The sequence below is a fragment of the Nicotiana tabacum genome, chromosome 6 (genome assembly GCF_000715075.1).
Source record: "Nicotiana tabacum cultivar K326 chromosome 6, ASM71507v2, whole genome shotgun sequence".
Taxonomy (NCBI): Eukaryota; Viridiplantae; Streptophyta; class Magnoliopsida; order Solanales; family Solanaceae; genus Nicotiana; species Nicotiana tabacum.
This window is the reverse complement of record NC_134085.1, coordinates 156,713,390-156,785,478: the sequence shown is the minus strand read 5'-3', so window position 1 is coordinate 156,785,478 and position 72,089 is coordinate 156,713,390. Positions and strand designations below refer to the sequence as shown.

Sequence of the window (72,089 nt, the reverse complement as noted above, 5' to 3'; positions counted from 1 at the left end):
ATTTATTTTCAAAGTTGCTAATGAAGTCAGGAGCCCTCTTGGAGAATGGAGGTTGAATTATTTTTAAGTTGCTAATGAAGTCAGGAGCCCACCTGGAGAATGGAGGCTGATTTATTTTCAAAGTTGCTAATGAAGTCAGGAGCCCGCCTGGAGAATGAAGGATGAATTATTTTAAGTTGTTGTTGGAGTCAGGAGCCCGCTTGGAGAATGGAGGCTGATTTATTTTCAAAGTTGCTGATGGAGTCAGGAGCCCGCCTGTATAATGGAGATTGTTAAATTTTAAGTTGAAGGAGTAAGGAGCCCGCCTGGAGAATGGAGGCTGATTTATTTTCAAAGTTGCTGATGAAGTCAAGAGCCCGCCTGTAGAATGGAGGTTGTTAAATTTTAAGTTGAAGGAGTCAGGAGCCCGCCTGTTAGAACGGAGGTTGTTATATTTGAAGTTGATGAAGTCAGGAGACTACCTGCAGAATAGAGGAATACATTCCAAGAGCAAGTCAGAAATCAGTAATGCAGAGGGTCACAACAAAAATACCCCCAGCACGAATCCCACTTCAGAAATCAGAAAGAAGACTACAAGAGCAAGTCGAAGATAGATAAGATTCTATAATCATTAGTTTAGTCTAGATTTTGTTTTCTTTCTAGAAATGATGTAATAAGGAGGTCGAAAAGCAGTGGTAACGGCATGTAACAGCAGTAACAACAACATCTCAATCCCATGGTAGTCCCAGCTACCCAAAACTTCCCGAACTACATTAACCTGATTCCTTTGTAGCCAGGGATATGTAGGAAACCTTTGAAGCAAAGGTTAGGTTAAATCTTTTCAAACATGCTTCACACGGAGTAGCCGAACGGGTAAAAATCGCTCGTATCCGCTCACTTTATCTTTGCACGAAACTCTTCATGTTTCCGGACAAAGAGGGGTAGCTGTGAGCACGTGATTTTTGCCCTACAAGAACTACTCCCACAAAAATCCAAAATAAAATAGTTGTGTGTTGCTTGTGATTTATTTGTATTTGTCTGTGTATGTTTATTCTATTTTTACTATTAAAAAATTAAAAAATATATATAAAAACAAAATATATGTGTTGCATTTGCATTTAAAATTTAGGATTAATTAACTAGTGATTTGTTTTAGGAAAATAAAAATCATAAAAAATATGTATTTTTGCATTTTTAGCATTTAATGTTGAATTGTGTGATTTTATTATTAATGGACATTTAATTGTATGTGATAAATATTATTTAAAGATAATTAGTATTTTTAGTTAGTTAACTTGGTTTATGATTTTAGAAAATAATTTAAAAATCAAATTGACTGAAAAGAATAAAAGAAATATGAAGAATTAATAAAAGAGAGACACAAGATTTCGGCCAAAAATCCCTAGCCCAAACACAAACTCGTCCAAACCCACACCTAATCTAGCCCATTACCAGTCCAATTCAGTCCGTTTCCAGCCTCTATCAAACGACGTCGTTTCAGGCGTCTCAATCTGGACTGTTGATCTCAACTGATCAAACGGTCCCAAAGCCTTGACCAAACCCGACCCCGACCCGACATTACAATACCCGGACCGCCCTTGTACTACTCCAAACGACACCGTTTGAGTTAAGTGAACTGATCTGGACCCTCGATCTCTCTTGATCGAACGACCAAGATCAAACCACCCCCCACTATATAAATGAAACCTCCTACCCAGCCCCCCAGTCCAAACCCCTGTTCATCATCGTCTCTAAGAGACGAAGCCCTTCCCTCAAACCCTAGCCGTCATGGCATTCCTTCGCCTAAAACCCGGCAGCAACGACGCCGTCGGCCACCAAAATAACACCCTTAAACCTCCTAACCATCCCCAATCCAAATCCCTTACCCGTTTTTCTCAAATCAACCTACAGATTGAAACCCACCCCAACCAATTTCAAACTCACACCAAGGCACCCCCTGACCACCATCGTTACGGATCTGTTGACCGCTTGCCTCGAATCAACCTCCAGCTTCTCGAATATTTAATCGAAGATTTGAGCAGGACCTAGATCTACCCCAACCAGTCCCAAACTCATACCAGACATGTTCATGACCTCCCGCGTCACCAAACCACCATCTGTTTGATTCCAATCTGGCTAGAAACACTCGAACCCCAAATCGAAACATAAAAACCCTAGAAAAACCAAAACTAGTTTTTGTCTGAAGTTTAAGAGGTTTTTGGTGTTTAACTGACCTTAGTTGAAGTGTTCTCAGTTGAGAACACTCGATTAAGGTCCGTTTGATCTCAAAAAGGTTCAAATTCGAGTCAATTCGAGTCCGTCTGTTCTTTGTTCCATTTAAGGTATTTTTTTTTCTTTTATTCTATTTTTTTGATGTTTTAAGTGTCTGTTTTTGTGTTTAGTATTGTTATATTAATTTTTTAGTTTTGTCGATTGTTATGTTCTTCTCCCTCAGACCTTTTTATTCGGTCGAATTTGTTTCTGTTCTTTGTTGTATCTAATTATAGGTTGTGCAATCAATTCAAATAAGTTTCGTCGATTAGTTAAGCTTTATCACAAATCCATGTTCTGGTCATTGTTACTTGAATGGCATGATTATCTATTTCTGAGTAATTGCTGTCAATTGTTGTAGGCAATCGGTTAATTAGTTTTCGTCGATTAATTCGTTCTTGTTTATAGACCAATAAGTTTATCGAATGTTTATTGTGTATGCTTGATCTGTGGACACTTAGCTTCAGGGCATTGTCAATAGGCTGACAATGAACCTACATTCATATTACTTGCATTCATGTTCATTTTGATTCAATTTTCAGTTTCAATTATAACGATTCTGTTGAGTTCTGTGTTGTGATTTTAATTCAGTCCATGGGTTTCAATGAGAACTCAACCTTAGTCATTCAGTTGTTAGGAGAATTGGTTATAGTTGTTAATCAGAATTAGTTTTAGATAATTGTTAGTTTGAACAAGATTTTAGAGTTAAAGGTTTTAATGCAGATGAATGGTTTGTATTGGGACACTAATATTAAGGGGTTTCATGGGTGATTTGGGAATGAAACAGTTAGGATAATATTTTAATGTTAGTTTTTTGTTAGTGGGATATTAGTGTCTTTAAATTAATATGGTAATGGGGAACAAAAGGGAATGAGGGCTGAAAATAAGGAAAAGCTTTCCCTTAGTGGGTTTTAAGTGGGAAAAAGGCAGATTTTTTAGTGGGGAAGGGGGTCAGGCAGTTAAGTTTGAAAGGGAGGGCAGGTCTGGATGGCTATAAGGGAGAAGGATTAGGACTGATTAAAGAAGAATTTTTGAAGATCAAAAAATTCAGAATTATAAATATAGGCTAACTTTTAATGTTGAAGAGGGAAGTTGAGTTTGAGGGATTTATCTGCTTCAGTTTGTGATTACTAGGGTTGTCAACTGGTTTTTCTGAGTTTGTTGTGGGTTTCCCGTTACTGTTCCATTGATTATTGCTGGGATTTTGCTGGTTTTAATCTGTTATCGGACTATTGTTGTTTGTTGTTGTTGCTGAGTTGCTATTGTATTTGCTGTTTCTCATCTTCCTCTTTTTTTGTTTCCAATACCAGGTACACATTCTAAAAATCTGTGTTGATGTAAGCTCGAATTTGAAGTTGAAGTTGAGATGAAATGGGAAGGCAGCCATTAGTTCTATTTGACATGACTGCATAAATAAACTGAAATTGTTTCTTTATTACCTAGATTATCATTCGACATGTCTTGAACGTATATAAGCATATGATATCGAGTAGTGGATGTATTTAGTTTTATGATAGGTTAATAGGATAGTTAGATTAATTCTTGAGTTTTATGTTTCCTTGGAAATAGTCCCTTTTGGTAATTTCAGTAGTGGTAATTTGAGTTTTTAACTTCGTTAATAGGACTGTTTATTTACTACATCATGGCATGTTAAAATTGACCCATAAAGAGTGTTGCGATTTATTTTGCTTAAGTTGTTCCAAGTAGAACGACGTGCTGCTTTCATTATAAAATCAGTATGCCTACTTAATGACATGCAAATGAATAAGTAAATGTTTGACGTCAAGGGCTCGATCCCTCAATATCTCCTACGCAACTTAACACGCTCCATTCGGTTTTGGGCTTGCCTCAAGGCCCACCTGTTGCTGCTCGTTCAAAGTACAATTAGTTGGCCCATTTAATTTGGGCATGATTTAAAGGTCTCAGTATATAATTAACACAATTAAGTTTGGGGCTTTGAGTTAGGTAGCGGGTTCAAATTAAAGGGTCCGTCATTCGGTTTGGACTCGAACTTGAACTCGAAGCCCGCTGTTATAATATTAATTAATCAGGACTTCTTCTCTTTTATTTTAGAGACGAATTTAATAAAAAATGTAGTCACTTTAGGATTGTCCTCTTAAAATAAACGAGATGAGCCTCGCCTAGTAAAACTCACCGATTGCGGGGCCCTCACAATTGTATATATATATATATTAATTACTTAGAATTGGGGATCGGCCGCTTAGCGAATTTTCCGGCTTTTCTCAAAATAACAATACGTTAGTCTTTAGGCACATATTTAATAATGTTATCTTCTTAAACTCGGGTGCACATTTATGTGACCCAAATCCAAATCTCAACGAAGTTGGAACGTATCAAAAATTGCGGGTACATTTATGTGGCGCAATTCGAGACGCATTCTCACGACGTTGCAATTCTTTGAATAAATAATAACAAAAGTGGTAAAAAGTTAAAATTTGCACATAGGTTTAAACATGCACTAAAATCAGATAATAAGCCAATTATAACAGTTGAGCGACCGTGCTAGAACCACGGAACTCGGGAATGCCTAACACCTTCTCCCGGGCTAATAGAATTCCTTACTCGGATTTTGTGTTCGCAGACTGTAAAACAAAGTCAATCTTTTCCTCTATTCGGGATTTGAATCGGTGACTTGGGACACCATAAAATATTCCCAAGTGGCGACTCTGAATTTTTAAATAAATGAATCCCATTTCGATTGTCACTTTAATTGGAAAGAACTCCCTTATATACTCCATTCTCGGGGGTGTAGTGTAAAAAGGAGGTGTGACACTTATCAAATGCTTTTTGACACTCGTCAGTCCACTTGACTATAGTATTATTCTTCACAGGCTTAAAGATGGGCTCACAAGTTGTCGTAAGTTGAGCAATAAACCTGCTAATGTAATTTAACCTTCCAAGCAAACTCATCACCTCTGTTTTGTTCTTTGGTGGCGGTAACTCTTGAATAGCTTTGATCTTCGACGGATCCATCTCAATACCGCGTCTACTGACCACGAATCCCAGCAGTTTCCCAGACGGGACTCCAAATGCACATTTCACTAGATTGAGCTTGAGGTTGTACCTGCGGAGCCTTTGGAAAAATTTCCTCAGGTCTTTGACATGATTAGACTGCTTCTTTGACTTTATGATCACATTATCAACATAAACCTCAATCTCCCTATGTATCATGTCATGAAATATGGTGGTCATCGCCCTCATGTAAGTAGCCCTAGAATTCTTCAAACCAAATGGCATTACCCGACAATAGTATGTTCCCCATGGCGCGATGAATGCTGTCTTTTCTGCATCTTCCTCATCCATCAAGATCTGGTGATATCCAGCGTAACAGTCCACAAAAGACCCAATCTCATGCTTGGCACAATTATCGATCAGAATATGAATGTTCGACAATATAAAATCATCCTTTGGGCTTGCTTTGTTAAGATCATGGTAATCAACACATACCCTGGTCTTACCATCCTTCTTTGGTACTGCAACAACATTAGCTAAACAAGTGGGATATCTCGTGACCCAAATGACCTTTGCAGTAAGCTGCTTTGTGATTTCTTCTTTGATCTTCACACTCATATCAGTCTTGAACTTTCGCAACTTTTGCTTGACAGGAGGGAATGCTGGATCAGTTGGCAATTTATGAACTACCAGATCAGTGCTCAGGCCCGGCATATCGTCATATGACCATGCAAATACATCTTTGTACTCAAACAGTGTTTTAATTATTTCCTCCTTAACTCGCGGTTCTATATGCACACTTATTTTGGTTTCCCTAACATTATCCTGGTCCCCTAAATTAATTGCTTCAGTTTCACTCAAATTAGGCTTTGGTTTTTCTTCAAATTGTTTTAGCTCTTTACTGATTTCCTCAAATGTTGCTTCTTCATCATATTCTATTTCATCATCATATTCTACTTCTTGGATTGTTATTTAAGAATTAGATTGACTTTTAGGACTTGGCTGAAAATTCTTCATGCGTGTCATGTCACTGCAACCAGCATAAAAAGAACAAAATAAAACACCATTAAGAATAACGAAAACGGCAAATTGTATTTCATTGAAAATAAAAGAATAGAAGGGGTTGGACATCAAAATAAGCAAAAACTAAAAATCTGGATTACAACCCTGGAATAACCCAGATAACATAAAGGAAAACAAAGCAAACAACCAAAACTCCTTTCTGGTGGGGAGAGGAGTAACTTCCCAATTTCTAAGCTTCACGTTTGGGTCGACGAGCTGCACATCTGCTTTACTAGAGCCTTCACCAACTTCTACCATATTAATCTCTTCAAACAAACTTTGGAACTTCATGACCAGCTCTTCATCAACATCGACGACATGTTTTGTTATTGAAGAGGTTGGAGGTTTTTCGTCCCCTGGCATGACAAAAGACTTAGAGATGTATGGGACGGGCTTGGGGAGCGACCATACTTTCTGTTTCAGATTTTTAACCCTTTTCACGTCCTTCTCGGTGGACGTGAATCCCAAACCAAACTTACTAGGATTCCCACTAGGCATACTGGATGCACAATACCCTACAGAGATGAGCCCAGACCTTTTCCCGGCCCAAAACCATTCTTCAACATTTCATTTGTAACCATGACAGACGCTGAGGATAGCTTAGGACCCAGAATGCATTTTCCTTCAGGAATTTTCTCAACAGACATTGTTTCGAAAGTCTGATAGACCCAAGGTGCCTTATAATCTTCAGCCTCAATAAATGGAACAATTGTGTCATTGCAAGCTGACAAGTACTCATCACCATGCACAACTATTTCCTACCTGTCCCATTCAAACTTCACCATTTGGTGCAGAGAAGATGGGACTGCCTTAGCAGCATGTATCCAAGGCCTACCCAACAACAGATTGTAGGAGACAGCCATATCTAACACTTGAAATTCCATGGTAAACTCAACTGGCCCTATCGACAATTCGAGCATTATATCTCCAACAGAATCTTTACCTCCCCCATCAAAGCCTCGAACACACACACTGTTCAAGTGGATTCTTTCGGTGCCAATCTTCAGTTTTTGCGGAGTATACAGGGGACAAATATTCGCACTAGATCCATTGTCAACCAAAACTCTTGAGACAACAGAATCTTCGCACTTCACCGTGAGATAAAGAGCTCGATTGTGTTCTGTACCCTCCACAGGAAATTCATCATCCCAGAAAGTGATCATATTTGCTTCGAAGATCTTGCCAGCTATCTTTTCCAAGTGGTTCACTGTGATCTTATCAGGAACATGCGCCTTATTCAAAATCATCGTCAAGACCCTGCGATGTTCATCTGAATGTATCAGCAAAGACAAAAGAGAAATCTGAGCTGGTGTTTTCCTTAAATGCTCCACAATGGAATAATCCTGCACTTTCATCTTTTTTAGGAACTCCTCAGCCTTTTCCTCAGTGACTAATTTCTTTATTGGCATTTGTCTATCCTTGAATGGCCTGACTTTTCTTAATTCTTCTGGGGTGAAACATCTCCCAGAACGAGTCAATCCTCCAGTTTCATTAACTTCTTCCTCTATTTCTTTTCCTTTGCATGTCACTATCACTTGTATATAATTCCACGGACAGCCTTGGCGTCCACCACTGGCAGCTTGGTTACTGGTTTAAAGTAGGAGCCCCCTTTACAACTATTACAGGCTTATTTGGAATCCCTGGTACTACCACTTTTGAACTTTCCGGACTTGCCCTGATATCTTTCGACAGCCCTTTCACGACCAACACTGGTGGTTTCGAATTGAGTGGGCTCGGCTTTTCTGTCACCCCTTCAACTGTTAAGGGCGTTGCTTTGGTAGAGTCTGTAGCTTTAACCAAATTACTTTCACTGGCCCGAATCATCATGACGAACTTAGAAGACTTCTTGGGCTCACCATCCTTGTGAACTATTTCAATCATATGTGTCTCTTCATGGGCTAGCAAAGGGTTTTGGTTGATGTTTGGCGCGTCTGGGCTTTAGACTACAATTTGGTTTGTATCAATGAGCTCCTAGATTGCCCTTTTCTTTAGTTTTTGTCTCTCTAAACAAGAGTCGGCTCAAAAAACATGTCTTGTTGTTCTTTGCCTGAAAACACTTCGTATTTCCCGTCAAAGAGGGGCAGCTGTAGACATGTAATTTTTGACCTGCACAATTTTTAAAGTTTGTTTTAGTATTTTTATGTTTTAAAATATCTACTTGAGTTATTATATAATTTTAGCCTATTTTATTTTTATTTCAAACCATAAAAAAAGAAGAAGAAAATAGAAAAAAAAGAAGAAAGTTTCAATTTATCTTATTAGATATGCTTGTTTTTTTGTTTTTATTTATTTAAGTTCATTAGCATTTTTATAGTAGTATTATGCTAAGTTTGTCATGGTTTTTTTTATATTTTTATTTTTAGTATAATCCTTGGAAAAAAATAATAAATACATATATATAGTTTCATGTTTTACCTTATTTCTATTTAGTTTAGGCTATTAAGATTTTATAGCCATATATTTTATTTTTACTATGATTTTCACTCTTACTTTTAATTATATAAAACATGATACATTAAAAAAATATAGTTTCATATTATTACATAGTTTATTTAATTAATTGAAATTAGTTTAGTTTTAATTTAAAAAAAGATTGGGTTGGTTATTTAATAGATTTTTAAAAATTGAAGAAGTACAAGATTTTGGCCGAATTTTACACAAGAAAAGGCCCAAATCGACAGCCCATCTCCCTAATCCAACTGACCCGCCAACCCATCTACCCGCCCCATTTTCCCAACTAAATCCTAGCCATTCATCCCTTTTAATCCAACAGCCCATATTTTTTTTCTACCCCATATAAAAACCACATATTAACCAAAACCTAAACCTAAAATACACAACACCAAGCGGCGCCCCATCTCGCCGGAAAAACTCAAAAAAACCGGCAAGTTCACTCAGCCGAGTGCCATGGTCCCCCCTCTCGTCTTCTCCATTTTTCACGTCATCCCTTCCGTACCAAATCTCATCATTTTAATCTGATTCACGCGGATTTCTTCTTTTATTTCTTTTGTTTAAATAAAAAATCTGAATTCTTGAGATAAATGTCGGAAAATGGGAGCCGTTTGATTAAATTTTGATCCAAGACTTCGATTTTCTGATTTTTGTTAGAAAATGGGATTTTTGGATTTGGTTGGGGAGAACACGCATTTCTCTGAGAAGAAGGAGGAGGAAGTTTCTAGGTGCCTATATATTTGGGGGTTCTTTTTTTTGGAGGGAAATTTTCGGGAAAAGGGAGAAAAAATCAAAAAATTGGAGAAGGGGTTCTAGGGTTCTTTTTAGTTTTGGGAGATTCTTTTGTTTGGTTGGCTTTCCAGAAAAACAAAAATACGAAAAATACAAAAAAAAAGTTTGATTTTAGATTCTTGTTCGAATTTTGTTTAAATTTCAAAAAAAATCGTTTGTGCTTCTTCTCTTTTTATTTCAATTGTGACTTTCAAGATGGAGTTTATTTGAGTTCTGAACTTGAGTCGAAGTCGTTCGAGTTATCGACTGCTTGTTAACTGAGGTTCATATCTGGTTGCAGCTCTTGTGGAATCTCGACTTTCAGTAGTTATTTTATTTCAAGCTTGTCATCAAGACACCATTTTTTGCGTGTATTCTCTTATTCTTGGAAATATATTGGAAAGGTTTCATTTCTGTTATTCCTTTATCCTACTCATTTCTATTTAATGATTCGGTGTCGATTCAGAGTACGATAAGAGCCGGGGTTAGTTAGTTTACAATATGTTTGAGAGCCCGTTTAGCCGCGACTGATTTAGAATTTATACTCTATTTTACTTTAATATAAGTTGCATTTCTGTTTTGAAGCTAAGCTCGTTGTTGGTTTAATTCGATCTTTCTAAGTTTCTGAAATCTGTTCGTTACTCGGATTATGAATCAGTGGTGATTTCATTTGCGATTTTGACTAGTGTCTCGAATGTCGGATTGAAATTGAATTGAAATTGAAAAGAAAGGGTATATGTGAGTCGGCTTCTGTTGAAATCTATTTGAACATTTGAATTGATTTTGTATCGATTTCCACCTTCAAGTTTGTTTCCATGTCTTAAAGACCATATACCAGAGACATCATTGATTGTTCCATGTCTGAAATATCTTGGAGTTGTTCGTGTTTGTGTGTTCAATTGGTTTGCCGCACCTCGATGTGAATATGCTTAATCTCATGGTAAATTCATCTTGTTATAATGTTATCTTGGTAAGTGTCTTATTTCCTCTTGAACTAATTGCCTGAAGGTTTGATTTCCATAAACTTATCTAATTTGTTTCAAGGATTTAAGTTTGAGTTGTAGGCGATTCCATGGGAGATTTTCACTGAAATTTTTGTTAAAGCTTCTTGCAATATCTCTTCTCTTAATTGTCGCGTGTTTTCTCCTAATTTCGTTCGTTTGAAACTTCAATTCCAGTGAATGAAGTTCAGTTTTGGTTTTAAAGAAATTAACTGGAATAGAAAGATTGTTGTCCTAACTTGGCGATCTGTTTGAAATGATATTTGTCTGTTAGTTTACTAAAGCACCAAATTCATCTAATGACTCCTTTTCCTAACAAATTCTTGGATTCTGCTAGGATTGTTATTCATATAAATGCCCAGTTTTAATTTCTTTAGGAACAATAATAATGTGCGGAGTTTTCTTTTGGGAATTCGAGCATCATTCGCGTTAATATGTGACGTTTGAATATTTTAATATGATTATCATGCATGATTGGTGTGAAGGGAATCATGCTAGAATACATATTCTTTAGTTAAAAAGGGGGTGTGACAATCATCATATTCTACTTCTTGGATTGTTATTTCAGGATTAGATTGGCTTTTAAGATTCAGCTGAAAATTCTTCATGCATGTCATATCACTGCAACCAGCATAAAAGGAATTGTACAAAAGAAAAAAGAACAAAATAAAACACTATTAAGAATAACGAAAAATGGGAAATTACATTTCATTGAAAAATAAAAGGATAGAAGGGTTTGAACATCAAAACAAGTAAAAACTAAAAATCTGGATTACAACCTTGGAATAACCCAGATAACAGAAAGGAAAACAAAGCAAACTACCAAAATTCCTTTCTGGTGGGGAGAGGAGTAGATTCCCAATTGCTAAGCTTCATGTTTGGGCCAAGGAGCTGCACATCTGCTTTACTAGAGCCTTCACCAACTTCTACCATATTGATCTCTTCGAACAAACTTTGGAACCTCTTGATCAGCTCTTCATCAACATCGACCACATGTTTTGGGATTGAGGAGTTTGGATGTTTTTCGGCCCCTGGCTTGACAAAAGACTTAGAGATGTGTGGGACGGGCTTGGGGAGTGACCATACCTTCTGTTTCAGATTTTTAACCCTTCATGTCCTTCTCGGTGGGCATGAATCCCAAACTAAACGTACCAGGATTCCCACTAGGACGCACTGGATGCACAATACCCTGCAGAGATGAGCCCAGATCCTTGCCCGGCACAAAACTATTCTTCAACATTTCATTCGCAACCATGCCGGACGCGGAGGATAGCTTGGGACCCGGAATGCATTTTCTTTCATGAATTTTCTCAATAGACACTGTTTTGAAAGTCTGATAGACCCAAGGTCCCTTATCATCTTCAACTTTGATAAACGGAACAATTATGTCATTACAAGCTAACAAGTCCTCATCACCGTGCACAACTATTTCCTGTCTGTCTCATTCGAACTTCACCATTTTGTGGAGATAAGATGGGACTGCCTTAGCAGCATGTATCCAAGGCCTTCCCAACAACAGATTATAGGAGACAACCACATCTAACACTTGGAATTCTATGGTAAACTCAACATGCCCTATCGCCAATTCTAGCATTATATCTCTAACATAATCTTTACCTCCCCCATCAAAGCCTCGAACACACACACTATTCAAGTGGATTCTTTCGATGCCAATATTCAATTTTTGCAGAGTAGATAGGGGACAAATATTCGCACTAGAGCCATTATCAACCAAAACCCTTGAGACAACAGAATCTTCACACTTCACCATGAGATAAAGAGCTCGGTTGTGTTCTGTACCCTCCATAGGAAGTTCATCGTCTGAGAAAGTGATCCTATTATTTTGAAGATCTTGCCAGCTATCATTTCCAAGTGGTTCACTATGATCTTATCTGGAACATGTGCCTCATTCAAAATCCTCATCAAGACCCTGCGATATTCATCTGAATGTATCCACAAAGACAAAAGAGAAATATGAGTTGGTATTTTCCTCAACTGCTCCACAATGGAATAATCCTCCACTTTCATCTTTTTCAGGAACTCCTCAGCCTCTTCCTCGGTAACCGATTTCTTCACTTGCATTTGGCTATCCTTGAATGGCTTGGCTTTCCTTAACATTTCTGGGGTGAAACATCTCCCAGAACGAGTCAATCCTCCAGTTTCATTAACTTCTTCCTCTATTTCTTTTCCTTTGTATGTCACTATCACTTGTTTATAATTCCACGGAACAGCCTTGGCATCCACCATTGGCAGCTGGGTTACTGGTTTAATGATGATAGAGGTAATATGAGCCCCCTTCGCAACTATGACAGACTTACTTGGATTCCCTGGTACTACCACTTTTGAACTTTCCAGACTGGCCCCAACATCTTTTGACAGCCCTTTCACGACCAACACTGGTGGTTTCAAATTGAGCGAGCTCAGTTTTTCTGTTACCCCTTCAATTGTCAAGGGCTTTGTTTTGGTAGAGTCTAGAGCTTTAACCAAATTACTTTCACTGGCCCAAACCATCATTACAGACTTAGAAGACTTCTTGGGCTCCCCATCATTGTGAACTATTTCAATCATATGTGTCTCATCATGGCTGCTAAAGGGTTTTGGTTGATGTTTGGCGTGTATGGGCTTTGGATTACAATTTGGTTTGTATCAATGAGGTCCTGGATTGCCCTTTTCAAATGCCAGCACTTCTCTATGTCATGCCCTGGAGCATCAGAACAATAGGTGCACCTTAGGGAATAATCGAGGTTTTTTGAAGGGGGATTTGGTATCTTTGACTCAATTGGCCTCAAGACGTCTAACTGCCTTAACCTTTGAAATAGACTAGCATAGGATTCTCCAAGTGGGGTAAAAGTTTGTTTCCGCTGGTGCCTTTCTCTCTTAGACTCTGGCCTTTATCGAAAATTTGAACCAATGGGGTTTTGATGGGGTTGTAGGGGTGGATAGATATTTTGTGGAGCTGGGTAGGTATTCTTTGGGACTGGGGCACGCCATTGTGGGTAAGGAGGGGTTTGAGCATATGCCTGTGCATGGTGAACAAGGTATTGGGATGGCATGGCTGAGTATTGGGGGTTTTACGGGGAAAAGTAATGTTGAGGTGGATTATATAGAGCTTGGGCGTAGGTTTGAGGTCGGGGTCGAGGATAAGTGTATTGATGAGGTGAACCCCTCTAGCCATGCCATGATCCGGAGACAACCATAGCGACATCTTCCTAAGTCTTCTTGCCTAGCAAACTTCCGGTACCACTCTGGATTGCTTGGGTGGTTGCTTTTATAGAAGAATAACTCATGATCTTACTAGACTTGAGCCCCTATTCCACCATTTCTCCCATATTCACCACATCATTGAAAGACTTACCAATGGCTGAGATCAACTGGCCACAGTAAGTGGGCTCCAAGGCTTGAAGAAAGTATTTAACAATTTTGTCTTCTTCCATCGGAGGATTGACTCATGCAGCTTGCTCCCTCCATCGGAACCCATATTCTCTAAAGTTTCACTAGGTTTCTTTTCCACATTGGTCAGAGATAGGTGGTCTGGAACAATGTCTATATTGTACTAAAAGTGCCGGGCGAAGGCCTGAGCCATATTGTCCCAGGTGTACCACCTGCTAACATCCTGGCGGGTGTACCATTATAAACCTGCCCCACTCAAACTTTAGCTGGAGTATGCCATTAGTAATTCGTATTTTTCCCCGGCGGCTCTCATTTTACTACAATAACCCCTCAGATAAGCTACAGGATCCTCATGGCCGTCATACAAGTCAAACTTGGGCATCTTGAAACCGGAAGGCAGTTGGACATCGGGGAACAAACACAAATCCTTATAGGCCACACTCACCTGGTTTCCCAACCCTTGCATATTTCTCAATGATTGCTACAGAATTTGTACCTTCCTAAACATCTCTTCTTGCTCTGCGTTCTTGGGTGGTTTATCAGTTTCAACATGAGGCTCAAATTGGGGAGTGTGAGAGTAAGGATCTGGTATTTGAAGGTGGGCTCTGGTACATAGTAGTGGGCATCTGAAGCGGGGAATGCGGGCTCACTAGAGGATCGGTAGAGGGTAGCTTGTGGAGGGGATACAAAAATAGGAGCAGATGTCGAAGCAGGGTACGAGGTTGTTTTGGCTGGTGGAGCATGAAAAGTTTGCGCCGAAGTGTCGGGGTAGTTGTGGTAAGGGGTAAAGCCAGGTGCGTGTTGGGGGGAAAGATCAATGGTATTGGGCATCTGGGATTGAGAGAGTGGTGGAATGGAAGCAGGGTTTTCTGTGTAGTTGGTAGGGAACGAGGGTGGAGGGTGTCCCTTAATCCAGGCCTGATACATTTCCGCTATCTGGTGCTTCAACCTCCGGACCTCCTCTTGCAATTTCGATGCCGACTCAACAATCTCCCTTGGTGGGCCTACAACTCCAGTGTCTGTTTCCTTGCTAGCCATGATTCTTTGATGCTTTGATCGGGTGTTGTATGGATGACTTGCCAGGATGTCAACAAACTAACCACCTTCCTAAAATTAAATAAAGATAACAGAGGAAAACAACACAAAACCACCATGTTCACGTTAGGGCATTTATAATATCACATTACATGCAATGCACCTAGCAACGATTAACGGTTCTAAAATGGCTTTGAGGGTCGCATGGTCATAGGGCATCATCCCGATTTGCTTATTTCGATCCTTCCTTTTCTTTCTTTTCCAACACCTCTTATCACTTTTTCCTCTTTTATCTCTTCTCTCTCTCTCTCTCTCTCTCTCTCTCTCTCTCTCTCTCTCTTTTAAACCAAAAATGATTTATCGAACCCGATGTAGGTTGCCTACGTATCATGTCCCTCATGAATCAGACCAAGCATAGTTCTGGAAAAGTAATGAAAAATAAACTAAAAACTAAAGCTTTTTTGGGATTTTTCGTTTAAAACTTTTCGATAGTAAAATACAAAGAGAAGTACGATAATGAAAGACATGATAGACTAGACTACACTATGACAGACTCTGTCACTACCCAAAGGATCTAGTACTCCTAGACAAGATGCAAAAGTAAAATACAACATAAGACAATCTCAAAACACCTAAACAGAATGACTCCTCAAGCTGCTCCTGAATGCGACTGTCCTGACTGGGATGGTCCTGGGCTGTCCGTCATGCTCAAACTTTGTAACATGCCTCATAAAGAAACACCGATGTTGGGAATAAAGGCCCTAGCGTGTGCCCCTGCATCTTGAAAGCCGGCCCTAAACGAATACTGGCTGTAAGCACGTGATTTTTGCCCTATATGAGAATTACTCCCAAAAAATTCAAAATAAAATGATTTTCCTTGGTGTGCAATTTTGAGAATTTTTGTGACATTTTTGAATAATTATTTGTATTTGTCTGTTCATGTTTATTTGTTAAATTAATAAAAAAAATACGAAAATATGTCGCATTTTGCATGTAGGATTTAATTCTACAATTTTTAGTAATTAAGTTTGTTTTACAAAAACTAAAAATTACAAAAATAGGCATCTTTTGCATTTTTAGCATTTAATGTCCAAATATACAATTTTATGCTTAATTATTACTTAATTGTGCGTTAATTGTTATTGGGAGTTAATTTGCGCTTTTATAACTTAATTTAGTTCTTAATAATAATTTAAGTATTTTTATAATTTAGTTTTAGAAAAATAAAAGAAGAAAAGAGAGCAAAAATATAAAGAAAATCGGAATTGGGCCTCTTCTTCAATTTCAAACCACAAGCCCAAAAAATTGTCCAACCTTCCCCATGACCTGGTCCATTTCAAACCGGGTCCACCCGGTCCATAACCCAAAAGACCCAACACCCCCCCTATCTTACATTTCAAAAAAACAAAACAAAAGGAAAAACCCTAAAAACCTAACACCAAACTACCCCCCCCCCCCCCCCTTCTTTCTCTTCATCTTCCCCAAAACTCCAAAACACACACATCCATGGCTGCCTTCGAACCAACGACGTCGACCACTATTGCTGCCTCATCCTATTCGTCTTCGTCGTCAAGTCCGAGCTCCCATGGCTGCCTTCTTCGTCGAGCTCCATGTTCGATTCCTCTATTGTCGCTTCTGCTACGTCCAAACAACCCGGACTGCTGCTGCTGCTCCGCCATTGTTGTGTTTGCTGCTTCCCACTGCTGTTTCGTCGTGCTGCTGCTTGCTTTTGCTACGACCAGCCATGGACGAGCTTCATCGAGCTCGAACTCGAGCTCTCATGGCTGCCGCTGCATCTTCTCCATAAGTTGCTGCTGCGTCATCAGCTTCGTCGCTACTTCTGTTGCATCGTCTGCTTTTTCTACTGTTGCTGCCCGTCGAGCAGCTGGTTCGAAGCCACCCCATCGCTACTGCTTCGTCGTCAACCAAGCAGACCACGCTGCTGCTTCTGCTTTCGTTTCATCTTCTCCATCTCCTTTGAACCCACTGTTGCTTCTGCTACAACCATGAACGACCACTGCCTTCCTCGATGACCACTCGCTTCCAGCTCATTTTTGTTGCTTCTGCTACGACCAAATGTTACTGCTTCATCACCTAAAATCAACCGGAAAACATACAAAAATTTCGGGCAGATTCGAGTTATTTTAGTTTCAAAGCTTCCGGGCAGATTTGTTTCCGTTCAAGTTCGTCGTTGTTCCGATCCGGTTAGTGGGTTTTGAGTTTTACTTTTGTCCGTATTTCGTTTTTATATTCTCAAATCAAAAATCGGGAAATGTTTGTTGTTCTTGTTCATTGTTTTACTAATTTTTCAGTTTGTTCATGTGAAATTGTTAGTTTAATGTTTGTTAGATGCAAATTGAAATTTAATTAATTATTTATTCAGTTTGTTTCATGTGTTATGTATTTTTTCAGAAATTGTTGACGTTGGTTAAATCGTTTGAATCCGTCATGTTTGTTGTTTAAAATAGATTTAATTCATGTTCATCTTTGTTTGAAGTTCGTTTTTAATCCAGTGATTTAATGTGAGTTTATGTTTTGTTTTTGATTTGTTGATTTAGTTTGAATCATGTATTGTGTTGTTAATATTGTTGTGTCCTTGCCCATCCATTTTTGGTCTAAGTTAACCAAGATTGGTTCCCAATATGGTTAATTTATTTCCATTAATTTGAGGTTGAATGATTCATCTGTGGTCATATGGTTTGTTGTTGAGATTGTTTAAGAAATTGGTCTTATTGGTTATATTTTGGTTGAGTTTGATTAATTGATTGGTTATAGCTGATGGGGGTAAAATGGTAATTGCAATAAGGTCGGAGGGGTAGTTTGGTAATTGAATATTTTGAATAATTCTTTATGTTAAGCATGGGGGACAAAATGTAATGGGATGTGGGTGATATAATTGTTTATGTTAAGCATGGGGGACAAAATGTAATGGGGTGTGAGTAATATAATTGCTTATGTTAGGCATGGGGGACAAGAGGTAATGGGTTGGGGTTTGATATATTTATTTAATGTAGTAGAGGACAAAACATTAGGTAGTGGGATTAAAAGGGGGATGAGTGGGAAGATAATGGGTTTGGTAGGAAAAAATGGTTGTTTTATTAATTGATTAAAGGGTTTGGGGTGGGATATAAATGAAGGACTTGAATCAGATTTTAGGACAAAAAAAAAGATACAGAAGATAGAGAGAATACAAGAGAGAATACAGAAAAAAGAATAGAGAAGAGAGAGAGAGAGAGATAGAGAAAAAAGAGGGTTGAAGATTAAAGAGAGAAAGAAAAATTCCGAAAAAATATTAAGACTTTCAAAAAAGAAAAATACAAAAATAAAAAGAGCTGGAAATTAAAAGAGAGAGTAGTATACACCTGATAAATATTCTGATATACAAGTTCAGAAAAAAGGTTAAACATTGATTAGTCTTTCAAATCGGAAAAGATTTCCTTGGCTTCTGTCCGTTGTTTGTTATCGGTGTTTCCGAATTTTTATCTTGATTTTCAAATCTATCATTGAGATTTCTGTGGACTGGATTGTTTGTTAATATTGTTGTTGTTGTGTTACGTATTACGGTGCTGACTTTCTTTTCTTACATTGGCAATATCAGGTACACCACTGTAATTTTGGCATTTTGTAAGCTGAAATGAAGAATGGAATGTTAAATTTCTAATTTAGCTTTTTCTTTTTTTATTAATTGTATTTAGATTATTTTATGTATTATTATTCTGTAAATCGCCGTCGTTTTACATAACTAGACATATTGTAGCGATGTACTAAATAATGCTTTGCTTTAACCTGATTATTAGGTAGTATATATTTAAGCAGGTTTATTATTGATTAATCTATCTAATAATTAGAATGAGAAGAAAATAACGTAAAAATGACTTTATGAAATCAGTTTTGGCAAAATTGATTAAGTTCACTATTTATAAGGGTTTTAGTATCGCCAACATTAAGTTAATCGAAATTATGTAGCTAAATTTAGTTAAAACATGGGTTTAAATTGATTTTGCAAATCAAGTATTAGGACATGATTTGAATTAAAACAAGGTTTAGTTAAGGTTAAATTAATTAATTTTTAGAAATACGGATTAGTAATCAAGATTGTTTCTAATTTCCAGTATTTGTAAATAATTCATTTCAATAGCTCAAGTCATCTAACAACATGATTTTAATCCGGCTATGGGATAATTAGTTACTTTTTAAAAAAAAATTATTTGACAATTCCATTGTATTTATAATTAGAATTTTAGTAATATTACTTTCCGTTAATATTTGTTTTAAACCAGTATTTAATATGTTATTTTTTAAGTATGTAGAGATTGATTTTATATTTATAGATAGACTTAATAATAAAAAAATGTAGTCATTTTAATATATTCATAAAATAAGGGAGGATTTCGCTAAAAAATAAATAAATATAAACAATACAGAATTTGCAGGGTTATCCAATCTTATTTATTTATTTATTTTAAAAAAATACTTAGATCCCGGGATGAGCGGTTTAGTAAATTTCACGGTCCTACCTAAAAGTATAACAACGCGTAGTCTTTTGGCGCGTATTTAATAAGGGTATTTTCTTGAATATGGGTGTGCATTTATGTAACCCAAATCTCAATCTTGGCGGAGTCAAAATGCGTCAACAAATCACGTGTACACTGGTTGAGACGTGATTCAAGATGCGTTTTCACGACGTTGCAATTCTTGTATAAAATAATAATAATAACAATAATGATAAAGGCGGGTCAAAGTTAAATTTGCATATAAGTTCTTAATTGTTAAAAAATCAGATAAATAAGCCAAATATAATAGTTGAGCGACCGTGCTAGAACCACAGAACTCGGGAATGCCTAATACCTTCTCCCGGGTTAACAGAATTCCTTATCCGGATTTCTGGTTCGCAGACTGTAATACAGAGTCATTCTTTTCCTCGATTCGGGATTAAAATTGGTGACTTGGGACATCCTAAATCTCCCAAGTGGCGACTCTGAAATAAATAAACAAATCCTGTTTCGATTGTCCTTTAATTGGAAAAAAACTCCTTCGCCCCTCGCGGGGGCGGAAAAAGGAGGTGTGACAGCTCTGACGACTCTGCTGGGGAACAACTTCCAGAACCACTGGTTCAGGGTTAGAAATTCGAGCTTATATAAATTGTTATATTTGGTTTTATCTGATTTTGTCACATGTTTTGGGCTCAATGTGCTAAATGATGCTTTTACCGCTTTGATATTATTTGAACTATATATAAACTGTGCCGAAACCCTTCTCTTCTTACCTCCGGGGAGAAGCTCGCTGGTCGAGACTCCCTATTCTGTTAGTGTCAATACCTGAAATAAGAAAGAGGCCGGACAAGTTACAAAGTCGGACGATCCCGCGGGTCCCCGGTACGTAGCCCCCTCCTAGACTCGAGCTGTCCGCTTGGGTATACAGTCTAGAACAAATACCCAGGTTGTGAACCTAGAATAACTCAGCTTCATGCCGGATCCCTAGTAGGAACGTTTGTTTGCATCACGTGCATTTGACTTTGGAGGCTCAACACAGGGGTTGGGTCTGTCTAGGAAAATGTACCCAAAATGAAAATAACCATCCTGATACATCTTACTTGCTGCTACTTGCGCATTTATTTGATTCGGACTTGTGTGTTGACCAACTTTTGAATATCAGGAATAATATTTTGAAATTGAAAAAAAAAAAGAAATAGCGGTTAGGGAATTGATTGTTTATTTTTGAAAAAACCAAATGCCCAAATACTGTTAAAACTCTGCCGAAATTTTGAGAAAATGAGAAAAAAAATGTCTTATTAGTTTGTTTTATTAAAAGCAAAGGAAAAATAGAAAAAAAAAATCGTTGTTTTGTTATGTTTTTCAAAAAAAAAAATAGAAAAAAAAATATAGTTTGTCTTGCCATGAAAATGAAAATGAAAAAGAGTCTTATTTTTAAAATGATTTTTTTATTATTTATTTGTTTATGAAAATGCCAAAAATAAAAAATAAAAAGAGTCGGGCGTTGAAAGTGGTTTCATTATTTGTCGCAAATATATATATATATATATATATATATATATATATATATAAATCCAAAAAGTTTTTTATTTCCAAAAAATATATATATATGTTTTTATTTGTTGCAAAAATATTTGTCTTGCCAAAAAGTCTAGAAAAGTTGTTTAGACCCCCAATTTTCAAAACAAAAATCCAAAAATATTTTCCATTATTGACTTCTTTAGAAAGTCTTTTTAATTATTTAAATAATAATAATAATAATAAAATAAAAAATCCGAAAATATTTTTCTTCTTCTTTCAAAATTGAAAAGAAAATTCAAAATTCAAAAAAATACTTTTAGAAGCATTTCTTTCATTGAAGGTAAAATTCCAAAAACATTTTCTTAAAAATCCTTTTTTGCAAAAATGCTCCCTTTCTTCTTTATAAAGAATAAAAAAAAAAAATTAGTTCATTTACTTATTCATGATCTATCCGAACTACACGGGTTTGATTCTCACCGGATGTGAGATGCGTAGGCAACCCTCATCGGGTCCAACCCCACCTTTTGCTAAAATAGCCAAAAACCAATAAATAAATAAAAAATTTTAATATGCTAAAAAGCCAAAAACAAATAAATAATAATAAAAATAAACATGTCAAATTTTAATTTTGTCATAAAGAAGTCGGGTGACGCTGTTTTATCAAGATATAGCCGAATGTTCCCGAAAGGGACGCCGGAAGGCCGACTTTGCATAAACAGCCACCTTTGGGTCATTTTTTTAAGATTTGGTCCAGTTGACCCATACAGCCTTAAAAATCTTCGTCCTCGAGGCGTTGAAAGGCCGTGTTTGCAATATTGAGTTTTCTAATTTGAAAAACGATAAAAAGAATCATAAATAAGTCAGGTGATGCTGTTTTGTCATAAACAGCCGAATGTTCCCGAAAGGGACGCCGGAGGGCTGACTTTGCATAAACAACCACCTTTGGGTCTTGTTTAGTATTTTTGTCCAGTTGACCGACACAGCCTTAAAAATCTTCACCCCCGAGGCACTGAAGGGCCGTGTTTGCAACACCAGGTTTTCATTGTAATTTGAAAAGAAAAAAAACAAAGAGTCAGCGGTCAGGTGAATACCGTTTGGGCTTTTGGTCAAAATAAGCCGAGCCAGCTTCGGCAGTGTCTTAAACCATTCTTGCCGAAATAGCCTTAGAGTATCTTTCAATTGTCGAAAGCTTATTTTCGTAAAAGAATGGACAAGTTTGTAAAGTGTCATAAAATAATCCTCCCCGACCTCAAAATTCATGTGAAAATTGGAAGGGGCCACGTTTGCAAAAATAACCGTTTGGTTGCATTTGTCAAACGGAGAAAGGAAGCTGGCCATTTGTTTTTGGAGTTTGTAAACCTTTTAATTAGAATATGTGGGTTGTTTGATTTTCGAGTTTGTAGGTCATCTTCAAACCTTTGAAACCCAGTTTGTTTTAATATGAAAATTGAAAAAATTGTTGTTTATCTTTATTTGGTCTGAACTACGCAAGGTCCGATTCATGCGGGGTCATGATACGTAGGCAATCTCCATAAGATTCGACCACAACAAAAAATGAAGAAAAATGAAAAAAAAAAATGAAAAAAAAATCGAAAAAGAGAAAAAAAGAAAAAAGATGTTGTTAATAATGAGGACTGACTGAGTCCATTCTAACCTGTTTGTTTCGCAAAGAAAGTTAAGGTGGTTGGTTTGTGGTAAGCCGGACAATGACACCCAGAATATCGCGCAGAATCCTTTACTTGCACCTCATGATACACACTCTGCGGGGATCAGGCCTGATAACAGAAGCACTCGAATCCTATTGGGGACTTGTTGATGGAGGTTGATGATATTAAAGCTGGTAATAGTCTTGGCAGTATTGATGCGAAGCTTAATGGCTAAGATGCCAGTTTTGATAAAGTGGGAGGACGCTCCGTTCCTTGGTTAGCAAGAGAGAAGCTTGTGGTGGCTTATTTTGTTATCATTTCTATTGTTCGGGTTATTAGGATTGTAATTCGGATATTGTTCTGTGTCAATATCTTTCCGCTTATCTTTCTGTTTTGTCATAGCAGTTTGTTTAAGTTTTGTCTAGTTTGTTTTAGGATTTTATTTTGATTTGTTTTGTTCGTCTTGTTATTCAAACCCTTCCACCGGTAGTCTAAAGCAAATCTGGTCCTTTATTATTTCCAGTCATCTTTTGTTTAGTCCTTTTATCATTTTTGTTCAGCATCGATTCCAGTGACATGACATGCGCACACAGTTTGGGCCTAGTCTTTAAAGTTAATCATAAAACCCGGAAAGGTGATCAGAACATTTAAAGGAAATAAGGACGGTTTGAGGTTATTCGGAGCTCGAGTCATGTGAAACTAGGGCAAGTTAAACACAAAGAAAACCGTTAAAAGCAAGATTTGCCAAATTGGCATGAGGGTCGTTCGTAATAATGAGAATGAGAGTGTCGCCCAACTGTGCTTTAGAAATGACAAATGGAAAAGCAAATGTGAATATAATTAAGTCCAGCACCATCAGAAGAGGCTACAAATCTTTGTTTAAATTATGTTGTTTGCACTTGGCATGTTTTGAAGACTGGAATGACGAAGGCATTTTGTTCTGCTACCTAAACACTTATCCTTCGTTACCCCTTTTGAGCCTTATTTATTTTTCTTTCATACCCCTCATTCGGAATCGGTAACAGCAGGTTAGAAACACAAAACATGGAAGAAAAAAAGAAAAAAAGAGAGAAAGAAAAGAAAACAACAAAACGAAAAAAAGAGAAAAGAGAAAAAAAAGAGAAAAGAAAAGAAAAATACCAAAAAAAAAAGTCAGAAGAAGACAGAGGAATTGGGAACTACGTTCGACCTGATTCCTCAAAGAGGATATGTAGGCGCCTCACGGTTCGGTCATGGTGTAATAAGAATTAAAAAAAATAAAAATAAAATAAATAATCCCCAAGCAAGAAACTGGGGCAAGGGTTGCGCTTGTTGTAAACAAATATGGTTCCGAAGGTTGTAATTTTGAACCCCAAACTGATTTGTTTTTTGAGCCTTTAATACCCTTTCTTTATAGCTCTATCCAAAAACCCACATTACGGTCCAAAGAAAGACCTTCTGATCAGTCTTCAAAGGATGCCAAGTCAGACAAATGAGAGTCTTACCGGTGAACATAACACTCTTTCCACAGCAGAAAGGACTCTAATCCCCAACAGAAAGAGTCATACCGGCAACACTCCAAATCCCCAGCTGGAAAGTGATACAAATGAGAGAGTCTTATCAGTGAAAATCTTTACGGACACCGTAAGGCGATGAAAGCTGAGAGAAAAACCAAAATGAGAGAGGCTTGATAGTGAAAACCCTTTGGGCACTACAAGTTGAATAAGATTGAGAATCAGATGGGGAATTGCCAAATGAAGAGCTTGAAAGATGATTGACGACGGAGGATAAGTCACATGTGCATGTCATGACCATTAGAGTCGTTATCTGCGTTTGATAGGTTTTTATTTACAGTTTCTTTTGTTAAAGAGTCATCTTTTTCCTTTGTCTTTTATTCTGTTCCTTTTTATCTTTCTCCTTTCATAGAAAATTCCCCAGTAGAGTCTGTTTGGTCATAACCAGTGGGAAATGACTTCAAAATAGGCCATCAGCTTTCCAATCATGCAAGATGAGATCTGACTAGTACATCCAAATGGTATAGTCAGCAAGGAACAAGTGCGAGGCTAGTGTCAAAAAAAGATATCCCCAGCAAAAGGGAATTGACAAAAGGATTGACGAATGTCAAGAGAGATATCCTTGCCAAAATCAAAGGTTATAAACCTCAAGGCCGAGGCCCGTGGACAAAGCAAGGAGAGCAGTGAGCATGATTTGGGGAAATTCATACTAGACTACAAGGTCGGGGAAATGCCAGTCTTCGAGCTATGCCACAAAAGAAGAGGGATATCCCTAGCAGAAAGGGATTATCCCCAGCAAATAATATCATCCCCAACAAGTTGTGGAACGCAGAGCAAGGAAGGAGAAAGGGAAAACCATCCCAGTAGGAGTATCACAACCAACCACCACGTTTTAAACTAATAAATTTTGTTTGATTTGAAACAGGTAAAGGAAATGGCATTGATGACAGAAATGCATGCCACAAGGGATATTATCAAACTGGGGCAGAAAATTTTCCTTTCATTTAGAAAATTTTCTGGGAGTTAGGCACTCATTTGGGGAAGAATAAGGATAGTACCAGTCTCAAGGGAAGTGGTCTTTGAACCAGTGTTGCCCCCAACATAATAAGTTCCAATGGAGGAAGTTGTTCCCCAACGGACAGAACAAAGGGATGAAACTTGAGCTCAGAAAATGCAGAAGGCCAGTATCATTCCCAACAGCCTTCCGAAGAGTGAAGCACTAGTTCTGAAGGAATCCGAATCCCCCAGCAGTATTATCCTCGACAGCGTTATCCCCAGCTGATAACATTTTATCCCCTAAGAGGTAAGTAAATAATTCCCCAACAGTGTTATCCCCAACAGTTTCGAGGAGTCAAACACAAGTTTGGTGAAAATCGGTATCCTCAGCGGTTCCTTTCGGGGAAAGGCAAAACGAGTCTTAAGGGAGGTAGTCTTCGAAGGAAGAAGCTATGCAAAAAAAAAAAGCAAAAAAAAAGGGGGAAGTAGTTTGTAGAGGAATGAAACATCCTACTTAAAAGGAAGTAATTTTGGAAGGAGTAAGATAACATATTTACTCAGCAGAGTTATCCTCAGCAGTGTTATCCCCAGCAGGGTTACTCAGCAGTTCACAGTGTTATCCCCAGCAGATCATCGAGATGTAGAAGCATCCTCGACAGAGTTTCGACCAAGTTTCAAGAGGGTCGGACAACCCAGAGTGGGTAAGGAAGAAAAGGAAAATTCATCCCCAGCAAAATAATCCCCAGCAGTTTCGAGGGAAGACAACACAGGTAAGTAAATAATTCAGGAAGAAGGAAATGGTTCACGCATAGGAGACGCACTTCCTAAGTTAAGATTTCATTAATAGGAGACGCACTTCCTAGTTTAAAATCATTGAAGTTTTACCCATAGGAGACGCACTTCCTAAGTTTAGTTTTACCCCTAGGAGACGCACTTCCTAAGTTTATTTTTACCCATAGGAGATGCATTTCCTCCTAATTTTGTTTTTTACCCATAGGAGATGCATTTCCTCCTAAGTTTGTTTTTTACCCATAGGAGATGCATTTCCTCCTAAGTTTGTTCTTTTTCCCATAGGAGATGCATTTCCTCTTAAGTTCATTTTACCCATAGGAGACGCACTTCCTAAGTTATTTTACCCATAGGAGATGCACTTCCTCCTAAGTTTGTTTTACCCATAGGAGAGGCATTTCCTCCTAAGTTAGTTTTACCATAGGAAAGGCATTTCCTCCTAAGTTTATTTTTTAACCATAGGAGATGCATTTCCTCCTAAAGTTTGTTTTTACCCATAGGAGATGCATTTCCTCCTAAGTTTGTTTTTACCCATAGGAGAGGCATTTCCTCCTAAGTTTAGTTTTACCCATATGAGATGCATTTCCTCCTAAGTTTGTTTTTTCCCATAGGAGAGGCATTTCCTCATAAGTTTGGTTTTACCCATAGGAGAGATATTTCCTCCTAAGTTTGTTTTACCCATAGGAATGGCATTTTTATTTTTTCAAAGTTGTTATTGAAATCAGGAGCCCGCCTGAAGAGAGGAAAGGCATTTATTTTTCAAAATTGTTGTTGAAGTCAGGAGACCGCCTGAAGAGAGGAAAAGCGTTTATTTTTAAAGTTGTTGTTGAAGTCAGGAGCCCGCCTGAAGAGAGGAATGTCGTTTATTTTAAAATTTGTTTGTTTGAAGTCAGGACCCGAGTGGTCCTGCTTGTATGAACATTGCCAAAATATATGTTTCATAAATGATTGTCAAAGGCATTTTATTTTCAAAGTTGTTATTGAAGTCAGGAGCCCGCCTGAAGAGGGGAAAGGCATTTTATTTTTCAAAGTTGTTGTTGAGGTCAGGAGCCCGCCTGAAGAGAGGAAAGGCGTTTTATTTTTAAAGTTGTTTAAATCTCGCCAACCTAAAGAAAGGAATGACATTTTATTTTCAAAGTTGTTGAAGTCAGGAGCCCGCCTGAAGAGAGGAAAGGCGTTTTATTTTTAAAGTTGTTGTTGAAGTCAGGAGCCCGCCTGAAGAGAGGAAAGGCGTTTTATTTTTCAAAGTAGTTGTTGAAGTCAGGAGCCCGCCTGAAGAGAGGAATGGCGTTTATTTTAAAAGTTGTTTGTTTGAAGTCAGGAGCCCGCCTGAAGAGAGGAAAGGCGTTTATTTTTAAAGTTGTTGTTGAAGTCAGGAGCCCGCCTGAAGAGAGGAAAGGCGTTTTATTTTTAAAAGTTGTTGAAATTTCGCCAACCTAAATAAAGGAATGGCATTTTTATTTTAAAGTTGTTATTGAAGTCAGGAGCCCGCCTAAAGAGAGGAATGACGTTTATTTTCAAAGTTGTTTGTTGAAGTCAGGAGCCCGCCTGAAGAGAGGAAAGGCGTTATATTTTTAAAGTTGTTGTTGAAGTCAGGAGCCCGCCTGAAGAGAGGAATGACGTTTATTTTAAAAGTAGTTTATTTGAAGTCAGGATCCCGCCTGAAGAGAGGAAAGGCGTTTTATTTTCAAAGTTGTTTGTTGAAGTCAAGAGACCGCCTGAAGAGAGGAATGGCGTTTTATTTTTCAAAATTGTTATTGAAGTGAGGAGCCCGCCTGAAGAGAGGAAAGACGTTTTATTTTCAGAGTTGTTTGTTGAAGTCAGGAGCCCGCCTAAAGAGAGGAAAGACGTTTTATTTTTTAAAGTTGTTGAAGTCAGGAGCCCGCCTGAAGAGAGGAAAGACGTTTTATTTTTAAAAGTTGTTGAAATCTCGCCAACCTAAAGAAAGGAATGACATTTTATTTTTAAAGTTGTTGTTGAAGTTGGAAGCCCGCCCATAGAACAGAGGAATACATTTCAGTCTTTTCATTTCAAATGTTGAAGTTGGGAGCCCGCCCATATAACAGAGGAATACATTTCAGTCTTTTCATTTCAAGTGTTGAAGTTGGGAGCCCGCCCATAGAACAGAGGAATACATTTCAGTCTTTTCATTTCAAATGTTGAAGTTGGGAGCCCGCCCAAAGAAATGTTGAAGTCGGGAGCCCTCCCAAAGAACAGAGGAATACATTTCAGTCTTTTCATTTCAAGCGTTGAAGTTGGGAGCCCGCCCATAGAACAGAGGAATACATTTCAGTCTTTTCATTTCAAATGTTGAAGTTGGGAGCCCGCCCATATAATAGAGGAATACATTTTAGTCTTTTCATTTCAAGTGTTGAAGTTGGGAGTCCGCCCATAGAACAGAGGAATACATTTCAGTATTACTTTTCAAGTATTGAAGTTGGGAGCCGGCCCATAAGAATAGAGGAATACATTAGTCTTTTCATTTCGAGTGTTGAAGTTGGGAGCCCACCCATATAACAGAGGAATACATTTCAGTATTACTTTTCAAGTATTGAAGTTGGGAGCCCGCCCATAAGAACAGAGGAATACATTTCAGTCTTTACTTTTCAAGTGTTGAAGTTGGGAGCCCGCCCATACAACAGAAGAATACATTTCAAGATCAAGTCAGAAGGCAGTAAAGCAGAAGGTTACAACAGGAATCCCCAGCAGGAAACAATAAAAATCCCCAGCACCGGGAAGTAGAAGGTTGCAACAAGAGGTCCCAGCACAAACTAAAGTGCATATGTCAAAAGGAAGAAAAGACGCATTTTGAAAGAAGTGGCATGTGAACATTAAATCATGCCCATCATAACAAATCTGATGAAGAGAGTTGTATCCCCAGAGGAACCGCCGAAAAGCTTAATGAAGAAAGCCATATCCCCAGCGGACCGAGTAAAATGATGAAAACTGGTATTCAGAAAAGTAAAAGGCCAGTGTCATCCCCAAATTCACGGAAGAAAAGCACCGGAGGAAACACAAGCCGACAAGAAAGCAAGGCAACAAGAACAAATTGCAGTCTAGCCTAGCTTCTTGTTTTCTTTTAAGCACGGTGTAACAAGGAGATCGGTAAGCAGTGGTAATAGCATGCAACAGTAGTAACCTTGCAATCCCGTGGTAGTCCCAGCTACCAAAACTTCCCGAACTACATTAACCTGATTCCCCTTTAGCCAGGGATATGTAGGAAACCTTTGAAGCAAAGGTTCGGTTAAATCTTTTTCAAAAAATGCTTCACACGGAGTACTCGGATGGGCAAAAATCGCTCACTTTATCTTTGCACGAAAACCCTTCGTGTCTTCGGGCAAAGAGGGGCAGCTGTAAGCACGTGATTTTTGCCCTATATGAGAATTACTCCCAAAAAGTTCAAAATAAAATGATTTTCCTTGGTGTGCAATTTTGAGAATTTTTGTGACATTTTTGGATAATTATTTGTATTTGTCTGTGCATGTTTATTTGTTACATTAATAAAAAAATACAAAAATATGTCGCATTATGCATGTAGGATTTAATTCTACAATTGTTACTAATTAAGTTTGTTTTACAAAAACTAAAAATTACAAAAATAGGCATCTTTTGCATTTTTAGCATTTAATGTCCAAATATACAATTTTATGCTTAATTATTACTTAATTGTGCGTTAATTGTTATTGGGAGTTAATTTGCGCTTTTATAACTTAATTTAGTTCTTAATAATAATTTAAGTATTTTTATAATTTAGTTTTAGAAAAATAAAAGAAGAAAAGAGAGCAAAAATATAAAGAAAATCGGAATTGGGCCTCTTCTTCAATTTCAAACCACAAGCCCAAAAAATTGTCCAACCTTCCCCATGACCCGGTCCATTTCAAACCGGGTCGACTCGGTCCATAACCCAAAAGACCCAACACCCCCCTATCTTGCATTTCAAAAAAACAAAACAAAAGAAAAAACCCTAAAAACCTAACACCAAACTATCCGCCCCCCCCCCCCCCCTTCTTTCTCTTCATCTTCCCCAAAGCTCCAAAACATACACATCCATGGCTGCCTTCGAACCAACGACGTTGACCACTGTTGCTGCCTCATCCTCTTCGTCTTCGTCGTCGAGCCCGAGCTCCCATGGCTGCCTTCTTCGTCGAGCTCCATGTTCGATTTCTCCATTGTCGCTTCTGCTACGTCCAAACAACCCGGACTGCTGCTGCTGCTCCGCCATTGCTGTGTTTGCTGCTGCCCGCTATTGTTCCGTCGTGCTGCTGCTTGCTTTTGCTACGACCAGACATGGACGAGCTTCATCGAGCTCAAACTCGAGCTCCCATGGTTGCCGCTGCATCTTCTCCATAAGTTGCTACTGCGTCGTCTGCTTCGTCGCTACTTCTGCTTCATCGTCTGCTTCTTCTACTGCTGATGCCTATCGAGCAGCTGGTTCGAAGCCACCCCGTCGCCACTGCTTCGTCATCAACCAAGCAGACCACGTTGCTGCTTCTGCTTTCGTTTCATCTTTTCCATCTCCTTTGAACCCACTGTTGCTTCTACTATAGCCATGAATGACCACTGCCTTCCTCGACGACCACTCGCTTCCAGCTCATTTCTGTTGCTTCTGCTACGACCAAACGTTGCTGCTTCATCATCTAAAATCAACCGGAAAACATACAAAAATTTCGGGCAGGTTCGAGTTATTTTAGTTTCAAAGCTTCCGGGCAGATTTGTTTCCGTTCAAGTTCGTCGTTGTTTCGATCCGGTTAGTGGGTTTTGAGTTTTACTTTTGTCCGTATTTCGTTTTTATATTCTCAAATCTAAAATCGGGAAATGTTTGTTGTTCGTGTTCATTGTTTTGCTAATTTTTCAGTTTGTTCATGTGAAATTGTTAGTTTAATGTTTGTTAGATGCAAATTGAAATTTAATTAATTATTTCTTCAGTTTGTTTCATGTGTTATGTATTTTTTTCAGAAATTGTTAACGTTGGTTAAATCGTTTGAATCCGTCATGTTTGTTGTTTAAAATAGATTTAATTCATGTTCATCTTTGTTTGAAGTTCGTTTTTAATCCAGTGATTTAATGTGAGTTTATGTTTTGTTTTTGATTTGTTGATTTAGTTTGAATCATGTATTGTGTTGTAAATTTTGTTGTGTCCTTGCCCATCCATTTTTGGTCTAAGTTAACCAGGATTTGTTCCCAATATGGTTAATTTATTTCCATTAATTTGAAGTTGAATGATTCATCTGTGTTCATATGGTTTGTTGTTGAGTTTGTTTAAGAAATTGGTCTTATTGGCTATATTTTGGTTGAGTTTGATTAATTGATTGGTTATAGCTGATGGGGGTAAAATGGTAATTGCAATAAGGTCGGAGGGGTAGTTTGGTAATTGAACATTTTGAATAATTCTTTATGTTAAGCATGGGGGACAAAATGTAATGGGGTGTGGGTGATATAATTGTTTATGTTAAGCATGTGGGACAAAATGTAATGGGGTGTGAGTGATATAATTGTTTATGTTAGGCATGGGGGACAAGAGGTAATGGGTTGGGGTTTGATATATTTATTTAATGTAGTGGGGAACAAAACATTAGGTAGTGGGATTAAAAGGGGGATGAGTGGGAAGATAATGGGTTTGGTAGGAGAAAGTGGTTGTTTTATTAATTGATTAAAGGGTTTGGGATGGGATATAAATGAAGGACTTGAATCAGATTTTAGGGAAAAAAAAAGATACAGAAGATAGAGAGAATACAAGAGAGAATACAGAAAAAAGAATAGAGAAGAGAGAGAGAGATAGAGAAAAAAGAGGGCTGAAGATTAAAGAGAGAGAAAGAAAAATTCCGAAAAAATATTAAGACTTTCAAAAAAGAAAAATACAAAAATAAAAAGAGCTCAAAATTAAAAGAGAGAGTAGTATACACCTGATAAATATTCTGATATACAAGTTCAGAAAAAAGGTTAAACATTGATTAGTCTTTCAAATCGGAAAAGATTCCCTTGGCTTCTGTCCGTTGTTTGTTATCGTTGTTTCCGGATTTTTATCTTGATTTTCAAATCTATCACTGGGATTTCTGTGGACTGGATTGCTGGTTAATCTTGTTGTTGTTGTGTTACGTATTACGTTGCTGACTTTCTTTTCTTACATTGGCAATACCAGGTACACCACTGTAATTTTAGCATTTTGTAAGCTGAAATGAAGAATGGAATGTTAAATTTCTAATTTAGCTTTTTCTTTTTTTTATTAATTGTATTTAGATTATTTTATGTATTATTATTCTGTAAATCGCCGTCGTTTTACATAACTAGACATATTGTAGCGATGTACTAAATAATGTTTTGCTTTAACCTGATTATTAGGTAGTATATATTTAAGCAGGTTTATTATTGATTAATCAGTCTAATAATTAGAATGAGAAGAAAATAACATAAAAATGACTTTATGAAATCAGTTTTGGCAAAATTGATTAAGTTCACTATTTATAAGGGTGTTAATATCGCCAACATTAAGTTAATCAAAATCATGTAACTAAATTTAGTTAAAACATGGGTTTAAATTGATTTTGCAAATCAAGTATTAGGACATGATTTGAATTAAAACAAGGTTAGTTAAGGTTAAATTAATTAATTTTTAGAAATACGGATTAGTAATCAAGATTGTTTCTAATTTCCAGTATTTGTAAATAATTCATTTCAATAGCTCAAGTCATCTAACAACATGATTTTAATCCGGCTATGGGATAATTAGTTACTTTTTAAAAAAAAATTATTTGACAATTCCATTGTATTTATAATTAGAATTTTAGTAATATTACTTTCCGTTAATATTTGTTTTAAACCAGTATTTAATATGTTATTTTTTAAGTATGTAGAGATTGATTTTATATTTATAGATAAACTTAATAATATAAAAATGTAGTCATTTTAAGATATTCATAAAATAAAGGAGGATTTCGCTAAAAAATAAATAAATATAAACAATACAAAATTTGCAGGGTTATCCAATCTTATTTATTTATTTTTTTAAAAAAAATACTTGGATCCCGGGATGGGCGGTTTAGTAAATTTCACGGTCCTACCTAAAAGTATAGCAACGCGTAGTCTTTAGGCGCGTATTTAATAAGGGTATTTTCTTAAATATGGGTGTGCATTTATGTAACCCAAATCCCAATCTTGGCGGAGTCAAAATGCGTCAACAAATCATGTGTACACTGGTTGTGGCGTGATTCAAGATGCGTTTTCACGACGTTGCAATTCTTGTATAAAATAATAATAATAACAATAATGATAAAGGCGGGTCAAAGTTTAATTTGCATATAAGTTCTTAATTGTTAAAAAATTAGATAAATAAGCCAAATATAATAGTTGAGCGACCGTGCTAGAACCACGGAAGTCGGGAATGCCTAATACCTTCTCCCGGGTTAACAGAATTCCTTATCCGGATTTCTGGTTCACAGACTGTAATACAGAGTCATTCTTTTCCTCGATTCGGGATTAAAATTGGTGACTTGGGACACCCTAAATCTCCCAAGTGGCGACTCTGAAATAAATAAACAAATCCCATTTCGATTGTCCTTTAATTGGAAAAAACTCCTTCGCCCCTCGCGAGGGCGGAAAAAGGAGGTGTGACACTGGCCATGTTGCTCCACGTTTGCTGCAAATCCCGCTAACTGAGACTTTATCAACTCAAGCTTATCCTAGGGATCTTGGTCCGATGCCTCCTCAAAATCATCTGTTTGAACTGCCCGACCCCTAAGTTGTGCTGGCAATAGGGTGTTGACCCCTGGCGGGACGGACTGTAACCAAATCAAGTACTCTTGAGTACACTCGGGCCTGCCAACGTCCTCTACTAATGTATTTTTCTTCATCTTCTTTGCATTGTTCCAGTATTGCACATACTTGATTTTTTCAACCGCTTTTTTGCTAAAATTCATGATGTGCCTCCGAAGATTCAAAGTTGGAGTTTCCTCTTATCTTCTGTCCAACTGCCGCATTACCCTAACGGGAGTGTACGACCTGACACACTTGAATCCTATCAGCATCACGAAAGGCTGCATGAGGCACCCTACCAAGATATCATCCAAAGGTAAGCCCACAAAACATTCCCATTTGTCCTCAAACCAAGGAACTCAATCCAAGCCGTGACGCCTACTGGGTATGTAAACTTAGGAGATTTTATCCTACGCTCGATGCATACCACCCGATCCCTCAAGGCACGGTCGATGGGACAAAGTAAGGAAGCGGTGTGCAAATGCTCCATCATCCACAGTTGTAGGAAAAGGTTACTTCCCTCAATATCTGACACCTCCTATAACCTCACTCCGGGCTCGATACAGCTCTACTAAGATCATCGGCACAACGGTAACGGTTTTGTGTTGCTTCTCATTGAATAGTGCCATTACCACTGAATGAAGATGGGTGCTAATATGTCTCTCATCTAATGGAAAAACTAATAATCCCAACAAAGAAAGGATGAAAGCTTCGAGGCGACGTCTTTGCCACTTTGCCTTGGTTGTGCAGAACTCATCCCAAAAGACGTCAAAACTATCCTGTGGTCCAAATATAGCAAACAAATAATCCAAGGATATCCAGGACTGCTCGAGACATTTTAAATGCTTATTATCTTTCAGGCCCAGGTCGCTGAGGAATCTTGTCCTAGAGTGGTCTCGGGGAAGTATCATGTCCTTCCCTATATAGCTTAAACGAGTGAGACCAGACATTTTCGCCAAGGTAGGAGTCGTCTCACACTCTCCAAATCTGAAAATCAAATTTTGGGAATCCCAATAAGTCCGCAACACCTTCACTAAGTCTGGGCGAGGTGTGGTATCAAGAAGAGAAGTTTGGGTGCCCAATTTCTGCATTAACTCATGTTGCTCTAACGATGAAAATATTTTCCACCACTTGATCAATTTCCTGGGAATCTTTACTACCATCAACACTTTGGATCGCGGGTCCATACCTGAACGAAGAGAATATGGTTAGCGACTCGGGACACTACATGACATAACAACATTTCCTAGTGGACAAATGCAAGACACAATTAGGCTATATTTTGCAGATTGGCCTAAGTGGCTGAAAGTGACTATTAGTGCAAACTTGAAAAAGTTGACCTCTAATGCATGAAAATACTCCATTTAAAGCTTACATGACTCCAACATCCCAACGATCATGGCCTTAAAAATTACTTTGCGGAAATTGACTCTTTTTTGCAAAAATGGCCGATATGGCCAAATGTGGCTAGGGACGCAAACACGACATGGATGGACCTTAAAGTGATATGAAACCGAGTTGAAACTCAAGATCCTAAGACATGGGTAATTGAACCACTTTTGCGAAAATAACCCTATTTTGCAAGAATGGCCGATGCGGCCAAAAGTGGCTAGACATGCAAATTTGACAGGAATGAACCTTAGAATTGAGAGAACTCTTTATTGTAGACTCAGGGCTTTAAGACAGGAGATAACAAACTGCTTTGAGAGAAATGCTCATATTTTTACAAAAACGACCGATGTGGTCAAATATGGCTATACATACAAGATTTGGCTACGACCCCAGAAGCCAAGAACCTAGGACCTACTAGGAAGACCGGAACCTATGTGGGTTACCGACGTATCCCGCCTCGGAAGATAAGAATCAGGTTCGCGTAGTTCGGGAAGATGCAACTAATTTGAAAAAACTATATTTTTTGTCTTTTCGAAAAATGACGAAAAATGTAAAAACTTTTGGATTTTCTTTTTCATTTTTTTGAATTTTTGGAAAATTATGAAAAATGTAAAATCTTTTTGGATTCTATTTTTCTCTTCTTTTTTTTGAATATTTTGGAAAATAATGGAAATGTGTAAAATCTTTTTTGGATTTTCTTTTTCTTTCTTTTTTTAGAATTTTTGAATTTTTTTGAATCTTTTTCATTTTCCATCAATTTTTTTTTTGAAAAACTATGAAAGAAAGATGCGAGTAGGCCCTACTTGCTTCATTTTTCACCCTTCTTTCCAAGACATCGGTCCGCTAAATGACCTTTTTACCCTCACAGATGCAACATTTAGCACAAAGGATGATTAAATGTCATTTTGGGTCACAAGCCCATTTTGACAAAATTTGGACAGACTTTCTACAAAGGGACACGATATCTGGGATCGAGCCCTACTAGGTCTAAATGACATGATGCAATTAAAAATGACCTAAAGGCTGACCTAAGTTTGGGGTTCACTAACAAGGCAATTCGGGGGAGCGTATGGTCGATGGTGGCTGCTCAAGCTTTCCACCCACTCCATACGTCCGACGGCCCCTCCTCCTAAACAAGGGTGACTCAACGAAGAGTTCGTGTATGCGATGCGTACTCCGAGACTTGTTGCAGAAAGAATTGACCGGGTAATGCATATGATGATAGTTATAAAGCAATAAACACATAAAGCAAAAACTGTAAACACATAAACAACTAGCAAATAACAAAATATAAAAACATAATAAAAATTAAGTAAAGCTAATGAAAAACATAAAAACCTCAACCAAATATTCTAAAAGCCAACAAAATCAAGTACTAGCTTGAATCCGCCCTCCTCAGCGGAGCCGCCAGAGATGTCACACCCCTTTTTTAACAAACCTCACTAACCCTCTTAAATAAATAAAAAGATTTAGTAAAGCTCAAAAAGGTTTTCAATTAGAAAGTGACAAAATTATGTTCAAAAGGAAATAACTCAGAGTCGCCACCTGACTTTGATTTCGGTATTCCAGGTCACCGTTTTTTTAAATAATTTTTCCTTTTAAAACATTTCAGACTCTAAAACCAAGTCCATACTAAAGATTCGGGTAAGGGGGTTCATTTGACTCGGGAAGAAGGTGCTAGGCTCTCCCCAAGTCCCGTGAAAGTCACGGTTGCATACTCGATCTAGTTGGCTTTTAAAGTATTCAATTGAGGTAGAAAACACAGAAAAAGAAAAATAAACACACAAGAGGCTCGAGGTCGTCCCCCACCTAAGTAAAGGAAAAAACAAAATACTACAAGTTTCCACTTTTGGCCTCCCTTTACATTCACTTTGTGGCGTACCCCTGAAAATAAATATATACAAATCCCTCGGGGCATTCTCCGGATAAATTTAACTAAGGGAACAAGCTCTCACCTCAAAACTAACAAGATCCTACGACTTGCCTACCCGAGTGTAGTCGGCCTAAACATACTCCTAACGAATGATGTAATAAAAGTGAAATGAATAAAATGAATCACTTCCTTCTTAATTTCTTATTTCATGCATTTGACCAAGCTCGATCCTAAAATATGAGAACAATTAATTACTGATGGGCTTTGGTCATTCTCCCCTGCCCGCAATTCAACAATCGTCCAAACAGATATTATCCAACCAAATGAAATAGCCATCTAGCACATAGAAACGTGAACACCAATAGCAATAAAGAAATGAGAGAGGGATCCACATATGATAAGAGACTTAACTTTTCCCATTAACCCATGACAATTTCGAAGAACAATCAACTAGCTGAATCTTACACTATTTCATGTGAAAACAAGCTCAATATCTAACGAGACTACCAAAGAACCAAAAAGTCATTCAAAGATACCAACTAATCAGACAAAGATTAAAATTAAGAGAGATGCCAGGGATGCAAACTCCAAAACATGGAATGGAAATTCACAATCACATGAAATAAATTGACAAACCAACTGGAACATGCTAACCAATATACCACAAACTATTGCATCAGGACAAATATTAAACACAAATCTGGATTTCATGCTCGGATACTTATCAATTTATTAACAGCCAGAACTGAGGTGAGCATGATCCCAAATCAATCAAAGGTGACCGAGAATTTTAAACAAATGCATCAGGGGTGCCAACTTTAAAACATGTACTGTAAGTTATTGACTAGCTACAACATGCTCTTCAAAATTCAGGATATCAAATAAACTTATATTACCAGTGATGATACATACAGGAAGAAAATACAAAGTATGACATATGAAACATCACATTAAACATGAATATTGTTGCTCTCAGTCAGCAAAACTGATGGATTTTACAAACAAACTAGAGATGCACCTTCTGAACGTAATATCTCTACTGGAAATTTTAGTTGTACTCAAATCCATAAACTGCTTTGGATACATGTTCACGCTATAAGTTAGCGATGAAGAACAATGAGCATGAAGATTTAAATGAAATTCGCACTGGAATACACACAAAACAGTAAGAAGAGGCTGTAAGCATTCCGGCAAATCAACATGCAAAGCATTAACTTATTAAATATTTCAACAGGAAAAAGAAGCAATCTCAGTTTGGTTCACTCACAATGAAGCTCCAACAGATTTAGTACTAGAACAATGCTTCAAGCACTTAGAGGATCCACGCATACCTACATGTAAAGGAAAACTACGCAAACTAATTCTCATAAACCTCGGCTAAATTGGTTCATATTAGCATTCAATTGATAGCTAAATAAATTATCAATTTCCCAATCCCATTTACCTTTGGCTCAAATCATATTTGGATCCGACCAAAACATAAATAAGAAGAAAAGAAGCGGACCTGAAATTTGAAGCTTTCAATTAAATTCGATATCCGGAAAATGAGACGTGCCAATACAAAATCAAATGCTCAAAATACAACTACAAATTCAACAACAAGAACCGAAATCCAGAACCTCGAATCGGCAACTTAAACGAATTAACCCTTCGTTACACCTCAGATGCAATCCATGGTTGAAACCCAAATCAAGCAACTGATATTATTTTTTTATGTGTGTGTTTTCTGTTTCAAAAATCAGAAGAAGAGCTAATAGAAAACTCTAATGTTTTATCTGGATGAGAACTGAAAGTAGAAGATGAAGATTGTAAATCAGAACCAAAACCCTAGAACTTTTCCTCCGATTTTTTTCTGATTTCTCTTTTTTTTCTCTCTTTCAATCTCTCTCCAGACCCAAATATATAGCCATCTCTCTAAGCTTCTCTCCTTCCTCTGCAAGAAATCGCAAAAACCCTTCAAAAATCTGAAAATCCCCACGAAATTCTCAGAAAATCAAAACCAAAATCAGAAAATCTCTTCTGTTGGTGAGATAAGAGAAATGGAGGGAGTAGATCGAGTGCAACTCAATCCTACGCACCTCATTTTTCCTATTTTCGCCTAAGAGAGAAATCCGAAAAATGAGAAATAGGAAGAAAACGCGTAGAATCAAATCCTAATGATGAGGGGGGGGGGCATGAGGGGACAATGTGAGTTAACTCGGCCGATTTGTTGAGTTTTCCGGCAAGTTAGAGTGGCAAGGGACGCGGGCAGAGGTTGGAAAAGGGGGGCGACGATTTGGGTTGGGATTTAGGTTTAGAGTTTGGGAAATATTACGGTTTTATATGATTGGTGGAATTAATGCTGGCCATTAGATTAATTGGGATGGAAGTCTAGGATACAAATAGGGGGATGGGGCGGGTCAGAGGGTTATTTGGGGCGGGTTTAGTGGGGGATGTGGGCTGTCCGATTTGGGCTTCAAAATTCCCGAAATTGGGCCTTTGGTGCTGGTTAGGTTGTCCGATTTTGGGCTATCAAATTGGGGCTTTAACTATAAAAAGTTGAACCTTTCTTCTTAAAAATGATTTAAAATTAATTATGACTAATTAAAGTAAAATATATCATACTATGAAACTATATTTTCTATATATCATTTTTATATAAATTATTATATTCAAAAAATAAAAGTGAAAATCATGGTAAAAACAAAAATATATTGCTATAAAAATATTAATAACCTAAAATAAATAGAAATAAGATAAAATATGAAACTATTTTTGTATTTTTCAATGATTATATTAGAATAAAATAGGGTGTGTGTGTGTGTGTGTGTGTGTGTGTGTGTTTGTGTGTGTATTTATTTTTTTGGTATTGTTCAAGGATTATACTAAAAATAAAAATATATAAAAACCGCGGCAAACTTAGCATAAAACTACTATAAAAATACTAATAAACTTAAATAAAAAAAAACAAACATATCTAATAAGATAAATTGAGACTTTCTCTTTTTTTTTTTCTTTTTGATTTTTTCTGAATTGAAATTAAAAATAAAATAGGCTAAAATTACATAATAATCCAAGTAGATATTTTAAAACATAAAAATACTAAAATTAACTTTAAAACTGTGCGAATCAAAAATTACATGTCTACAAAAGCTGCGCCGAACAAATTTGGTAGAATCAACACAACTCTTCCGCTAATGATAGAAGAGGGAAGGAATGACCAATCACGAAGGGGTACTCATAAAAAGCACAATACCCAGGCCTATGGATTTTCACGAAGTCCCTTCCCGCTGGAACCATATCAACATGAGCGGGATACTATACTTTGTACGGAGAGCATCGATATGAACTTGCTTCGTTTAAGAAAGCATGGGAGTAGGAGTAGGAGGAAGATCATTGAGGAAGTCGCTTCGAGAACTGGGGTGTCTCGGCAGCAACTCCTCCACGGTGGGAAAACTATCACCCTCCTCACCACCATAGGGGAGCGCCACGGACAACGGGGCGGCCTCAGAAACCCCCTCATGAGATCGGTGTGTTCTAGGCAATTCTTCGATGGAAAAGGTGTTAAAACAATAGAGAAGGTTGTGAACGAAGAATGAGAGAAGAAGAAACAGAAAGTTGCTAGAACAAACTCGGGAGGAATGAGAAAGGATAACCAGAAATGAAATGGCCAATAGCTTTTGAAAAAACAAACCCTCCGCCTATTTATAGGATTGGATGGCACCAGAATCGAAGTGGAAGGTTGCAGAGTGGCACTGAAATCGAAGCGACAAGCTCTCAACCCCTATCTCGAAAACACGCATAATGATGATGCACGTGGAGATGACGTCATTTCCTGATAAAATACACTATCCGGTATCTTCTTGAGCACGTAGACTTCCCATTATTGGCAAAACTGTGGTGCTTCATAAGACCAAATTTCTCCATAAGAGCGAGCGGCGTCCGCTCATCGAGAAAGCATCGAGTTGCAACCTCGATAAGCGGAGGGACTAACTGTATGGGTCCAAATTTGGACGACCACGACCGTTGATGAATACGACAAGCGACGAGATCCTCGTAGCTCGACATCCTGTAGGGGATGACAGATAATCGAACAAGAGACTGTACAACTTTTATAGTAGTGTAGGTCCGTTAGGAGGCAGCAGGAATATTCTTTCGAATATTCTCCATAATTTGTCTTTTAGGGCTTAGAAGGGGTTTGCCCCTTATATTCAGCGTAGAAACAACCTTGTAAGCTTCTTTTTTCGGCTTCTCCAACGAAGAACATTCGTTGTAACACTTGCTTAGATAAACGATTAATATCATCATTGCTCGATCCTTCATCTTGATAAGGTCAAGAAATATTACCCAGTGTATTCACCTCGTATACCTTTTATTCTAGAGATTATTATACTTAGGTAAGATTTATCCCTTCATTTTTTTTGATTAATTTGTTCAAAAAGGTTCCAATATCTTTGAGTCAAACATCTACCGGACCTAAGCTCATGAGTTTCCTATTGCTTTGACCAAAAAGCTACCAAACTATTATGGGAACTAGGGAAGAATTTCTAAATAGAAATATTGCATAGGTTTCCTATTTCTATATTTTACTCTCTCAATCCTAATTTATGTGACGAGTTTTAATTTTGAGGGTCAAACGAGTTATTTTATCGTAATATTTTTATATTCTTTTAAATATTTTAAATTATTAATTATTGTAATTTATGATACTTTTCATATAGTTTTTATATATGTAACTTTTATTTCAAATAACTTAAGGAACTATGTCTGAATTTGTGGTTCAAATTAAGAAATTTAACTTTTAAAATCCGAACAACATCACATAAATTGGAACTGAACGAGTACTAATTTAGTCTTAATTATAAAGAGTGGAAAACATATGAAAGGAAGATTTGGTTTTTTACGCCATCATAAGATGTTATTTTAGTTATATGATCTTTTTACAGGAGAATAGTAATAACTAATAATAACACAAGAGATTAGTATATTAAGATCATTTGTTTTATTCAAATGGTAAGTTAAAACATGAAATCATTTTATAAAACCAAAAGGACAGAAAAAGATCGATGGACAAGGTGCAGACTACAGCCGAGCATTAAATTCGCACGAAGTGCCATCCATGATTATATTGGTCTAACTGAAAAATAAATATATAAAATTAAGAAGTGAATTTTTATTTTATAGTATTGAAAAGTAGGAGAATCTATGCCCCCGACATACTAAGCCATGAAACAAAAGTAGCTTAATTTAATGTTGTTTTATTGAAGTAGCGGTCAAGTTTTACTCTCCACATTAGTGCACAATCTCACATTTTATTTCACATAAAAAGTGCGATCTGTAAACCCTACTCAATTGTACCCCTCCTATGATCAATGCAAAACCCAGGTTCCACCTGGAAACTCACTTAAAAAATAAAAAGTGCGATCTGCAAAAGAATGAAAGAATGGTGTTGATCAATTGCTGATGCCAAGGCTTGTGAGATGAACCATTCCTTGACCATTGGAGATTCTTCTTCTTCTACTTCTTTAATACATGGTGCACATTAATTAATAACATTTTTAACTTTACTAACATGGGTTGTAGTAGGATGGATATGATCCCTTCACCTTTAATCAAAGATTTCGATTTCGAGCCATGAGTATGGAAAAAATTCTGTTAGAGACTTTTCCTCCTTAATGGACTTTACATAATGCGAATCCGAATATCATCGGGCTCAAATACATACAGGTATTAGACATCGAGTGAATAAACCCAAACAAAGAAAACTCTTTTAACTTTTTTTATGAGAAAAGGTTATTGGAAGACAGAAGGAATGCATGTGATGTATTAGTGCCTTAGAAGGGAGAAGGGCACTTGTACGGCTAGTTTGAAGAGTCAAGACTTTGAGTTTTCATTTTTATTCATTTGGTACCATTTATGCCAACTCATTTGGATTCTTGTCGAGCAAGATCTATCAAAGGAGAATCTTTCGTTAATATTCCCCAGTGCCAGTTTACATAAACCTTTCCGGAGTACGAGAGGCAAAGTCACTAACTTTTAGCGAGAATTTACCCGTAGAATTTTAAAACTTTTGAAATAATTTTTTTATAAATTACAATAACGAACAATTCATAATATATAAAAAGCTATTTGCAAAAAATGTGATAAAAACCCTTATTTAAAATGAAACTGAGGGAGTAAGAGTTTTTTTATTTCGCTAATCTCAAACCACCCAAAATCATTGATTAAGATGGGGGGATTTTTCGTCCATCTCACGATATTTCTTGATGATCAGACATTAAGCTAAAACAAAGACATTGAGTTCAAATGAATGTGAGAGTAGAACTTTAATTTTTCGGCGTTTAACATTGTACACGGTTAAATTCGAGGATAAAGTTACCCTTGATTTCTAGCGAAGAACGACGTTACTTGTTATTGGCTCGAGTGAGACCGAATATACCCAAAGATCGGAACCAAGACTGGATGAATGATGAAAGTGTTGGTTTATATTTAGTCAACAATGACATGCCAATTGGAAGAGTTGGTGGAAAGAGTTGGTGTGGATGCTAGGAGAAAGCTTCCTCCTTTGATGTCACCCATGACATCAAGAGGAGGTAGTTTGATGTCACCAATGACATCAAGAGGAGATCTTTACCTCTATAAATAGATGCACTCCTTCATTTGTAGAAACCATCCCAAAAATAATACAATACATTGTAGTGAGTAGAGAGTTAAAAGAGAAATTCTCTTAAGTGTAATTGGGAACTCTCCCTTCCTTTGTTAAAAATAAAAAGGCAACTTTTCTCTGGTGGACGTAGGATTATTTTGATCCGAACCACGTTAAATCTTGTGTTCTTTCTTTTATATTTCCGCTAACAATTGGTATCAGAGCAACATGATTCTTTAACAATCCAAAGAGGAAGAACAAGCAAAGATGAGTTCCATAAAGTTTGAAATTGATAGATTCAGTGGATGCAACAACTTCAATATCTGGAAGCTCCAGATGATGGCGTTACTGCGGAGGGAAGGTTCAATCCATGCTATTGACGGAAAGTATCCTAAGGATATATCAGCTCCCGACAAGGAGAAGATTGAAGGGGATGCATTGAGTGCAATCCAACTATCCCTTGCACCTAACGTGCTTTGTGAAGTGAGTACGGGTACCGAAGAGACGACCAAATAGTTATGGAAAAAGCTAGAATGGCTATACCAAGACCGATCAGTGACAACAAGGATGTTGTTACAACAGCATCTTCACACATTTAATATGGGGTCCGGTACTTCGTTACAAGATCATTTAAATGTGTTTAATAAACTTGTCATGGACTTACAGATTGCAGGAATTAAAAATGAGGAGGAGACGATTGCATGTACTTTGCTATTTTCATTGACTTCAAGATATCGTGATATTGAGAATTCAATGATGTATAGCAAGGAGCCTATCAAGCTTGAGCAAGTGCGGCAAACACTTAACTCTAGTAATGTGCGGAGGCATATTGAAGGAGATAGAGATGACCAGGTAAGTGGGCTCTTTGTGAGAGGCCGGACTAGCCAACAGGGGAAGAGCAAATCAAAGCACAGATCAAAGTCTCGTGTGAACAAGAAGAATAGAGAGTGTTGGGGTTGTGGCAAGAAGGGGCACTTTGAACGAGATTGCCCAATGTTAAAGTCCAAGGAAAAGGCGAGTGCATCTACAGTTGAACAGGTACATGATTTTGATAATGATTATGTACTAACAACATCGTGTAATAATAATAGTAGTTATGGAAACAAATGGGTGTTAGACTCTGCTTGTACTCTGCATATGACGTTCCGAAAAGACTGGTTTAGCAGCTATGAGAAAAGTGGAGGAACCGTAGTAATAGGCAATAATGCAACTTGTGCAATAGTTGGCATTGACTCAGTTCGGGTTCATTGCCATGATGGAGTCGTGAGGACTATTACACAAGTCCATCATGTTCCTGATCTTAAGAAGAATTTGATCTTCCTAAGTACTCTGGATGAATAAGGCTACAGGTACATGAGCGAAGCAGGAACTATAAAGGTGACTAAAGGTTCTTTAGTCATGCTGAAAGGCAAGCTAGAGAACGGACTTTATACATTGGCTGAAAGCACCATTGTTGGCTCTGCAAATGCATCTAAAATGCAGTTATCTAATGATGACAAGGCAAGACTATGACACATGAGACTAGGTCATATGAACGCACGTGGACTGGAGATGTTGAGCAATCGTAACCTTTTGGAAGGTGAGAAAATAAACACACTTGACTTTTGTTAGCACTACGTTCTAGGGAAGCAAAAGAAGGTCAGATTCAGCACTGGCAAACACAAGACAAGAGGAGTGCTAGACTATATCCATTCAGATTTATGGGATCCCTCTAAATTTCCATCGAAGGGCAGAAAGAGGTATCTTCTCACTTTTATTGATGATTTCTCACGAAAGGTTTGGGTGCATTTTTTGAAGGCAAAAAGTTATGCTTTTGAAGCATTTAAAGAGTGGAAGATTTTGGTTGAAAATCAAATAGAGCGAAAAATCAAGTATCTTCGCACAGACAATGGCTTGGAGTTTTGAAATGAAGAGTTCAATAAATTCTGCAAGGTTCATGGGATCTCAAGACATATGACTATCAGGCATACCCCACAACGAAATGGAGTTGCCGAGAGAATGAACAAAACTCTTCTTGAAAAGGCTCATTGTATGCTCCTACAAGCCAAATGTCCAAAATATTTTGGGCTGAAGCAGTTCACACTGCTGCTCATATTGTTAATCGATCTCCAGCATCGGCAATTGACTTTAAGACTCCGAATGAGGTATGGTCAGGTGAACCCTCTAACTATTCATACTTACGAGTATTTGGGTATCCAGCTTATTATCACGTTAATGAAGGAAAGCTTGAACCAAGGGCTAAGAAGGCCATATTCGTAGGGTATGTAGATGGAGTAAAAGAGTACAAACTTTGGTGTTTGTCTTTACTCAAATTTATAGTTAATAGAGATATCACCTTCGATGAATCCTCTATACTTGATCCCCGTAAAGTTTCCGTGGAGTTTTCAGGAAATAAGAACGACAAGTAGGTGGAGCTTCCGATGGAGCTTGCCAAGGAAAAGGAACAAGTGACTCAGGTTAAAGATGAGTCAGAAGATGTAGACCTTGAAGAACTTGCTGTCAAAAAACCATACACAATTGCGAAGGGGAGGGAGAAGAGGCATACACGAGAACCCAAACGCCTTATAGATCAAGAAAAATTGATTGCATATGCGTTCATAGCTACACAAGAAGAGATTAAGGATCTGGAGCCCTCCTCGTATATTGAGCAACTTCTTGCAAGGATGTTGTACAATGGCGGTTAGCCATGACTGAAGATATGGAGTCTCTTCACAAGAATCAAACATGGGTCTTAGTAAAAAGACAAAAGGGGAAGATGACAGTTGGATGCAAGTGGGTCTATCGAAAGAAAGAGGGAATTCCTGAAGTGGAACATGCTAGGTTCAAGGCGAGATTGGTTGCAAAAGGTTTCAGTCAGAAGGAAGGAATTGACTACAATGAGATTTTCTCTCCAGTCGTGAAGCATAGCTCAATTCGCGTGCTACTAACATTGGTTGCCCAATTTGACTTGGAGCTTCAATAGCTTGATGTCAAAACTGCTTTCTTACACAGTGATGTAGAAGAGACAATTTATATGGATCAGCCGGAAGGTTTCCTACCTCGGGGAAAAGAAGATCACGTATGCCAACTAAAGAAGTCTTTGTATGGTTTGAAGCAATACCCTAGACAGTGGTACAAGAGGTTTGACGCATTCATGACTACACATGAATTCTCAAGGAGTGCATTTGATAGCTGTGTGTATCACAAGAAGATGTCTGGTAACTCAATAATTTATTTATTGTTGTATGTTGATGATATGCTTATTGTTGCTAACAACATTACAAAGATAAATGCTTTGAAGAAACTGTTGAGTAAGGAATTTGATATGAAGGATTTAGGAGCTGCAAAAAAAATCCTTGGTATGGAGATTTCAAGAGAATACGGTGTTGTACATCTTTCTCAGAAGAGGTATATTAAAGGGGTTCTTGAGAGATTCAATATGCATACGTGCAAGCCTGTAAGTACACCATTAACTCCTCATTTTAAACTTTCAGAGTTACAAATGCCTCAGTCTGAGGATGAGGTGGAGCATATGTCAAAGATTCCTTATGCTAGTGCAGTTGGTAGCATTATGTATGCTATGGTATGTACACGTCCAAATATTGCTCAATTTGTAAGTGTGGTAAGTAGATACATGTCCAGCCCAGGAAAGAGGCATTGGGAAGTTGTCAAGTGGATATTGAGATATCTCAAAGGAGCTTCTGGTGTTGGTTTTACCTTTCGAAAAAGTGGTGAAGGTATTTCAATTCTCGGTTATGTAGATTCTGACTATGCAGGAGATCTTGACAGAAGAAGGTCCACAACTGGATACAACTTTACCCTCGTTGGCAGTGCCGTTAGTTGGAAGTCGACTCTGCAGTCGATTGTCGCTTTGTCTACAACAGAAGCATAATACATGGCAGCAGCGGAGGCGGTGAAGGAAGTTATCTGGTTGAAAGGTTTAGTAGCAGAATTGAGTTTGGTTAAGCTGGAATCAACTCTTAGATGTGATAGTCAGAGTGCTATTCATCTAATGAAAAATCAGAGATTTCATGAGCGCACAAAACACATTGATGTCAGATCTCATTTTATTCGAGATGTTGCTGAAGAGGAAACTATCAAGGTCGTAAAGGTTATCACAGATGATAATGCTGCAGACATGTTGCTCAAGATAGTCCCGCTCGCTAAGTTTGCACATTGCAAGGACTTGGTGGGGGTGTGTATCAACTGATGCAACTCCGAAGAGAACAGTTGTTAGGTGGATGTGGTATATTCAACAATGGTTTGATTCTTCTTATTTCTTACAACGGGGTTGCTTAGTAAACTTAGAAGTTTTGGCTAGAGTTGTTCACACGAACGCTCGAAACGCAAACCAAGGTGGAGATTGAAAGTGTTGGTTTATATTTAGTCAACAATGGCATACCAATTGGAAGAGTTAGTGGAAAGAGTTGGTGTGGATGCTAGGAGGAAGCTTCCTCCTTTGATGTCACACATGACATCAAGAGGAGGTAGTTTGATGTCACCAATGACATCAAGAGGAGGTTTTTACCTTTATAAATAGATGCACTCCTTCATTTGTAGAAATCATCCCAAAAATAATACAATACATTGTAGTGAGTAGAGAGTTAAGAGAGAAATTCTCTTAAGTGTAATGGGGAACTCTCCCCTTCCTTTGTTAATAATAAAAAGGCAACTGTTCTCTGGTGGACGTAGAACTATTTTGATCCGAACCACGTTGAATCTTGTGTTTTTTCTTTTACGTTACCGCTAACAAATGATATAACGGATCTCGAGCACGGCCGAACTCAGAGGGAATCAAGCTCGAGTGGGATGAATAATCGAGGGTAAAGGAAAGGCGGTTAAAGAAGACAAACGGGGAGCCAAAATATCCGCCATCAGCTGGAAATTACGGTGCAGATCACACTCGATATTGGCTGCGGTTTTATTTTCGTGGGAGATAAGGAAGGAAAAGATTTTTACCTTATTTGACTTGTACTAGGGTTAAATATCCTCTACTATATAAAGAGGAGGACCCCTTCATTTTTTGGTGGACTATTTTTTCATGCATAACAAGGCAATAAAATTTACTTTGACTCTCAGCAATTGTTAAAGTGTTCTTCAGTTGTTCACTCGTTTATTCGGATTCGAGCTCTATCTCGAGGGCTCAATCGTGACCAACCTTTGGCATTTATGCTAAACACAAGGCTTAATTACGACGTCACTTTGGTTTGATTATTTTAACTCATTTCAACTCACCTATTTACTGTCTTTTGATTAGTTGTGTTAAATTAAACCACATATCCTTTAAACTGTTAATTGTTATCCATTTTACAGCTTGTGTGGATGGTAGTTATATATCGATCGTTTCATAATGTATCGTATAATATTGCATTGTATTGTACTGTATCGTTTTGATGTATATAATATTTGGCTAGATTGTATCGTTTGCCGTCATTTCATGATGACATGCACCAATCAATATGAAGAATAACTTGCAATATTATGAAGAAAAAATAAGGTACGAGATAATATTATTATACAGAAATGTAAGGTAAAAGAAAGAATAGAATTATTTAATAATAAAAGATGGCAAGATAAGAGAAAAAAATAAGGAAACGACGCGACCACACCAAAGCGGTCGTTCCATAAAGTGACACTTTTCGTTGTTATGTAACGACAGATTTAGATCATACGATATAATAAATTTTAAGTAACAATCAAAACAAATATTATATTTAAAGCCACAATACGATACGATAGGTAACAACCATCCAAACAAGCGGTTAAGGGGTAAACAAACACCTTTAATATTGTCTAACTATAGCGCTTAGAGAAAGCTCGTATTCCTGCTCCAGATGATAGTTTACCGCTTCATGGAAGTTAAAATGCACTAAATAACTAATATTGGATTATTGATGCCTACCAAATTTACATTATGTTGGCTAGGGAATTATACTGAGATTAGATTCTGTGATGCCTTTGACCAAATGCCACCTTCTCAAGCGTGCAAAATTGGTTTTTATTTGCCAAACACAAAGTGGTCGACAAATTGAGAATTTGAATATAGATGGAACTTTGGGCTGGTCGGTTTTATGTAAGATGATCAACACATTTTATGCCCAACTCCTACGTACTAAATTACGTTTTATCAGAATTTATATTACTTAGTCACCATATTCTAAGCGGGCCAACTATTCGTGCGGCATGCAATATGTATTTAATTTCTTTTAGCTATATATAGTTCATGAAAAATTGAAGAACACGAAACACCTTGTTAATTTATCTACTACTGAAGTATTGAGATCTTGATCAACGTTTGACACCTCATTTGAGATTTTTTTTATTGAATTTTCAGACTCGAGCATTCCGACATAGTACCATCGACATATATGTGTCGAATCAGTGACTAGAAATTTATCACGATTTTGAAATGCATGTTATTTTTTGCTAAAAGTTAAATACGCTTTAAATAAAGAAATTAAAGGTATGCTTCATTTAAGTGTGTATGTGGGGAGGGAAGGGAGGACCTTTAGTTACCTAAGAATAAAAGTTTGATCAGTTTCCCACGCAATTTGAACGATTTGATATTGCATCTTTTGATCTCAATCTCTCAATTGTTTAATCCTTCTTTTAATTATATGAAATCATCAAAATCGTAAGGCAAGCAATGTGTACACATGGCATTATTATTGTACTACTAAGATTAAAGCAAGAAATTTCAAAGTGGCAACACAACCTTAGCTTTATGGTAAAATATAATCAACCTTTGATTTAGATTATCAAACGGTACATTCAACACGATCCCCAAAAGAAAAATTATAAAGCAAGAGGGGAAGATGATATGAAATTACATCAATTGGTTCAATCATTGAGAAAAGCTTAATCCATGCATGACATATGAGAGAACAGTGTCCACAAAACCTTAAAGTTTAGTCCGTTCTTGTCTAAAGAAAATGTATCTCATCCAAGAGAAAAAAGAGAAAAAGGGAAAAAATGGAAAAGTTTGCTGTTTAATAACACAGAGCACCAAAAGAACAACAACTTATCGAGCCAAACGAAATAAAAAGAAGGCCTAATACTCTGATAAAAGTAGTTAAAAATAAAAAATTTAAAATTTTGTACGGTTTGTTTAGTGGTTGTGGGCTGGCATCAATTAAGCCTAATTCACGTAAATAGAAGCATGATATGATAACCATGTAACAAGCATGCAATTTACAAATTTAAGAAACAAAGTTGGTTCCATATATTTATTTACTTACGTAACACACTATATACAGATAAATGACAACCCACCAGGACAAGATAAAGTCTAGTAAAGCGAAGCATATCCTGCTTTTCATCAGCCATTGCAGCAAATTGATCTTCTCATGAAATAGAGCCACAACTCCATGTCCCAAACTCTATTATTGATGCCAAATGGCAACCATTAATTGGTCCCTCAATCATTTCTGGTTTTGTTTTTTTTGCCGATGAAGAGTTCATTTTGTAGAGAAATACATTAAAATCAAACCCCTCCAAAAAATTAAAGCATGAGTTGTAAGCCTTAGTGCCCCTAAGGATTGGGTAATGACATAATAAAAGAGAGTATTGGGACCCTTGAAATTGATATTGCCCATTGCACCTCTTCAGAGTGCTCTTTTGCTAATTTTTAAATAAAATATTTGTTCAAATTAACAATAGAGAACCAAAGATCTTTTACTGTAGCACCTACTTTCCCACCCCTTGCCCTATATAAATACATCAACCGAGGCTTTCTCATTTCACTGTCAAGTAAAACTTGCTAGTCTTTTGCAACTCTTAGCACCTCTTTGTAAGCGAGCAATTGAGAGAGTGCTATACATTTGAAATTCTTTGGTTAGAAATACAAAAAAGAGAATATGGCTGGTTTTTCTACAGATCACTGGGCTTTTGCTTTTGGTGTCCTTGGTAAATATAGCCTCTTTTTCCTTCTTGCTTCTTCTTGTGACGGACATATTGTTTTTTCTTACTTCTGATCATTTTCACAGTTCAAATAATTCGTCATAGTATTCTTCAAGAGAAGAATATTAGTGAACCCAGTGCACATGTAATGTATAGTAATAATGAATCATATTATCGGTCCTTTCGTAAATATGAGCACATCCACAAGTAGTGAATGTGATAGTCACTAAGTCGTAGTAGCATATTCTTTTAGTTATTTACGTAGCGATTGTTTAAGCAAGTATAGTAATTTACATGCACCTTTCTCCTAAATCATTTCCTTAATTTGTGAAATATGGTCAGAAATTTGTATTTTAAACTCATCGTGTTTTTCTTTTTTCCTTTTGAAACTTGCAGGTAACATCGTCTCCTTCATTGTATTCCTTTCTCCAATGTGAGTTTCCACTTGCTTTCTTTTTTATTTTAATATGGTAACTTTTTTTTGGCTTTTAATTTAACACTATATTTTCACATTTTGTCAGGCCCACGTTTTACAAAATTTACAAGAAGAAATCAGCTGAAGGTTATCAATCAATTCCATACGTGATTGCTCTATTCAGTTCCATGCTTTGGATATACTATGCATTTCTCAAGACCAACACTACCCTTCTCATCACTATAAACTCCTTTGGGGTCTTCATTGAAACTATCTACGTTGGTTTCTATCTGTTCTACGCACCAAAGAAAGCCAGGGTAAATTTTTCAGCGAATCAAGTACAGTTTTTCTTTTTCTCTTTTATGGAGTTTTTGTATAAGTTTAATCCTCACAATTTATTTGATGCAGGTCCAAACTGTGAAGATGCTCCTATTGTCAGTGGTGGGTGGCTTTGGTGCTATAGTTCTCGTTACCCAATTTCTATTCAAAGGTGCAGTTCGAGGGCAAGTAGTTGGATGGATTTGCCTTGTATTTTCCTTATGTGTGTTCGTAGCACCCTTAGGCATTGTGGTGAGCTTTTACATACAAATATTTCAAACATGGTCGTCTTCTATAAAAAAAATTTCATCCGTGAAGAATATAATGCTGATAATTTTTCTCATTTTATGCAGAGAAAAGTAATAAAAACAAAGAGTGTGGAATACATGCCATTACTCCTATCAGTGTTTCTCACGTTAAGTGCAGTGATGTGGTTCTTCTATGGTCTTCTACTTAAGGACATCAACATAGCTGTAAGTTCTTCAATTGCATGTATCCATGTACGTAAAATTTCTTTCATCTTATCAATGTAAGTCTAATTACGTTATCTTTTGTAGGCTCCAAACGTATTGGGATTCATCTTTGGTATTCTCCAAATAGTTCTCTACGTAATATACAGCAAAAAAGAGAACGCAATCCTAAAGGAGCAGAAACTTCCAGAGATACAAAAGCAAGCAGTCATTTTGTTGGACGAGAACATGAACAACAACAAGAAGCTTCCAGAACTAACACAAGAACAGATTATTGACATTGTGAAACTTGGTTTAATGGTTTGCTCAGATAAAGCTCACGTAGCGTCGTGTCCACATGATAATACATGTGCAGCCAAAGCTCATGAGAACACGCCGCCCAAGCTACAAACTGTGGAAGCTGCTTAACTGTGGAAGCTGCTTAAGACAAATTAGAACTTCGAGTTTGGAATTGGCATTGATTTCAGTGCACTATTGCACAAATTCTTGCCATTCCTTTGTTTTACTCTTTCCTAATCCTAAAGTGTGTTTATACACAAGTTTATTAGTTAGATCTTCATTAGCTCATGTTTCACCTTAGCTTTTTCTTGTACTCAGATAGATAAAAATGGGTGTTGATACATAGAGAGGCTAGCTGTGTGTTGGATTTTCTTTTGTAGCAATAAAAGCAACTTTTTCTCCAAAGTTCATTGAGTTAAATTTTCTATTTTGATTTATAAAATAGTTAGCCTTTCCTACGGCTAACTATTCTACTAGTGTATGGCTTCCATGCAAGATGTGTGAAAGTATATATGCAACGAACAGAACTCATTTCAACTAAAGTAATCTCAAGCAGCAAGCCTTAGAGCACAAGAAGTTATCTTTTGGTTTGAAGTTCCCACCGCAAAACATATTCGCTTGTAAATTGGTCCATAAAAATATGATGCGACTAACTTGTTCAATTCAAGTATGACAGGTTGAGTAGAGCATATTTTCGTTAGCCGGACAACTTTAACATAACTCAATTCAGTCTATCTAGAAGTTTGGCCAATTTGTGCGACCTATATACATAATCCAAATTGATCAATAAGAAAAATTGTCAAAACAAAAAATAATAGTGTCTTTTAGATCTGGTTGGCTTGATATAAATAAAAGAAGAGTCTTTTTTTTTTTAATTTCATCAAATAATGAAAGAACAACTAAATAAATTAAGAATGATACTCCCTCTGTTCCAGTTTATGTGAATCTATTTCCTTTTTGGTCCGTTCCAAAAAGAATAAATCCTTTCTAAATTTGGCAACAATTTAGCTTAAAGTTATAATTCTACCCTTAATGAGAAGCTTTACAACCACATAAATACTCTGGGGCCCTATTTGACTTTTTTAAGACCACAAATTTCAAAAGTCTTCATTTTTTCTTAAACTTCATGCTCAATCAAATAGATTCACATAAATTGGAACGGAGAGAGTATTTAATTAGTTTTGATGGTTGATAATAGCCCATTATTTAGCCCAAATTGACATGCTCGGCATCTTGGCCCAAGCAAAATTTGAAGACCCAACCCAGTTATCGATTCAAATGCAATCTCCTGGACACTAATATATGGAGAAAATTGTTAAATCAACCACTACATTGGAATAGGATTATTATAGCATGTTTGGCCAAGCTGCAAAATTCAGCTTATTTTGAGAAGAGCTTTTTCCCAAAAACATTTTTTTCAAAAGTACTTTTGGTAAGAAGTAGTTTGTGTTTGGCTAATTTATTTGAAAAGCACTTCTGAGTAGCAGTGTTTGGCCAAGCTTTTAAAAATTACTTCTAAGTGTATTTTTCTCAAAAGTGTTTCAAAAAAGTGCTTTTGAAGAGAAGCTACTTTTTTCTGCTTCTCCAAAATTGCTTATGCTTCTACTCAAATGCACTTTTTTTCCTCTAAAAGCTTGGCCAAATACTTCAACTTTGAAAAAAAGTGTTTTTGACTTGGAGAAGCTTGGCCAAACAGGCTATTAGAAGGTATATGCTTAAAAACTTTTATGGGCGTCTTTTTTGATCGCTTCCATTTAACTTGTACTCACTTTTAATAAAATTTATTAGCATCCAATATTTAGGTAACTTCATATACACTTTCTTCTCTGGTGCTGCTGCTTCTTTTCTCTTCTTTTGCTTCTTCTCTGGTGCTGGGTTGTTTCCTTCTTCTTTTTTTGCCATTGCTTCTTTGCTACTTCTTCATGAACCTCTAGAGAGATAGAAAAATGTTAGTGTATTGGTGGAAAAAGGCACGGCACATGGACTGTCATCAAGGTGACAAGGCAAGACACGTGGACCATCAATATTGAAACAGGTGGAATTCTTAATTAGACGAGTTAAAGAATTCGAGAAAGCACGGGAGGAACACCCCTGGGTTTACTCTAAGAGAGGAACCAGATCTGAGAGCTGTAAAAGAAAAAATAGGAGCGGAATGGATAAAGACCATTAAGGAGAGAAGATGCACGGACTTATCATAAATAAGGAAGGCAAATCGACATTAATCACAGTTATGGGAAATCTTCAGCCATAAATACTTTCGTTACAATTATATATGATAACGGGTAATCAAGGCAATTAATGTCATTAACAAGCTCGAATTAAGTAAGAAAACCGTTATAATTGTGTACTTCTATATAAGGACTTCGTCCTCATTTGTAATGGCATCTGGTTATTATTAAATTATATGCAATCATTCTTTACTTTATTCATAAGGTTCTAACCGCAATTCTGGAGTTATTATCAATCTACACCGTATTTTCTTTCATTGCCAATTATTTTCATTATTTGTTTTATTCTTCAAATTATTGAGAAAGTGAAGTAAATCTTGATTATCAGTAACCGGATTTCCTCTTGATATTTACTTTGACCAAGAAATTTATTTTTGGGTAAATAGTTAGATTTGATCTTGAAGTTACATTAAAAAGTTACAAGAACTTCAGATCTCGATTCTGAAGTTGCATTTAAGAACTTTAGATCCTGATTCTGAAGTTGCATTTAAAACATTGAAGAACTTCAGATCACAATTCTGAAATTACATTGAAGAGGTAGAAGAACTTCAGATCCGATTCTGAAGTTGCATTGAGGAGAAGAGTTTCGGATCCGATTCTGAAAATTAAATTTGTAAAATCTGAAATGATAAAATGCGAATTCTGATACGTATTCCGGAATGGGTAAATTTTGCAAATTTTTATGCCATACGACTCTGACTTCAATGATAACCCAAAAATCGGTATATCTGCACTTCCTTCGGTATATGCTCATGTTAAGGAGTACAGAAAATACTTGTAAAAGGGAATTACCTGCATATATTTCCAATGTAACGTGTAAACAAATTAGCACATCATTTCAAATTTAGATAAATGAGGAGGTAATATTTTGATTTCCTACAATATACACATGTATTTAACGTTTTGATATTGTAGTAGTAATAAACAATTAGTGATGTACGATTGTACGCCAAACCCCTCACTACCTGGTGGATTCTAATGTAATAAAGAAGTTGGGCAAATGATGAGCTTATCATTGACAGAGGCCCACAACCAAATTAGGCACTTACAGACCAACTTTCTCACCCCCCCCCCCTACCCAAAAAAATAAAATAAAATAAAAGATAGTGTGTAAATAATTAGTGATAGCTACTGTCACACCTCCTTTTTGCGCGCCCGCCCCAAGGGGTGGAACGCGCGAGGGGAGTTTTTCCAATTTAAGTGACAATATTCGAAATGAGATTATTTATTTAATTCAGAGTCGCCACTTGGGAAAGGTTTGGCTTTTGGTGTCCCAAGTCACCGGTTTATCTTGAATCCCAAATCGAGGAAATTTTCGACTTTTCCAAATGAAGTCTGCGAACCAGAAATTCTAAGTAAGGAATTCTGTTGACCCGAGGGAAGGTATTAGGCACCCTCGAATCCCGTGGTTCTAGCACGGTCGCTTAAATCGTTATAATGGCTAAATATCTGATTTAAATACATGTTATGACTTACGTGCTTTTATCAAGTTTAAACCGCTTTTATTATTATCTTTTATTTTTTATAGAATTGCAACGTCGTGAAAATGCATCTCGAACCACGTCACAATCAAAACACCCGTGGTCGTTGACACATTTTGACTCCGTTGAGATTTGGATTTGGGTCACATCAATGCGCACCCAAATTTAAGACTATAATTTAATTGAGCCGCGCCTAAAGAGTTTTAACACATTCTTATTTTTGGAGAAAGGCCATGAAATTTGCTAAACAGCCTGTCCCGAATTCTAAATATTTATTATGGTTAGTTATTGAGGGCCCCGCAATTTGCATTCTTACTCGGCGAGGCTCGTCTCATTATTTTAGAAAGGATATCCTGAAGCGACTACATTTCTATTACGTTTGTCTCTAAAAATAAAAGAGAAAACACCAAAATTATTTGTTTAAGCAACTAACATACTAAATTTCTACTATATACGACGAATCCGAATTTTTGCTTGATTGCCTAATTGGTTATTTATGGGGTGAGAATTATTTCATGCCTCGTCTTTAAGGAGTGAATAAATTCTGTTAATTTGATAGGAGGGATTGCAAGCAACAGATAACTCATACTGAATTTACATTAAGCAAACCTTAAGTTTGAACTTTGTAATTAACTCATTTAGGCTTGATAAATAGAATCGGCTACTTATAAAAAATAAAAGAAATAAATAAAAAAAACTGTTAATTGGATTCGAGAATGCCTATTAGTTTTCCTCGAAAGTCCTCGCGTTATTCTGAAACGATGAATCTATATTGAAGCCCATATCGAAACTATGTGGAAACAAGTAGTCTAACAAAAGGGTTGACATACATTATTACCCTGTTAACGTAACGCTACATGAGAATTAGTTTGGGGTACACTTATCTTGAAGTCAAATGGAAACGAATGTAGCAGATTCGATAGTTCAGAGATCTAGGCAAAAATACATACATATGCTTGCTATGATTCTATGTTATGATATCATAACTGAAACAAAACTAACGGTTGCATGCTTTAAAACACATCTGATCTATCAAGCCAATGCTATCTAATTGTTCATCTCAACTTAGAATATATGTTAATTTATACAGAGTGTTTGCAGTTTGCAGTTAAGCAAATACAGGCCAAACTAACATTCAACTTATTTTTGAACACCAGCATTGTAACATAAACAGATATTCATTTCTTTATTTCTTCTTCAACTTCAAACTTTCAACAACACATGGTTTCAGAAGTTGTGTACCTGGAAATATTTGACAATTGCAGAAAAGGGAAGTCAGCAGAGTAACAATGGCAACAAGTGCAGCAGCAGTAACAGCAGGTAACCAAAAATCCCAATGCAAGATGCAGTTATAGCCGATGGGAAGAGGCAGCAAAAATGACAGCAACAAGTAGGGGAGTGGACTCAGAATTCAAACGATCCAATTCTAAGAGAAAGCAAACCAATACGAACCAAACAACAGAAACCTAGCTGATACTTGAGAGGAAATCAACACTTATTTGAACAGGTTAAACAAACTGGGAATCGAACAAACAACAGGAAGAAGAAAATAGTTTCTGCTTTCTGTATATCCCTCTCTCTATCTCCTTTCTTTCCAAAATCCAAATGTCAGTCTTCAGTTTTGAAATTATACTGAAGTTATCAAAAGAAATCTTTTCCAGTTCTCTCTGTCTGTCTGTGTGTGTTTAATATGTATGTATTTCAACTCTCTCCTCTCAATTCTCTATCTGATGTTTTCTATCTTTTTTAACCATTCCCTTTGTCTCTCTGTCTATCCGATCTCCTCTTTTCTGTGTATATTCCCCCCTTTTTATAAGCCTTAAACTTAGCCCTTTAACAGCCTGTTTAGATCAAAAGAATACCCTCCCATGTGCTGTCCTCTTTTCAGTTCCACTTAGCCATTTAAGTATTAAACCCCCCATGACATTCCCTTGCAGACTTCACTTTAGTAAGGTTTATTATTTTTTGAAACTAAAGCAAAGTATGGGCAGCAGAATATATCTGACAACATATGCTGTCAAAACATTTTTAAATCAAAAGCCCTTTATGCAGGAACCAGGCTGTGCACAAATGCACCTGTGGTGCACAAATGCACATGCTGTGCACAAGTGCACATGCCCTCCAATTCAGAACTTTAATCAAAACATGCCCTTTACAAAACACTATAAGTATACAAACTTAGTTCCTAATTGATTCAAACAAATGCTTAGCAGAAGTAAGTCGATTTGTTATTGTTCAGATAGTTAAAACTAATTGACGACATATGTCGACTCGACTATATTAATCATAACAGGTACAATCGTAGCAAAAATCAGACATTTAAAAGCATCAAGCACATGATTTGAATTGTACTGACTAAGCAGAATTACACTCGAGGAATCAGTTCAAATTTGAAGCTTAATTATTCGCACAGTACATACACATATACACATTATCAATAACAAGTAGAAGAAAGAAACAATCAAACACAAAGGCTCGGGCAAGGTGGACAGGATACAGTTAATAAAACTCAAAACAAAAGATTTCACCAAACATGAACAACTTTTAGAACAATCACACGGATTAAAACAAATAAAGAAAAGAAAACAAACTCACCTTAAAACCCGGAAGATCAAAAAAAATCTGAACTTGGATTCGAACAGACCTTCTTAAAGCTGAACGGACTTTAATCGAAGTGTTTCTCAGATGAGAAACACTTCGATTAAGGTCCATTAGACCTTAATCTCTTTGGCTTGAACAGACACGGAACATGCACGGGGAAAACTAGGGTTCAAAAATTAGATCTGGGATTCGTGTTTCCCTGGTTAGATTCGAACCAAACCAAGCATGGTTTGGTCACGAGGGGGGTCTGGGGACTGTCTGGTGTGAAGTTGAGGTCTATTGGTGTAAATCGGGTTCCGACTCGAATCTTCAAATAAAGATTCAAGAATGTGGGAAGGGATTTGAACTACATGGTTAACAGATCCGTGTTCCGGACGGCAAGGGGGTTCTATGGTGTTAAGGACGGGGTCACCGGCGTTCGTGCCGCCGGTTTTTATGGTGAAGGATACAGGGGCAGCTCTAAGGTTTGGGGCTCTGGTGAAGACGACGAAGGCTGGGGTTCGGATAGGGGGGGCAGGGTAAGGTTACAAGCTTATATAGTTAGTGGGTAGGTGGATCCTGGCCGTTGGATGAGATGTGATGAAGGGCCAGGATCCTTCGACTAACAGGGAACGGCGTCGTTTCAAGGGTAAAGGGTTTGGGTCGGTCCGGGTGGAAACGGGTCGGGGTCATCAGTGGGTTGTGGGAAGGTGATCTTGGCCGTTGATCAATCTGAGATCAACGGCCCAGATCAATCCAGGTTCAAACGGTGTCGTTTGGAAGTTCTGGGTATCAACTGGTCTGGACCGGGCAGGCCTGGGTTTTGGGCTTAGTCTGTTTGGGCCAATTTATTTAAAATTGGCCCAAGTCTGGAAAGAGATTTTTTTTTCTTTTCTTCTTTATTAAAAAAACAAACCTAAACAAAATCAAATTAAAATTAAATACACACTTAATACAATTATTTGCACACACATTAAAATATTTCAAAACAGGTAAAATCAAACAAAACAAAATCACGGACGAAGATGCCTATTTATGATTTTCTATTTAACAACCGGATTACGGTTCGAATTATGCATGACACACACATTTTTTGTATTTTGTTTTAAATAAAAATAAAATGGGCAAAAGTCACAAATAATTAACAAAGTGCCGTACAGAAATCCAGAAATTGCACAGCAGGACCAATTGTTATTATTTTTTTTTATTCTTTTGGAGCGATTGTCGCGCAAAACAAAAATCACGTGCTCACAGCTGCCCCTCTTTGTTCGGAAACACGAAGAGTTTTCGTGCAAAGATAAAGTGAGCGTGTATGAGCGATTTTTGCCTATGGACTACTCCGTATGAAGCATGTTTTTTGAAAGATCTGACCGAATCTTGCTTCAAAGATTTCCTACATATCCTGGGCTAAACAGGAATCAGGTCAATGTAGTTCGGGAAGTTTTGGTAGCTGGGACTACCATGGGATTGCAATGCTTGCTGCTACTGCTGTTGCTGTTGTTACTGCTGCGTCACTGACCGCCTTATTACAACCAAACGAAAATTGGAAACTGAACTAACTACTTATATGCATTCAAACTGCTAGTTACAAGATTCCTAACTATGATTCTTTTATGACTTGATCTTGGGTCTTAGCAGATTCTGCTTGTAGACTCCGTTCTGAATCTTGATGCTTGCGAGTTGCGGCGACTTGTTTAATCTCTGGGATACTGAGTGAGACGCGATTGGCAGGGTTCAGGACCTTAATCAAATGTTGGAGTCAATCTGCCTTCCATTTACTCTGATATCCCGGGACATCTTTTTTTTTTCTTTTTCTTCTTTGATTCCGAGCTGGGACTCATCTCGTGGGTCATTTCGATCCATGTGGCTCGAGGTTAGACCTGCGGGAGAAAACAAACGAACGAAATTTTCTGCCCCAGTTTCACTAGGAAAATTTCGTTAATTATTCGCCAGGAAGTTCACAAAATTGATGAAGGAAGATAAAAATGCTTAGTTCAGGACTGGAGCCCTAATACCGACAGCTGGGGAAAGGTTCAGTTTAGGGTTTAAAACCCTAATGCCGAACAAAGGAAAAATTCAGTTTAGGGTTTAAAACCCTAATGCTGACTAAAGGAAAAATTCAGTTTAGGGTTTAAAACCCTAATGCTGACTAAAGGAAAAATTCAGTTTAGAGTTTAAAACCCTAATGATGATTGCATGGAAAAGCTCAGTTTAGGGTTTAAAACCCTAATGCTGGCTGAATGGAAAAAAGTTCAGTTTAGGGTTTAAAACCCTAATGCTGACTAAAGGAAAAATTCAGTTTAGGGTTTAAAACCCTAATGCTGATTGCATGGAAAAGCTCAGTTTAGGGTTTAAAACCCTAATGCTGGCTGAATGGGAAAAAGTTCAGTTTAGGGTTTAAAACCCTAATGCTGACTAAAGGAAAAATTCAGTTTAGGGTTTAAAACCCTAATGCTGACTGCATGGAAAAGCTCAGTTTAGGGTTTAAAACCCTAATGCTGGCTGCATGGAAAAAGTTCAGTTTATGGTTTAAAACCCTAAGGCTGATTAAAGAAAAAAGTTCAATTCAGGGTTTAAAACCCTAATGTTGATTGCATGGAAAAGCTCAGTTTAGGGTTTAAAACCCTAATGCTGGCTGAATGGGAAAATGTTCAGTTTAGGGTTTAAAACCCTAATGCTGACTAAAGGAAAAATTCAGTTCAGGGTTTAAAACCCTAATGCTGACTAAAGGAAAGAGTTCAGTTTAGGGTTTAAAACCCTAATGCTGACATGCATGGAAAAAGTTCAGTTTAGGGTTTAAAACCCTAAGGCTGATTAAATGGAAAAAAGTTCAGTTTAGGGTTTAAAACCCTAATGCTGACTAAAAGGAAAATTCAGTTTAGGTTTTAAAACCCTAATGCTGATTGCATGGAAAAGCTCAGTTTAGGGTTTAAAACCCTAATGCGGGCTGAATGGAAAAAAGTTCAGTTTAGGGTTTAAAACCCTAATACTGATTAAAGGAAAAGGGTCAGTTTAGGGTTTAAAACCCTAATGCTGACTGCATGGAAAAGCTCAGTTTAGCGTTTAAAACCCTAATGCTGGCTGAAAGGAAAAAAGTTCAGTTTAGGGTTTAAAACCATAATGCTGATTAAAAGGAAAATTCAGTTTAGGGTTTAAAACCTTAATGCTGATTGCATGGAAAAGCTTAGTTTAGGGTTTAAAACCCTAATGCTGGTTGAATGGAAAAAGTTCAGTTTAGGGTTTAAAACCCTAATGCTGACTAAAATGGAAAAAGTTCAGTTTAGGGTTTAAAACCCTAATGCTGACTAAAAGGAAAATTCAGTTTAGGGTTTAAAACCCTAATGCTGATTGCATGGAAAAGCTCAGTTTAGGGTTTAAAACCCTAATGCTGGCTGAATGGAAAAAGTTCAGTTTAGGGTTTAAAACCCTAATGCTGACTGAAAGAAAAAGTTCAGTTTAGGGTTTAAAACCCTAATGCTGACTAAAGGAAAAATTCAGTTTAGGGTTTAAAACCCTAATGCTGATTGCATGGAAAAGCTCAGTTTAGGGTTTAAAACCCTAATGCTGGCTGAGGAAAAAAAGTTCAGTTTAGGGTTTAAAACCCTAATGCTGGCTGAAAGGAAAAAAGTTCAGTTTAGGGTTTTAAAACCCTAATGCTGACTAAAGGAAAAATTCAGTTTAGGGTTTAAAACCCTAATGCTGATTAAAGGAAAAGCTCAGTTTAGGGTTTAAAACCCTAATGCTGGCTGAATGGAAAAAGTTCAGTTTAGGGTTTTAAAACCCTAATGCTGACTAAAGGAAAAATTCAGTTTAGGGTTTAAAACCCTAATGCTGATTAAAGGAAAAGCTCAGTTTAGGGTTTAAAACCCTAATGCTGGCTGAATGGAAAAAGTTCAGTTTAGGGTTTTAAAACCCTAATGCTGACTAAAGAAAAATTCAGTTTAGGGTTTAAAACCCTAATGCTGACTAGCTAGGGACAAATTCGAGAACAAACAACTGACCTCTTTTTTTTGAATTTTCTTGTTTTAGTAAAAAAAAACAGAAGAGAGTTTCGCGGAAACTTACCTTTCGAGTGAGTTCCTTATTGCCAAGATATTTCTTGTACCCATGTACCTTCTCCTTTGGGCGACACCTGCTTCTTGCACGGTTGTCTTGTATTAAACCTGTTTCAACTTTTCAGACAAAGAACATTTGTTAGTTCGGAAATGACGGTCGGTTTGGTGACCTTGATCGTTCCCGGTTGCTTTGTTGCGTCTTCATTTCTGTTGCAAAGTCTCGCCATTGATTTGATTCATATGTCGAACCATTTTTTTTTTGTGTCTTGTTTTTGCTTGGAGGTTCTCAACGGGGATTTTATTGGGGGTATTCTGTGGGGATTTGTACAAAAGGAAGTCCTATGGGGGAATATTTACAAAGTGTATTCTTTGTGTGGATCTTTGTACAATGGGGTATGCTGGGTAATTGTTTCGCAGTGGTCTTTCTAGGCTTGGTTGGGGTAAGATCTTCGGGGAATTTTACAAAGGGACTCGATGGGGATGTGCTGGGGAAATTCCAACGGGGATTTTCATATTGGGGGGACTCTGTGGGAGATTGTACAAAGAGAGACTCTGTGGGGATTTGTACAGAGGGAGACTCTGTGGGGATTCGTCCGAAGGCGGACTTGCTGGGGAAGATTTCTCTCTTTCCTCTTTACTTTAAACACCATCAAACATCATGATTCATCAGGCTTGGGCAATCGTACCAATGAAATGAGGCGTTTCCCTTCATGAAACGGGATTCCATGCAAACAAACCTGTCACCTGCCCTTTCCGGTGTATCCTGAACTTGGGGTTAAAACATAAAAGGGATTCGAAGAGAAACAAAGAAAGGAAAAAACAAATTTCAGGAAGGGAGTGTCCCTTTTGGGACGAGAAAGACTTATCTGAGGAAGATAACGCTGGCTTTAAATGACATGACATGCGCTTTGGACTGGACGCCTGACCTTCCATGAACTTGCGTTTCCCTGAACCAGAACAGATCTGCGATTCCAAACCGGTGGAGCTTTGCCGAGACCTCCTTGGGGTGAAGTCATTCTTTTTCGGCCAACAGCGCCCTTTGCGGGTTTTCGCCAGCTGACCTCTCTCATTTCTCTTCCTGTCATCGCTTGATAGCACTCTTTGCGAGTTTTTTACTAAACAAGCTCTCTCATTTTGGTTTCTCTACTCCCGTCCCTCGTGGTGCCCGAAGGTTTTCACCGACGAGACTCTCTCATTTTTTCTTTCTCGATTCAGAGTGTGCCGGTCTCCATTTGTGACGCTTATTGGTTTCCCACTATCTTTGGTAATTGATCTGAAAGCTTGTGCTTGGTAAAGAGAGGCAGATGATACTAACTTCCAAACTGCTCGACGTGCCCCGGTTTCAATTTCAGGGTGAATGGGATTTTATTGTTGGTGTGACTGAACCTCAGGGAGAGGCTGCCTACGTATCCTTTCAGAATCAAGTCAGACGTAGTTCAGGCCTCAATCAATGTTTTTGCTTTGTTTTTTTTTTTTTTTTTTTTTAAAGTGGCTCAAAGGTTTGTAGAGAGAATTGGGTAGTGTTTGGGGAGTAGTGGGGAATAAAACCTTCGTCATTTCAAATACGTCAAGACTACTGGAGTATAATTCAGACGTAGTATCTCTTGACTGCATCCGCATTTACTGCTGTGTCGGGGTCATTTCCTTCGATATCACCTAAATACAATGCTCCTCTCGGAAATATCTTCCTTATGATGTACGGGCCTTTCCAATTTGGGGCAAACTTCCCTTTTGCTTCCTCATGATGCGGGAGAATACGCCTCAGTACCAGCTGACCTACTTCGAAATTCCTGGGTCAGACTTTTTTGTTGTAAGCACGGGCCATCCTTCGTTGGTACAACTGTCCGTGACAAACAGCGGCCATTCGCTTTTCATCAATCAAAGTCAATTGCTCTAACCGAGTCTTGACCCACTCGCTGTCTTCGATTTCTGCTTCGACAATGATTCGAAGCGAAGGAATTTCCACCTCTGCTGGTATTACAGCCTCGGTCCCATAAACCAAAAGATAAGGAGTCGCTCCTACTGATGTGCGTACCGTAGTGCGATACCCCAACAATGCAAAAGGTAACTGCTCATGCCACTGTCGGGAACTTTGGATCGTTTTCCTCAAAATCTTCTTGATGTTTTTGTTTGCCGCTTCCACAGCGCCATTGGCTTTCGGCCGATAAGGAGTAGAATTCCTATGCGTTATCTTGAACTGCTCGCATACATCTCCCATCAAGTGACTGTTCAAGTTTGCTGCATTATTTGTAATGATAATCACAGGAATACCGAAACGGCAGATAAGATTCGAGTGTACAAAATCCACTACAGCTTTTTTAGTGACCGACTTGAGAGTGACAGCTTCTACCCATTTTGTGAAGTAATCGATGGCGACCAGTATAAACCTGTGTCCATTCGAAGCCTTCGGTTCGATTGGTCTAATGACGTCCATGCCTCAGGCGACAAATGGCTAAGGTGCAGACATGGGATGCAGCTCCGTGGGAGGTGCATGAATCAAATCACCGTGCACCTGACATTGATGACATTTCCGAACGAAGCTAAAGCAATCCTTTTCCATGGTCATCCAGTAATAACCTGCTCGAAGGATTTTCTTTGCTAAGAATTACCCGTTCATGTGAGGTCCGCACACACCTGCGTGTACTTCGTGCATGATCTTTCTTACCTCCTCAATATCGACACATCTTAGAAGATTGAGGTTCGGGGTCCTCTTATACAACAATTCACCGCTCAGAAAGAAACCACTTGCATGCCGCCTAATGGTCCTCTTTTGATCTCCAGTAGCGTGCTCGGGGTATTCTTGTGTCTTCAAGAACCTCTTGACGTCATAGTACCAAGGCTGCGTATTTGATCCCGCCTCGATTACATTGCAGTAACCGTGTCTTTTCTTGATTTGGATTTCCAAAGGATCGACGTGGGCATTGCCCGGGTAGGGTAGCATTGAAGCCAAAGTAGCGAGTGCATCTGCCAGTTCATTGTGACACCTCGGGATATACCTGAACTCTATTGATGTAAAGCGCTTGTTGAGGTCCTCTACATGCTGTCGGTAAGGGATAAGCTTGACATCCCGAGTTTCCCATTCACCTTGAGCTTGCCGGATAATCAGGTCAGAATCTCCCATAATCAGTAAGTTTTCGACATCCTGGTCGATTGCCATATGCATGCCCATGATGCAGGCTTCATACTCAGCTGTATTATTTGTGCAAAAGAAACGAAGTCTAGCTGTGGCGGGATAATGCTGACCAGAAGGCGAGATTAGAATTGCTCCAATCCCTACACCCTTGGCGTTCACGGCTCCATCAAAGAACATCTTCCAAACATGAGCTTCCTCCGAGACCACTTCTACGGTGTTTACTTATTCATCTGGAAAGTAGGTATCCAATGGCTGGTATTCCTCATCGACCGAATTTTCAGCCAAATGATCTGCTAATGCCTGGGCTTTCATTGCCGTGTGAGTGACATAGACTATGTCGAATTCCGTAAGCAAGATTTGTCATTTAGCCAGTCTCCCAGTAGGCATTGGTTTCTGAAATATATACTTCAAAGGATCCAACCTGCTTATGAGGAGCGTAGTGTGGGCTTGGAGATAATGTCTCAACTTTTGAGCAACCCATGTGAGATCGCAGCATGTCCTTTCCAATAGAGTGTATTTGGCCTCGTAGCCGGTGAATTTCTTGCTCAAGTAGTAGATTGCTTGCTCCCTTTTCCCGGTTATGTCGTGTTGCCCGAGGACGCAACCGAAAGAGTTCTCCAAGACTGTTAGATACAAGAAAAGTGGCCTCCCTGGTTCTGGAGGGACCAAGACTGGGGGATTCGAAAGGTATTCTTTGACTTTATCAAAGGCTTCTTGACACTCAGTTGTCCATTTAATCGCCGCATCTTTCCTTAGAAGCTTGAATATGGGCTCACATGTGCTTGTCAGCTGGGCAATAAACCGACTGATGTAGTTCAACCTGCCCAACAGACTCATCACGTCTTTCTTTGTTATCAGGGGAGGCAGATCTCTGATGGATTTTATCTTAGTTGGATCTAGCTCGATACCTCTCCTGCTTACGATGAAACCCAAAAGTTTGCCTGACGGAAATCCGAAAGCGCATTTGGCTGGGTTCAGCTTCAAGTCATACTTTCTTAATCTCTCGAAGAATTTCCTCAAGTCTTGGATGTGGTTATCCTGCGTCCTGGACTTGACTATCACATCGTCCACGTACACCTCTATTTCCTGATGCATCACGTGTCATGGAAAATGGCAGTCATGGCCCTCATGTAAGTAGCCCCAGCATTCTTCAGACCAAATGGCATGACCCAGTAACAGTAGGTGCCCCAAGGCGTGGTGAAGGCAGTTTTCTCGGCGTCCTCTTCATCCATCAGTACCTGATGATACCCAGTATAACAATCTACAAAAGACTATATCTCGTGTTTGGCGCAATTATCAACGAGGATGTGGATGTTGCGCAGCGGGAAATTATATTTAGGACTTGCTCTGTTCAAATCTCGGTAATCTACACATACTCGAGTTTTCCCGTCCTTTTTTGGTACCAGAACCACATTCGCCAACCATGTTGTATATTGGACTACCCGAATCACTCCCGTTTTCAGTTGTTTGGTGATCTCCTCTTTAATCTTGTCACTGACCTCAGTTTTGAACTTTCGTTGCTTTTGTTGAACTGGAGGACAATCAGGATGAATCGGCAATTTATGAACCACTAGATCAACACCTAGTCCCGGCATGTCATCATATGACCAAGCAAACACGTCTTTAAATTCAAAAAGAAGTTGAATTATCGCCTCTTGCGTTTCCTTGTCCGTGTGAATGCTTATCTTGGTCTCCCGGATTTCTTCCGGGGTTCCTAAGTTTACCGGTTCAGTGTCATTCAGATTTGGCTTAGGTTTATTCTCGAAATATTCCAACTCTCGGTTTATCTCCCTAAAAGCCTCTTCCGCATCATATTCTGGTTCTGGGTTCATTAATTCGCAGTTAAATAACTCATTGTGATCTGGGCGTGAAGTCCGCAAGCATGTCATATTTAAAGCCGCATTATTATGACTGAAAAGAAAGATAAAAGGAAAAATAATAAATATCAGAACAAAAGAAAGAATGGGAAAGCAATGATGATTTTTTATTTTTATTTTTTTTTTCTTTGGAAAGTTGGGAGACAACAATGTTTATAACTTAGGAATTCAAAACAACAATTGAAAGGAAGAAAACGTTCAAGTTATGCCCTGGAGATAACTTGTGACACAGGAAAGGTGGCAGGACAGGTCTACCCGGACTTCCGTCTAGTCGGGAATGGCGTGGCCTCCCAGTTTTGAAGTTGGGCGTTCGGCCCCATATACAGCATCTCAGCAGTGCTTGTGCCTTCACCTGGTTGAACCATGTGGACCTCGTAGAGCATCTTTCTCATCGCCCCACATATCTCCTCGATTTCCTCAGCTGTGAAGATCTCATCATATTCTTCTTCAGCGTACCTTGGCCTGATGAAAGTTGCATATAAATCTAGCAGTGGTCGGGGTAACTTCCAACCCTCATTTTTCCTTTTCTTTGCCCACTCTTCGTCTGCTGGAGTAGGCTTGAAACCTAGTCCAAAAGGTTTCTTGGTGACTGGCAAGGTAATGGGTTCTGTTATTCCCTGAAGGGTTCGTCCAAGCCCCTTCCCTGGCCTAAATCCATGCCGGATCATCTCTTTGGCCACCATAACCGAGGCATTAGACAAGAAAGGCTGGGGGCAGGGTATTCCCTCTTCGTGCTGCTCTGCCAGTACAATCTCGAAAGCTTGATAGACCGTGTGTTCGCTCCCTTCTCTCGGTTCCAGACATGGAATGGATGGGTCCCGGTAGATAGCATGCTCATCTTCCCCATGGACCACGATTTCTCGGTCTTCGTACTCGAACTTCACCATCTGGTGAAGAGTGGAAGGCACGGCTCCTGCCGCATGGATCCAAGGTCTGCCAAGGAGAAAATTGTAGGATGTATCCATGTCGAGTACCTGGAAGGTTACTTGAAATTCGACTGGTCCTATGACCAATAACAGGTCTATTTCTCCCATGGTATCTCTCTTGATGCCGTCGAAAGCTCTTACGTAGACATTGTTGGGTCGGATTCTTTCAGTCCCAATTTCCATTCTTTGCAGCGTGGAGAGCGGGCAAATGTCAACGCCTGAGCCTCCATCCAACATTACCCGCTTGACATAATAGTCTTCGAATTTAACTGTTAGATGTAAAGCCTTGTTGTGTGCCGCTCCTTCCGGGGGTAGATCGTTCTTACTGAAAGAGATTTGGTTGACAGCGAAGAATCTTTCTGTCATTCGCTCTAATTGCTCAACCGAGGTCTCAACTGGCACATATGCTTCATTCAGGGTCTTCAGTAAGATCTTTTGATGCTCGGCCGACCTCATCAATCATGATAGCATAGACACTTGCTCGGGGTACTTGCGCAGTTGATCTATTACTTCGTAATCCGGCATTTTCATTTGTTGGAAGAACACTTCCGCCTCTTCAACACTTACGGGCTTCTTTGGCGGGAAGCGCCTTTGTGTGGCGTTGTTCAGTTCTTGAGTATTTGAATACTTTCCTATGAAAGTATTTTCTGGAAGTTCTCCCATGACCTCTTTACCTTTGTACATTACCAAAGTCTTTTGATAATTCCACGGCACTGTGGACGGGTTGGTCATTGGCTTTTATGGAACGCGTCCGATAACCACTGGCTCCTGAGGCATGAGAATATGCTATTAAGTCCGCCTTCTGGGTGGCTCCTGAGGGCGGAAGTTATTCTGCGGGGGTTGTGGGTTATAGTGGTTGCGGTAAGGAGGCTGATTTCTGGGAGGTGGAGCTGGGCCTCGGTTGGCTTGTTGTGGAGGATGGGTATAAGGTTGGGCATTCATGACCATATAAGGTTGATGAGCATATGCCAAATTTGAGTGGGGGTAGTAGTGTTGTGGGGCTCTTTCCGGAAAATGGGGCCTGGGATGACGATACTCCCTTGCTTCTGAGGCTGCCATAGTCGTTTCTTCCTTCTTCTTCCCCCTTGTCGTTCCTCCGGACCCGCTTTGGACGGCCTGGGAGGTCGCCCTTATGGCTGCTTGACTCAGAATCCTACCTGTTTTCAAGCCATTTTCCACTATCTCTCCAATCTTGATCGCTTCCGCGAATGGCTTACCCATGGCTGACATCATGTTTTGGAAATAGTCAGACTCTTGAGCTTGGAGAAAGGTAGTGACCATTTCCACTTCATCCATGGGAGGCTTCACTCTCGACGCCTGTTCACGCCACTTAATAGCATATTCTCTGAAGCTTTCCGAAGGTTTCTTCTTCAAATTCGACAGAGAGTTTCGGTCTGGCGCAATGTCGATGTTATACTGGAATTGTTTTACAAAATCTCTGGCGAGATCATCCCATATATGCCATCGGGACATTTCCTGATCCATATACCATTCCGAAGCTATCCCTACTAGACTTTCCCCAAAATACGCCATCAGCAGTTCTTCTTTTCCGCCGGCTCCCCGTAATTGGTTGCAGTATTTCTTAAGATGTGCAATGGGGTCACCGTGCCCATCGTATTTCTCGAACTTCGGGGTCTTGAAACCTGCTGGCAGGTGCACGTGAGGGAACATGCACAGGTTGGCGTAAGAAACGCTCTTCTGTCCGCTCAATCCTTGCATATTCTTCAAACTTTGTTCAAGGCTTCTCATTCTCTTGGCAATCTCATTTTGTTCTACAATTCTGGGGTTCTGATCCTGCCCGGGTGCAAGTTCGCACTGAGGCGATAGAGGATTAGTGTTGGTAGCGAACCTAGTTGGTTCTATTGAGAACGATGGTGCTTGGAATGTAAAAGAGGACGAGTCAAAGCTTGGTTTGTACGTGGTAGGCTGTGCCGTAATCGGGCAAGGCGGTGCAGTAAAGATGTTCATGCTCGCATCAGTGGATGACATTCGGGGATGAGGCTCAGAAGGCGATCCAGCAGAGAAGGCTGAGGTGGCTGGGTACCCGAATGGGGTAGCAGGATAATTTATGGGGACATTAGAAGTCCCACTTGACCTGGAGAATAATTCAGGGAATCCGGGGACGACACTTGGCGGCTCTTTCCCATTATTCCAATCGTCCAGCATTTCCAGCATGCGGAGCCGTAGGATTCTATTTTCCTCCGCAGTTGCGGATTCAGGTGTGAGGACGGCTGAGATCGAGCTTTCCTCGGAAACAGGGATTGTTTGCAATGGAATTTCTGAAGACATTTCCACACTTCCTTTTGACCTGGTGAAGTAAGTGTGAGTACTGCTTCTGGTCCTAACAACAGGTAGTTGAACACTTCTCCTTGACCTCGTGAAGTATGAGTGCGAGGCCAGACTTTCACCAAACCAACCGTCTTTCCCCAAAACCCTGGAAATACTCATCGACAAACGCACGGTTAATTTGCAGCAAATAACAGATAGTTAATCTCACGTTGGGCATGATGCACCTATACAGTTAAGTGGATTACTATATGTTTGCTACGAGAGCATGCGTCATTCCGGCATTTTTCCTCTTATTAGTTTTTCCCCTTTTTTCCATTCCTCTTTTTTTTTCTTTTTTTTTATTATTTTTATTATTTTGCAGTAAAAGAAATGCGACCGGATCCGATGAGGACTGCCTACGTATCACGATGCCTACGTGAATCAGATCATTACGTAGTTCGAAAAAACACAAATGAACGTAAAAGAAACAACCTCTTTATTGTTGAAATGTTCTGTTACAAACTACATTTTGCAAAAGAAAGAGCAAACTTTGAAAATAAACCTAGACTCAAAATAGACTAAAAATCACCCTGATGGGAAAAAACAGGCAGAAGATGCTAAGATACAGGCTTGACTTATGAGTGCATTATGGTTTTGAAAATTGGTGTCCG

General features: G+C 38.2%; 1 protein-coding gene across 1 annotated transcript; it reads left to right on the top strand.

Annotated features, from left to right (window-relative positions):
* The first annotated feature begins 51,224 nt into the window (after positions 1–51,224).
* Positions 51,225–53,275, top strand: LOC107812325 (bidirectional sugar transporter SWEET10). The gene is made up of 6 exons (XM_016637386.1): positions 51,225–51,394; positions 51,785–51,821; positions 51,910–52,120; positions 52,212–52,373; positions 52,475–52,594; positions 52,679–53,275. The coding sequence occupies exons 1-6, from the start codon at positions 51,346–51,348 to the stop codon at positions 52,997–52,999; spliced, it is 900 nt and encodes a 299-aa protein (XP_016492872.1). The 5' UTR covers positions 51,225–51,345; the 3' UTR covers positions 53,000–53,275.
* Positions 53,276–72,089: the final 18,814 nt, after the last annotated feature.

Bases quoted from the DNA above. Each gene is read 5' to 3' on its own strand.
- LOC107812325 (XM_016637386.1), top strand. From the start codon at position 51,346: ATGGCTGGTTTTTCTACAGATCACTGGGCTTTTGCTTTTGGTGTCCTT. The intron at 51,822-51,909 runs GTGAGTTTCCAC...ACATTTTGTCAG, and splicing joins ATTGTATTCCTTTCTCCAAT to GCCCACGTTTTACAAAATTT. The intron at 52,595-52,678 runs GTAAGTTCTTCA...TATCTTTTGTAG, and splicing joins TTAAGGACATCAACATAGCT to GCTCCAAACGTATTGGGATT.